A 72,089-nucleotide genomic window follows, 5' to 3' on the forward strand; every position below is an offset into this window, starting at 1 on the left:
GTCACCAGCTCCCACACAGTAGTAAGCTCTCAGTTTCTGGACTAAGATGAGACGACAGGAAGCGAGAAAACAAAGACTGCAGAAACATTGTTTGATCTCCCCAAGAGTTGAGAGAGGAATGTAGAACTACAGTGGAATACTGCTTCTCATGGATTTCTAGCAGTAGGGAATAAATATATTCCTTATTTGCAACTATCTTTTTATTGGACTAGGAGGGACAGATTAAAAGCATGCTTCTTCCAAATAATGAATGCATCTGATTAGCTTATGGTTGTGTTGGAGGAAAGAGAAAAGCATTAAGTCTATTTTCCAACAAAAAAAAAGGCAAAACCAAGAGCGGATATTCCTTTTCACTGCTGGGAGGGGGAAGGAAACTAAACAGATAAAAAAAAATAAAGATTAAATATTGATGGGGATACTGTTACCTTAATAGTTTTATCATCATTCAGTGTGCTCCTATCCCTGTGTTGTCATTCGAAGTCCCAGGTTTTCTCTCACAGAATATGATCAGTGTTTGTCTTACAGTAGACCCAAAATGTTCCGCATAATAACTACCAAACACACTATTCAGCACAACACCAAGACTGCTGTTTAACAATATCGAATGTAAAAGGACTTCATATTTTATAACACAGATAAAGAATTAATTTACCTGACTTACCTTTCCCTGTCTCTCTGTGCCCTGCTCTGTTCTCTCAGATGTTTTCTACTGATGACAGTATAATGTTTTTTCTTCCATTAAAACCTTTCCCCTTTTATTATGACTCTGTCGAACTATCTTTGATATAAATGGAGAGAATTTACTATATTTTGACATTTTGATGCAGTGAAAAATGTTTCTCTATGCAGTAGATCTGTTCTTCTGTCAGTTGTGTGAAGCTTTGAAACCAACCAGAAATGGAGCGACGCGTTAGTTCTGGCAGAACCACTCTCGTCAAAACGAGACGAGAACAGAGATGAATTTCAGAAGCTTATTCTGAATGCATACAATTTATGTTTGGCGGTATGGCTCTGTTCGGAGGAAGTTCCCGACTTTCCCATGAGCTCCATGGAAGCCAAGACAGGGAACAGCAGCATCCTCAGGTGGAGTGCCTTCCATTTGCTGTAAAGGCAACAAACCCCCTAGAACAGAGCAAGCAACAATGAACAACAGTATGACATTGTTTGGCAATGAGAGTCGGTGGAGCAGGGGAGGTGGTGGGTGCAAGCAGAGAGCAAAAAAAAGCAGTGACAGCAAACCAAGTTTAAATGAAGTGCCCCAAATGCTAGCATCCAATTGCGAGCATCAGTTGATTACCCATTGAGCGCAGCTGGCCATAAGGGTTGGGTCGGCGTCAGCCAGTAGGCAAAGGGCGCGTTGACTACGTGGTCTGCCAGAACTAACGCGATGCTCCATTTCTGGCAGACCACGTAGTCAACGCGCCTATTGGCTGACGCCGACCCAACCCTTATGGCTGTCCACAAATCAACTGCGCTTATGATAATCAGCGGCAGCTCGCAATTGGCTGCTGGCATTTGAGGCACTTCATTTAAACTACCAAATTTGTTTTGCTGTCACTGCTCTTTTTTCTTCTGCTGCACCCACCACCTCCCCTGCTCCACCGACTTCTCATTGCCAAACAATGTCATACTGTTGTCATTGTTGCTTGCTCTGTTCTAGGGGGTTGTTGCCTTTACAGCAAATGGAAGGCACTCCACCTGAGGATGCTGCTGTTCCCTGTCTGGCTTCCATGGAGCTCATGGGAAAGTCGGGAACTTTCTCCGAACAGAGCCATACCGCCAAACACAATTGTATGCATTCAGAAATAAAGCTTCTGAAATTTATCTCTGTTTCTCATCTCGTTTTGACTAGAGTGGTTCTGACAGAACTAATATTATGACTACTAGTTTGATGTGGTTGTTTTCCTTTTAATGGCTAAAGTCTGTCTTTTACCAATTAAAATAACAGCTTGTCAGCCACATACCATAATATGCAAAAAAACAAAACATAAATGCTTGTATCTTGACATTTTGGGGCAAGTTACTATGATGAGTATACCAGAGAGATGTTATCATCACCTATGAAAGAAAAAAAGTTTGGCAAAATACACATATTCAGCTCTGTACTGGCTTCCTCCCTTCTATGATGAATCTGAAAGTTCAAAAGGACAGATTTCTAATCATTCCAAAGTCTCCACTTTGTGCTGTTTTAAAAGAGTCTGCTCTACCTTCACCTACAAGGAAACTTGTAAACTTCCGTAAACTGAAATCAATGTAGCTGTCTGCTGCACGTTGCATTTGTGTTGTTCAAGTCAGTTCGGCCAGTCAGTTCGGCTTTTGATGTCGAGCCAGGGTCAGACCATTTCCTGACTCAGTTTGTGCAGGAGTGCAGGGGGTCTAAATATTCACATGCATCCCACAAGAAGAAAGAGGTGTATTGCTTTCAACTTTTCCATTTCTCCTCCACATGGTCTTTTTTCTCCTTTTTTATCGAAAATATAAGCTTTGAAATATAGTTTCACAAAAAATGGGTGATACGTGTTTAACTCCTATATTTCTAGAAATGGAGCCAGCCTTAGTTGGTACATGTAATATGAGTCCAACATGCAGCAAGAGAATTTTTGTCACTTCATGATTCCTTTTAGATTCCTCATCAAAGTGCATGCAGCAGCTATGATTCCTTTTTATGTTTTATCACATCAAACAGATCAGTCCAAAATTCATGGCTAATACTAGTAGACACTTCAGACCTCGAAGGGAGAAGAAGTAGCCATAATAAAAAGAAGGAAGAAATACTTGAACCCTATTCCCACTGTGGGTATTGCTACTCACTATAAGCTTACCCCATCTCATCTTCCCTTTTTCTCTCTTATATCTGCAGTTTTCTTTATGTCAATCCTTTTTATCATGCAGAAAGCAGCCCTCCCCCTCACTCCTTACTACTATCAGAGTAAGAGATGGAGAGATTCCAATGGACCGATGTGTTCTCGACATATCAAATTTGTTGCCGCTGTTGTTGTCATAAGTTCGACGTCTTCCTCTGTCCCCTCTCGGTGGCATCTCCTGGGCTGTCGCTGTGCCCGCCGGACAGCAGCGGAGACAACAGGCATGCTCAATGAGGAGGGAAGCTGTGCTCGCATTCACGCTCCAGCGCCTGCATGCCTGAAGAGATGACAGGGAGACAGAAAGGTGTAGGTTGACAGGCCAAAACAGCTTTTATATTCATGCAAACACATGAGCATATTTTCACATATGCAAATGCATGCTCCATATCCATGCAGAGAGACAAGGGCTGAGCATAACAGCTGCCTTTGTGCTGTTTAAGAGAATCCAGTTCCAACTGCTCTGCTTCTCGTTGAGTTCACGACAAACTTCTCTGAACAGTTTGACAATTAAAAAATAAAACACCTCTGAGGAGGGGTGTTTATCGGTGTTTACATACATAATCTGAATGTGGAATAACATGAGAAGAGCAACACTTTCATAATCCTTTTTTTTTATTTATTTATTTTTTAAATCGCCATAGGTACAAACAAGCTTTAGGTGACATAAACAGGAAGTTTATTTCACCATGAAGTCAGCGAAACAGCTGCAGGCATCACTTGAGACACCTGAGCCTTGATTTTGCTTCAGGTTGGCCTGTTTTTTTTTTTTTTTTTTAATTCTTAAGATTCTGTGTCATGTAAAGTCATGGTGCATTAGCAGCTCATGCATGAAGGGTAAGCACTGAGAATTGCCACATTGCATCTGATATTGAAGGAAAAAGCTATAAATGAACCCTTGATTATGAAACAAGACTTAAAGTTTTAAACATGTTTACTCTAAGTTTACACCTGGGAATATACATATACACACACACACACACATTCCTCACCACTCATCTCTAGTAAACAAAACTGAAACATGCTAACTCCCTCCAACTATGCCCTAAAAAACTGGATGTAGTTTTAATATTATATATATATAAATTAACAGTGTATATATATATATATATATATATATTTTTTTTAAAGAGCTAATTGTATGGTTGCCAAAGTATCATAGAGGTGATGTATTTCACATGTGGCTCTCTTTACTGCCAACTCTGACATGTCCCACTTTGCCAGGAGACAGGATTTGTGTCTTTGGTTTCTAATGTTTGAAACCGAGGTTGGCTAAACTTTAAATCCCTGCCATTCACCTCAGTTACCTGCATAGAACCCCGGAGAGGCCACTCAAACAAATATGGCCATGGGATCTAAAGTGGAAAAAAATCTAATTTCTTTCAGATTTACCAAAACAAACAAGACCTTTGCCAACTTGATTTCTTAAAGACAGATTGGCATCACCTACATCCTCAATTCTTGAATGTCAGAGCATTCTCAAATCCAGAAAAAAAAAAACTTTTAGGATAGCCTCTCTTTGACTCTGCTACCAAGCATCATTTAACTTTGACAAACTAAATCAAATCAGCATGGAGAAAATGTTCAGTGTGATGCATTCCCGTGTCAAGCAGCTTTCAAGGCTCCGCAAATTGATTTTTATATATGGCAAAGTAAATAGCAACTGATGGCCACCTGGAAATAACAGTCTAATTATTCTATTTGTTGCACAGATTTTAATGACCTTGTTGAGCCAAGACATCAGTGAATGATTTCAACAACATGGAAGAAAAAAAATACTGTACAGTGCTTTTCATTTTGCTTCTTAAATCTCTGACATCAGCAGGATTTGTTTTATTTACAGTTAATTAAGTCACCCTCTATAAATTTGTGAGAAATTATTTTTTTCATCCAAATCATTTAGAAGCTTTAACTAATAAAGTTCTGCCAACAAGTTATTTTGCACATTCAAAGAGCCCTGACACTATAAGCCACATTCACCCATTGCTGTTACTGGCTGCTTTTTCTCTATCACACACAGATGGACGCATGTGAGGCAACGTGGGGTGCAGTGTGTTGCCCAAGGATATTTCGACATGTGGTACACCAAAGCCAGGAATCGAACCAGCGTCCTTCCACTGACCACACTTTCTCCTGAGCCACCTAAGCTTCCTAAAGCCAAATGCTATTTTAAGGATTTAAACTGCCTTTAAAGGGTAAATCCAGTGATTAACGTCTGAAAAAGACAAAAAAACTAAACTGTGTTCTGGTATATCACATGGCCGTACTATCATTAAAATGCTCCAGACCTTTATAAACATAAACACAATTGCAAATTTCACAGCTTGAATGTGCGATTCCAAGGTACTTTGATTGTAAGGAGAAAAATTTGACTGTGGATGAACAGATTGCTCATGCCCGATCCAACATTTGGACTGCCTGAGCTGGTGGGTGAATTTGGCTCTATAATGTGGAGAACATAATGATGATACATTCTCCCAGCAAAAGGTTGTATGTTAGTAGAGGAAAAAAAAGTAATTAGATGCAATTAAATAATCTCCTGCCACCCACTGTCACCACATTCACTATACAGTACACACACCACTGAACACATAAATATTAGCCCTTTCTGTATGTTGACATTGGGGATAATGTAGAAAGTATCCTAATTAGAGGGCTTAAAACATTTGTTTGGTCACTGGTAATATTATTACCATGCAGCCAAAAATTTAAACCCCAAGCAAATATTTTATTTAAATATATGAAGCGTGATAGTTTTAATGAAAAGTTCCTTGCTTTTAGCAACCAATATCTGAAAAACAAGCTTGCAAAGCAATTATAGTTAATGTAGTGAGCAAGTGGTGTTGCTTTTATAAATGGCAAATTGTATTTATCCTCAGGTTTAAATCATGACACCGCTAATGGCAAACAAAAACCCTGAGATGTGCAATACTTTGGTCCAGATTGAAATCTCTAATTATGCATAAATACTGCTGGATCGATTGTCATGACATTTGGTTAAGATATTTTTAATGTCTGGATGGTGAAAATGTAACTTTTTTGAGATCCTTGCCTTTTCCCCCTCGTCCACCATGTTGTTGACATCTTGACATTGTTTTCAATCAGATATTTTACAAGCACTGGATGAACTGCTCTGAAATTGCATACAGGCACTGATTTATTAGATAGATAGATAGATAGATAGATAGATAGATAGATAGATAGATAGATAGATAGATAGATAGATAGATAGATAGACAACTTTATTAATCCCTATGGGAGGTTCCTCTCAGGGAAATTGAAATCTCCATTTCACTCACTCTCAGCATTGTTATATACCGAAATGTATACAAGAGACAAAATTGTTATTGTTCTATATTTCCAAATTTCTCTCATTTGCCATCACCTGGGGCTTGTTTTCTGAGCCGAGTATTACACATTGGAATATTGCAACAGATTATTTGAAACATAATTAGTCTGCACATTTATTTTCTTGCATGCCATTTTACATAATGAACAGTACAGTGACAAAGCTGAACTTTGACATGCTGTTCATCATAATAATAATAATAATAATAATAATTGTATACTCTAATAACAGTTATATAATGATAACAGTGACAATTTTGTGTGTCACTTTAAGGTGTTAAATGACACATAAAGTGGTATAGACATTAGATATAGTTAGTAAATGAAACAGATATAATGTTGTCTATTTCATCCTACAAAATGAGGTAATAATCAAAACTGCGTCCAGTCGGATTTAGTTATTCAGCGTAACTTTATCTCAGGAATTAGTGTGAGTGAAAATCCTTCTGTTCTGTCTGACTGATTAATTTTTTCATTTCCTTTGGTGCCAAACATTTCTGTTCATTAACACTATAAACACAATAGTACGTTTCTAGGTTTTTCTACCTGAAATGGAGGGAAAAAACTTTCACACCTAGGAAATCAGATACTCTTATTATTACCAGTGAAAGTGACATCTTTTCCTTTTCTCTCGACATGCATGCATACTTATTATCACCTCCTGTATATTACACGGCGAGTTTTGCATGTGACTCACTGACAGCATATAAAGGTTTCATCTACACTCTATGTGCAGTGTATGACCAACGATATCTGCATTTGCTTGGCTGATTCACACATACACGAGTAGGATGGACAAACTGAGGTTGGGCAAATGTTTTCAAGATTATCCCAAAGAAGTTGAGGATGGGTCAGGAAAGGTTGATCAAACACCAATCTAGTTCTTTAATAATTCATGTAAAAAACCTATTACTTTGAGGATCTTTTATAGAATACTACAGCATGATGAAACTGGCAAGTATCTCCCACAATAGTCCAATCACGATGAAAGCCACGGCACAAAAAGTAACATCACAATTAAAGTTCTAAAAATGTGAGATGGCAGTAGTTTTGATTTATGTATCGGGCAGCATGCATGCAAAGCCAAGTCAAAATTAAAAAGTGAAAAAGTCACTGAAAAATATTGGGTAAGCTTCAGCAGGCAGCATCATTTACACTCATGCAGCTGCTGTCTCACCGACGCAACAAAGAGGAGAAACCGAGAGACGTCCGTCACTTTGAGACGTTGTGCCATTTCTAACTTGCTCTCCAAGTGATTGTCCCTCCATGTAAATACAGCGAAAATCACAGCACAGACATTGTCCTCGACTTAAGCAGATAGTGGTTTTCGCAGATGATGCTGCTGTTAAAATCAAAATTTTATAAGAACTGAGTAACAGCCTTACAATGCTTTCAAAGAAACTGGGAGTTTCTATGGGACAGAGAACACTCTGTTACAGGTCCAGACTTGTTTCGGTGACTTCAAACAGAAACGGAAAAAAATGTGACTGAGAGTGGCTTTTGACATATAGTATATTTTAACACAGAGAGTAGGGGAGAAGCAACCGGATGTCAAGAGCTAATAATAATGGATGTGGCTCAAACTCAAGTATCCGGCATGTGATTTCACGGTTAAAGGCCACTAATCGCCCATATAATCATTTTGGAGTGATAATGACATTGCATTTTTTAATATATGAGCCTCTGTATCAGTTTCACGTAATTCAAATCGTCATGATGTTTCATAATTTTCACAGAATTGGTTTGAAAATCATTTGCTTTGTCTAAACGGAGTTGCAACTTGCGTGATGGCGTAAACGTTTAAACATCCATCCAAGTTCTCTGGTTTCCCCATCAATATAATGTATGTAATACTGACCTCTTTTCCCCTTGCCATCACTTGGAAGTCTCATGTGGTGTGTTCAAGTGCCATTTTGTTTGTCCAGATGCTGTTGACGTGATAAGACAATGTAGGTTATTAATGTCAGTTTGGTGTATAAGAGCCCTAAGAGTGGAATACTACCATACCCTGTCCGGAGCCAAAGTAACAGGACAGGTTAGTTCGCCTTAAGCTTTGCCCATGAAGGCAAGATACTCATTCAATCCAGCAAGGGGGCGGGAACCTTTAAAGAAGATATCTGAGTGACAGCCTGTTAGTTGGAAAAGTGGGGAGAGGAGGATGACCTTTCTGTGACGAGACCTGTCAGCACCAAGAGGAAAAGGAAAGGGGACAATGTCTTCCCCGCTTCAGTGACTACCGCCCTCCTCTACAAGAAAGGTGTTTGCCATCTTCCAAGAGGACTCTTTTTCACTCAATCTCCCTTTATCTATCTGCCTATCTACCCCGACCCCTACCCCTCTACTCTTATGTAAGGTCTTCCAGCCCCCTTGGGCAACCCCCCCTCCTCCTCACTTACTTTGTCAGGTTCTGTTAAATCGGATAGATTGCAGGTGTGTTTCCTCAGTGGAGGATTCACTGCTGCCGTTTGTCTGCAACCTCTCAGCATGACACAGCACCTCTCTCAATTTACTGTGTAGTAATTCATCCAGGGGGCCAATACATACTTAAACCACATTTATGCATGCGAGCCTTATGCTTATCCTATTTATCACACCTCCGCATTAATTCTGAGGTGTGATTAACTACAAATGCCACCATCTGTGAGCATATAAAGTCTCGCAGTAAACTGCCCAACTTCATCCACTGCCAATACAGTTACCGAGATATTACACATGCATCCAATCCTGTGAATATTCTGCATTCATTTACCCGAGGCACTTTAGCATGAGACTAGGTGTATCCACTCAATACATATTCATATCTCACCTACCATATTTTCTTCCCTGTTCCCTCAAAGTTGCAGCTGCTATTGATAAACGGGACCAACCTCTCACAGCAGGGTGAAAATGACACCCCTGGAAGCTTTGCTTTCCTTTGTTCCCTCTTAAAAATGTTTTTTTTTGTTTTTTTTTAAATATGTTGACTTGTGCACAGCCTCTGGAGTGTACATCTCTGACAGAGCTGCACACAGGGGGTAATTCTCCCTCTAGTTTTGAATCATCGTGTGCCCCAAAATGGATTTTCTTAGGAGCAATGTGAATCTGTACAAGATGAACATCAGGGTGTTTTGCGTCGTTTGTGTTTTTTTTCCCCCCATCTTTCATTGATTTTACTATTACCTAGATACTCCATAATCCCATTTATGCATTTAAAGTTATCTTCACTCTTCCAGCAAAGCGGAACAGCACTGATTAACTGTTTCTCTATTGACAGGCCTCAATTAACTGGACAAAGCACCGCATTCCTATTGTACAAAATTCATTACAAGCCGTCTCTATATCAAATATGATACACCGATAGATGAGTGAGGGCTGGCCTTTTAAGAACAGTCGACAGTGTGACTGAGAATATCATGACATTTCCAAACCAAGCTTCTTTTTTTTTTTTTTTTTTTTTTTCATTTTCAAAGTGTCTGTGGGTGGATTGTTCTAAAAAAAACACTATATTGGATCACAGTGACTGCCTCTGTCCTCACAAGCTCTCAAATGTCAGCCAGGGCAGCAGAAAGTGCTCTAATCACATTTTACTGTGAAAATTGTGTAGGTCTGGCCATATTGTGGCTGCTGCAAAATAAAGCTGCTTGACTGCGTTGAGGTTAAGGTTCACTTTAAAATTGCTTAAAGGTCTGATACTCCCGAGTCAGGTACTGCTTAGGAGTCTACTTAAGCTTGTTCAAAGTACAAAGTGTTCAAAGGTTAGAGTGTATCTCCTATCACTGATGTGTTGTTGTCTTCAAACTGGAATTTTTTTTTTTCCTACGGTTAAATTTTGCAAACTTTTGTGAGAAAAAGAAGAAAGTGACAATAAAAGTTAGGACAGGCACAAAGAGGCAGAAATGAAACACAGACAAGGAAATCAATTAAATGTGTTAAAGGGGGCAACTAGGAGAAGAAAAGAAGTAAAGGTCAAACAAATCTGAAGCTGGGTTTTCATTGTTGTTTTTGATTCACATTTCAAAGATACGGTTAAGAAAAGGAGGGTGAAAACAAAGTTAGAAAAAGAAAAAACTTACTAATCCATGAAAATATTAGTCTGTGCACTTGAAGCAGTTTTTGCCTGTTTCAAAGAAGACCTTATGCACATCAGGGAGAATGACAACAACTTTACAAATTGCATCTCACCTGACAACGATTAAAATGACACGACTCACCAGTTGTTTCCAGTTTAAAACCAGTAAATGAACTTACATGACAGACAAGCGTGTTCCCATATGTGACATCATGTCCTTGGTATTCCTGAAAAGTTACTCCCGACAAAGAGCTCTTCCACTTTCTCTTTTGTCAATGTCCACCACACTAAAGTAGACCAAATTATCTAAAAACATAAGAAAGAAGCTTCAGGGCTTCATTATTGTCATCATTTAAGTAAAAAATAAGAAGATAATTCCATCCCACATTTCTTGCAGCCACAACTTTCAAAGCGAACCTTCATTATTTTCATCCAGTTATATGTTTCATCTAGCTTATGACAAACTTCTTTCCTTTTAAATAAAAAAACATTGATAATATACTAATAGTTTATTATATATCTTTCTTACTAATATGACACAGCTCCTCTATAACAGTATCATAAGATTCCATGAGACAAATTATCTAAAGCACTTTTGGCAGAAAGCATATTGAACATCTGTGGTTTCAGTGCTGCAGACTCACATTAGAGTTTAGTCTCGAGTCTCTGAATTTCTCCTAAAATCTTTCCTTGATCTCATTATGTTTTCCAAGAAGGTCTAGAAAAAGAGCTTTGGAAAAGTAAATATGGGTAATTTTTTGACTATTTGACAGGACTCCAAGTTTCTAGTTGGAACAACTACTTCCTCTATTGAGTTACAACTTATTGTATTGTTATTTATTTATGTAAAGCACTTTGGTCAACACAGGTTGTTATAAGGTGCCATATAAATAAATGTGACCTTGACCTTGACAAGCACTCGCAATGTAGCTTACGTCGCCACCCTGTGGCGAAATAACACAGCTGAGGTTATTCGCTTCAAACCAGTCTAAGATAACATTTTCATTACTTCATTTTTTTTCATTACTTTTGAGGCTTAATAACTTTAAAACTCTTCAGATATGTTTTGCCAATGTAGCTTAATCAAGGCTAGCATTTTCTTTTCTGCTTCATAATGCTCTCCAAAAAAAAATCAGATATCAAGTAGCATATACAAACATTTAAGGTTAAAGCAAAAAATTGGTTATAATTTATTCAACAAATGCCTGTAAGAGTTTTTCACATTAAACAACTCACTTCTCTTTAGAGAAGGATTTCTTTGTCACCATTCATTCCATCACAGTGAGGTGCAGGTGAAGGTGACCCCTGCAGAGCAAGAAGCTCAGTCTAAACCACTTTCCATGTAGCTCTTTCCTGCCACGAAGGCCATCAGAAATCCAGGCTCAATCCACTTTTCTAAATTGCTAGCATTTAATGGAACACCTTGACCTGACTTCCCAATCTGCCAAAAATAAATAAAGGAGTTGTTTGTAAAAATGGAGCCTTTCAACTTGGGTGAAGCCTGTGGAAAATCGAACGCATCGAGCGTTGCTTTTACTGAATTGTTCAACGTGTACTTTTCTCCAGGATATCTTCAGTTTTCCAAACAGAGGGGTGGGGTTTTCTGTCTCTCTGACATTTACTGATCGAAGATGTACAGATATCATATTTCCCTATTATGTATGTGTTGGAAGGAGGGGGGGGGGGGGGGGCAGCTAAATCGAGCTGTTTTAACCAAAGGTGAACAGAATGAACAAAGGAGAAAAAAAAGCCTTATTTCTGGCAGTTTTTGTTTTGTGTTTTTTCTACACTGGGATGAAAAAAAGAGGGTTTTTGGGAAAATACAACTGGTTTCAAAAGGATTCACTCAGTTCAGCTTCTAGCTGGTGATCCTTTCAAAATGTGACTTTTATATTTCCACAGTGCTGAAAACACGACAGAGAAATATGTGTTTCTGTCAGAAGTTAAATTAGTAGACGTCAACTGAACCCAGAAAGGCAATGAATTAAAGATGAAGCGTTATTTTCACATTTCCAAGCAACATTGGTTATTTATGTTTATTTTCTGTTTTGTACAATGGAAAAACATACAAAAGTTTAGACTGAAATTTGAATTCTATGATACCTTTGATCATGTTCTCATACTTTAGCTTGTTAGAGCTCAATAACTGTCAGTTATTAAGAAAAAAAAGGGTGATTCACATCTCAAAAGATTCATTAATGCTCTGACACCTGAAATTTTGTCTCAAAAATCAGCAGTTATAAGCATTTCTAAGCAGCTACCCTGCCCTGAAATTTCAGATAATTTCATGCCCACAGGGCAAATGAAGGCTACAAGAAAATTGCAATAATTTTTTTCAGGGATCCATCATAGTTTTAAAGTAATTAAGAAATGCCAGTTTCATGGTATGGTGCAGGTTAGGTAGAGAAAAATCAAGAAAACTTCCTGAGAGCATGCTCACAGTTTTGTTTGAAATGCAAATCACGGCCCTGGACTGCAGCAGAGCCATGCAAAGATTTAGCTTAAAACTAGATTGGTGTTCAGTTCTACAGTCGAGCAACATCCGCCTCTTCATGGTAGAGTCATCAGAAGACATTTTCTTTTGCATTCACTCACAAAAATCAGAATTGATGTTTGCAAGTGTCTCTTTTGGACATAATGTCTGAGGATGAAATTAGAGCAAATGTTTTTTTACCATATTGAGCAATGGTAGGTTTGGAGAGAGCAGAGTGGATTTCCAGGTGTTATTAGTTAGGTGGATCGATCATAGTTTGAGTTTGTATTGAAGCCATCAGTGTAGAGAACGTTTCACTTTTATAGTGAAGATTTTCAAATAAATTTCAGCACATTTTAAAAGCAAAATGCCATCTTTCTCTAAAAAGCTGAAGAAGAAATGAGATCTGTTTTTTTACAACAAAACAATGACCAGATAGATACTGAAGATACATGGATTACAAGCAAGCTAAAATGAGAAGGTTTTTCCATGGCTCTCACCATTCCCTGATGAAAACAATGCTGAAAATGTGTAAGCAGATCTAAAAAGAGTTGTGAATGCAGGGCGGTCCAAGAATTTCAGAGAAGAAAAGGTCAAAAATACCTTAAGCATGAGACTCTTAAGTGGTTACAAAAAGTGTTTTACAGACTGGGATACTTGGGTTAATTCATTCTTTGTTACGAACTGTTCAAACAAAACCTTTGTGCCTTGTTATCAATTATTTATTTTTAAAGTGTAAAAGATGAAAACTATCCTTCAGTTGCATAATTACTCATTTTAACAAATGTATTAACTTAAAGGCTGCATACTACGATGAACTGTTGATCAGTATGACTGAGAACTCTGATGAGAATTTAAAAGTAATTTTCCTTAAAGCATCCCACACACTCAATGAAGCCAGGAAGAATCTAATTTGCAATGAGTGCTGAATTGAGTGACAACTTGTTTATGTAATGCATTAATTAGACTGTGGTGTTTGCCAAGACCTAAAAAAAAAAGACCAAAGAGATGAAACAAAGTCCCTGTTCTTAGACAGTGGCTTAGTGGTTAAAGCAAATTTGATTGCTTGTGAAATTATCTAAAAAAAAGAAGTTTGCTGAATATTTCATCATCACTGGGTGTTATTTTGTCTTAATTCAAAAATTGGAATTATGATTTTGTCTTCAAAAGAAATGAAAGAATAAAAACCCAAAAAAGAAATGTGCAACTCTTGAGATTATTCAGACCAACTGGCAGAACGGAGTATTCTTATTTGAATGTTGCTGTACAACCGTAATCGTGATGCCTTGAATCCGCTTTTCCTTCTGGTTCTAAAGTGACCGGGGCTTTCAGATTAGTGAAGATAAACTTCTACTGTTTTGCAGCAGTACATCAGTGTAAATCTCCACTGGAATCTCTATGGGAAGCTGTTTGGACGTAGCAGGAACACTGAGAGCCCAACACAAGTGGCAGAGTGAGTTAGTCAGCTGTTGTGAGCCTTCTTTGTGTCAGTCTTAAATTAAAAGCAGGAATCGGTTTTGGACAGCATGGTGAAGCGCAAAGATAACTGCCTGTAGATTAAACCTACAACCTACAAATGTTAATGCTGTATTTTGCTAAAGTGCTGTCGCAGTGTATCAAATTGTTTTCTCAAATTATTATTTTATCCTGTATTGCAGTTATACAAAATAAAATGATATTGACCACAGTCTTTACCTCATTTTATGACAGGACGTTTGAGCTCGATTCTTCCCTCCAGAAGTTCAGAGGAGAAATCTGTTTAGATAAAGATGTTGAGCTCAGATTAACTGTTAATGTGAGAAAAACAAAAAAATAATAATTTTCTTGCACTGAGGTGGACCTGATAAGTTTCGATATTTACAAGTTAAATTCTGGATGCTGGTGGTCCCAGAACAGACTAGTGGAGAAAGCATTCTACTTCTCAAGTCTAATTTGAGCTTCAAGTATCGACTGCATAGGGAAATGCGAACAGATCAAATCTCAAGTTGTTGCTGAGCTGTGCTTTTTTTTGTTTCATCTAACTTCTATGGACAACTAAAACAGCCATAACCTGAAATAAACAAATGGCTGAAAAAATAAACTTTTAATGATGACAAATGCTGCTGGAATGAAATAAAAATGAGTTTATGCAAAAACATGCATGTATAGAATGTGAATTAAATCAGTTTATTCTGCTTTCATTTTAAACTGCATTAATTTGAAGTTGTGTTTATGTCCCAATTTATTTACTTTGTCACTCAGATTTTAATTTAATTTGTTACTTTAACCAGAATATATTAAAATTTTTTCCTTGTTTATTTGTTACTTGTGTATTTATTTCTGTATTACTTTCCTTCACATTGTATTGATTTATTTGTTCCCTCCAGATTATTCATTTCTTTACTTTATTTTGATTTCACCATACACTCTTTTCGATTGATTTTAATAATTTATATATGTATTTACTTAACTGTTGTTTCCCTTTGCACTTTCTCTCCCTCTGCATTTCCCCAAGCCCATTATTTCCATGTTTGTTTTCTTTTTAGACTTCCCAGGCTCCGTTTTTGCATTCCTGTATGCATCTCTGCTTCGTTATGCAAATGATGGAGCAGACCTCTTGTGGAGATTTTCCACCAAGCCTCCTTGTAAAATCTCCGGAAGATCAGCAGGAGATAGGATGTACGAGTGTAGCAGCGAATATTCTGGAACGTTTCATGCTGCTGAACTAGCCGAGTGTGGTTGTGTCGTGAGAATTGCTGCTAACATTTTTTGCTGCTTTCCATTCTCCTCGGATTTTGAAACCCTGTAATCCAACCCAAATATAACCTTCAAATATAAATTATGCCTCAAACAACTTAAGTTAGAAACTCAACTCAGTTAGGTTTAGAGAAAGTATTTGGATGACCATTGTTACCACAGATACAATGAATTTGTGACTTATACTACAAAACAACAGTGGCTATGCTGTGGAAAACAACATGTAGCTTCACTTTAAAATGGTAGTAAACAACAGTTTTTTGTGTGACGTTAAATTGTTTTTTCCACATTCTTTCACCCAGACCTTTTCATTGTTGCTCTATGCACAAGCTCCCCGCTTCCTCAGCAACAGGTCTTTGTCACTTGACCATAAACAAACTTTTCGATTTTTCATATTTACATTTTTTCATCACCACATTTTAAACCACTACAGTTATGTATTTACAATGAAATGCAATCACTTAGAACTTAACTTTTAGAGGTTGTCCATACCTTATTAAAGAGATTGTTGCTTTTTACGCGGTACATTCGGCTGTTTACACATGATGGCGTTGAAGAGAAGTTGTTTTTGTGTGTGTTCCACATTGGGAGTAGCCTTGTGATTTTAGACAAATACATCTTTCAAAAATTAGTATGATGATCATTTCCGCACAGCAGACATTGCACTTCACTTGAGGGAGTTTTTGCTATTTATAGAATTTTGATATCACAATATGTATTTCATAACAGCTATAGAGTATAATTCAATTGCTAAAGAAAAGATAAGTGAACTCAGTTGTTTTCCTCTTTGGAAGAAACTGGACAGATGGATATCCTTGAAATCCACATATTAATGCTCCAATTGGGATTTCCTGTGATAGATGCTGATAGTCTGAAAAGAGCACAATCAATAGCAGGTCCTCTTCCTTTTTTATTTTCTTCCCTGGCCTCATCCACTTTTTGCTATCCTGTTAGCACCACATAATCTGTCTCAGTGTGGCACCTCTCCTGGATCCAGCCTACTTGGCTTACAGATTACTTCCTTTTATTTGAGAGAACAACAGAACAAGGGCAGGCTTTAGTCACTACTGGAAAACTATAAGGAAGCACGCCTTTGTGCTGAAGATGAGACACTCAACAGTCCACAGGCAGGACACAGAGCTAAGCTCAGACTAAGCATCTCATGTTAAGTCTGTTCAGGCTTTGTAGCTGCTTGAATGCAGGATAGGGGAATGGCTATGTGGCGCATATTGAGTAAGCAGACGGTGGCACTTACCAGTACAACATACCAACTCAAAAAAATCTGGTTTATACTTGGTGGACTGAAGCGTCAAGTTAATTATGAGTGCTGTGCAAGATGTCGCTTCACAAGAGCAAGTTCAAAGTTTAGTTTTGTACGATAGCCTACTTTATTTATTATTTGATTGAGTTTATTCATATGAGAGTATCGGAGAACTGAACCCTCAGAAGTCACATTTCTAAAACCACTCTTAGCCCAGAAATAAAGTGTAAGAAATAAAACACTGATGGTTCTCAATGATAATAATCTGTTCAAACTGCTTTGAGATATTTTTGGTTTGAGTTGTCAATCTTAAAATGAATAAAGTTTGCTTGCTTAGCTCCCCCGTCAGAAATGCTTCTTGCTTCTCCAACATGAGCTCTCCGACTGCTGTGCGAAGTTTAAACGGATCAAGTTTAAAGTTAAAGTCTAAAGTGGAGCTGGCAAATAATCACAGGGGCTCAAACCAGGGGCGTCTGTAGCTAAAAAAAAATTAAAACAGGGGGTGTTAAAATGAAAATTTAACACACTTCATGACCAGCTGCTACACAATTAAGAGTTCAGCTTTGGCCACTAGGGGGCCACATCTCGGAGTTCACGAGTAGCCCTACTGCTTCCAGTGAGTAACTCGAGCCACAGTTGATGGCTCGAGCCAATCAGAGGTCATCACCAAATGAAGAGCCTGCCTACTTTTTAACACAACCCAGAAGGACTGAGAAGGAACCAGCTGTGTCATCGACCTTCATGCTGTACTTGGACATTTGTAAGCTTGTTGTGCCTGTGTTCATATACTGTAAGTTTTGACATTTGGTTGTTTGGATGTAATGTTAGTAAGGTTATATTTCTATCTTCAAAATCAGAATTTACCGAAGTTTGTGGGCATTGCGTGTAGTCTGAGCCGCGTGTGCAGCGTCCAGGCTAGGCCTGCTAATTAGAAATTGCTGTTTATTTATGTCAGTCCAGAGAGATTCGGGGCTGAAGCCCCGAATGACCAGGTCCCTCGACGCCCCTGGCTCAAACACTTTCATGGGCAACATTTTTTGCCAGCATCCACTCCTGCCTTTGTCCTTTATTTTTAGAACATTTGCTCCTGCATGAGCATGGCGGTTTTGAAGAGGAGGCTCAAAGCAGAAAATGTAATTGATAGGCACATTTACATGTCATAGAGGTTATTGGTCATTCGACCTTTCCTGACCCCTCAAAAGCTTGACTGTGTGGGAGTAGCAAGAAAACTGCAGAGCAAAATCAATCACTTTCATCCATGCTGAAGAAATACTTCAAACCTGTTTTGTAGCTGAGCTAAATCAAACACCTTAAACTCTGAATCGTCTCAGTTGGAGTTTTAGTTTGAATGCATTTTTGTAAACCAAGGATTAAAAAGCAATGAAGCTCTTTTCCAAGCATTACTAAACACTGAATGCCTCTGTGTTTTTTTTTTATTAGGCTATTGACTTTTGGGCCAACTGAGTGAGAATTCTCATGCACCGTGCATAATTTGTAGTCCAGTGCATACAAGAGAGTGAAAGAATACAATAATATCAATGATGATTTTAAAGTAGAAAGGTTTACAGACATCAGCTGTGGACAGTTTTCTAATAATGGCTGACTGATTGGTAATAATAGTCTGATGATCCTCTTAACGAGTACAGCTAGGAGGCTGTTTTCTTAAGCACCAAATAGGGTTTTTAATCATATTTGGTGAAATGGGCTTTTTAGATTATTGATTTTGATTTTCTCAAGAGGCTCATTTCACACACTGATGACCACTGTGTAAAATCGTGCCGGTAGTCATTCTTACTGACATTAATTGTAACAATACCATTTTCACTTTGACAAAAGTGCGCCTTTCCCCTGACAGCTGCTCTAAGTCGTAAACCACAAACATTACCCTCAGTGGCTCGCTTTCAAATCCCCTCTGAATGCCCAGTTCACTTCTTTTCATCATCACGTTCACCATTTCTTGGCGGATTTTTGGAGGGAAATTGATGAAGCGTGATTTGCTGGCGTGTCAGATGGATGGTGCGGGCATTGGATGACTTGCTTTGATTAAAGCACCCCGCTTGGCTGGCTTTGCACATCATAATCTAAGAATGGATTACACTGCAGTAATGTGGGTCACAATATTTAGCAACAGGGAAGGCTAAGCCACTGCAGTGCATGGGAGGCAAGATGATTACAATGAGATTGTGAACTTTTACACGGAAACTCACTGCCGCCCATTAAAAGGTGTTTGTCCTTGTCCAGCTATCCATACAACTCTTTTGCTCCTGGGCCTGAATGTAAAGATGAATGTGATGATGGCTTTGCAGAGAGCATTTGCGTGTGCACACACACCTGCTTATGTGATTGAGTGTTTTGAGTTATTGACCTCTAGCGAGGGAGGAGCATTAATGTCCAGTGTGCCGTGAAACTGGCCTACACCCCGTGTCCAAGGTGACTGGCACTGCCCTGCTCCGTGGCACACTTCTGCCTCTGATGGATTGACTGGACCTTCAGAGTTTGCCATGTCTTTTTCTGCCTGAGAGTATGTCAATGCAGAGAAAAAAAAAAAGCACCAAACTTTAAATTGCCTACAGAGTACAAGTTTGGTGTCAGCTATCTTCCCCATCACTCGTAATGCCGTCGCTCTCTTGCTAACTCCTCAGGAACATTCATCAACACTGGGGGCTCTCCCTCTCCCTCTATGCTCATGAATCCCTGAACACTTTCTACTCTAACGATTCCCAGGAAATGCTCCCCTCTTGTCTCCCTTTTATCACCATCTCACATGCTCCTTTCATTTATCTAATGCACTTTTTCATTTAAGCAATGAATAAATGAAATGTGCCTGCAACATTTTCCTCCCATCATGTTCACCTTATCTCTCTCTCTGTGTACACCTCTTCTCCTTGTGATTGAATGGATGAGCTGAATACCCGGAGGATAGTGCTAAACTCCTACACAACACTGTATTGTACATGCCACTTCCATTTATGGGATGAGTTATAGATTTTCCCTCACCATATGCGGGGGCAGGGGTGTGGACACACAACTGACAACATACCTAAGTTAAAGATTTGATTAGAGGCTGCCACTTGCAGCTTTGCCAGGAGACATCTAATGAAAGCTCTTGCTGTCAGCGTCTGCGGCAGACAAATTCCAGCACTGACAGGCTGTGAACAAAGGACTTCAATTTGTATTTGGTTATGCTCATCATCACTCGTTATGCAAGATAAACTTCTTGAGGGCAAAAGACCAATCTGTAATTTGAGAGATCTGAATATTGAGGCAGCATGCAGGTAAGATTTGTTTGTGCAAATTAATTATTTTAGTATTTTCTTAAAAGCACATTCTGGATATTGACAAGGAAACTTAAGTTAATATATAAAAGAAGATTGCTATTTATAAGACAATGTGCAAGAAGTTTATATATGTCGTAAAGTATGTAATAAGTAATAATAACAAGGTTGCCGAGCTAACCAATCCTTTTATAAAAGCCAGCACTACTGTAAAGGTTCAGCGATAACGACTTATGTTAGAAGAAAATGTAACCTTTGGTGGTTGTACAAGTAACCTCATGTAAAGTGTCAAAATGGCGTCTGTTAAGAAGAGTCAAGCTCCTAAACAGCGAGTAATCTATACAGATCAGATGAGATCAGAGATCTGTATATATATATATATATCTATATTGTTTGCACCAACTACACCAAGTCAAATTCCTAGTAAGTGAAAACCTACTTGGCAATCAACTTGATTCGGATTCTGATTCTAAAAGCAATTGTCCAAAAGTCCCAGGAGATCACAGCTTGTTGCCAGGAGCAGAAGATTGTGGATCCAGGTCAGTAAAAGAGCAGACTGGGGTCTTGCAAGTGCCAACGCGGAAAGTCTCGCATTGTTCAGTGCTCATTCCGTGTCATAGGAACTCATCTCTTAAAATAAAATAGAGAACATGAATATCAGCATATGGATTCGCCTGCACGTATATATACTTTTTTCCCTTTAAATACACTCAATAGCTTTCCTGATGATATCAGGCCATGCAGTTAATCACTTAGAAATTCTGCGACAGAAGCTGGAACTGATTACATTGTTGTCATGATTTCTTGTTGTTAGGGTTTTTTTTCTGTCTTGTCTCGGTTCTGTCACTTCCTCACTTGTTTCCTCTGTCACTCTTTGTTTTCGGTCAGCTCCACTCCCTTCACCTGTGTTATTTCCCTCAGCTGCCTTCAACCTCCTCTGTATTTAAACTCCTGGTTTCATTCATTCTTTGCCAGATCCTCATCGTCACAACCTCTCGTTCTGTCCCTAGTTCTGGTTTCATTCGAGTTCTGATTAGATTTGTCTTTTTGTGGTTTTGTCAGTATTTAGATTTTTGTTTTTCCTTCCTCGCCACCTGCTCCACGTGAGAATTGTTAGCTCAGACCAAAGCGTTTCGCTATACTTTTGATTGAATCTGGAATCAAATATGATGAGAAATTGAGATGCTGACACTTTTCCTGACAATGAGTGGTTTGAGGTGTAACTTTTTGTTAAATGTGTCAGGTTGTCATGAATGTGATTACATACTGAGCCCAGTGAAATGTGGCTATTTTGTTTAATAAGGTGAGCAGAAAAACACAACCAACGTTGAAAAATCTGATAAAATCATTTAGAAATATTGTCAGCATTACATTACATTTTCCACAAGTCGATCCAAAAACTGAACTCTAAGGTTTTATTTTATCATTGACTTAAGAACTCAGTATGTGGAATGAGTGAGCAACAATGAGCAAACAATCAAATAGAATATAAATGTATTGAAGTCATTTTAAAAAAGGTCATGGTTTTGGAATTCAACTGTTTTTTGCTGCCACGTAAATTACATGTAAAATCCCTTTTTCAGAGTTTGTGGTATTACCTCTACAAACCTGGGGGAGGGCTCATATCTGGTGACTCACACTTTTTTTTTCTGAGAAACTAGTATTCCCATCTCATTTAAACACTTTTCTATAATCTACTTCATCATAAACATTTAAATCGGCGCTGTTATTTGTGGTTGTGCGAAAGAGCCACAACAACTCCATAAGCACGTCTCAGTTGTAAGATAAAAGCCAATTCAAATCTCAGATCTAACTATTTCTAATGTTTTATCAGCACTGTTTTACCATCACTTTCCCCAACCCTGAAGCACAGAGAAGAGGACCTCACTGTGTGGCACTAGCACTCCAACCGGTGGTCAGTTATTAAGCACTTTCAGCAGTTAAAATGAAGCAAGGATCAGGTCTTTAGGGGGTTAAAGGAGGTCTTAATATCTTACCATTCCAATATTAAGTGTTGATATATAGAGTACTTTTCAGCTCAGCCACTTTTAAGATGATGATCATCATCAGTCGCAGAAATCAGAGATATCATTAAACAGCATTAATTATTTGCAAAAAAATGGGGTTATTTTGAATAATCTCTTTTATTTCTATGCAAATGTCACCAAGTACAATTCTAGTTTTTTCAGTAGTTTATATGTGTAAAATCCCAGTGAACACTGCTTTGCTTTTAGCTGCACAGAGGGCACTACAGGCACTGAAGCGGCAGCCACACACTGCCTTTCCCCATCACCTCATATGGCCCACGTTCACCACCTGCACACAGGGATTGTGTAAACAATATGTGCTTTCTAACCTCCATGTCATCCACAAGCACGCAATGTCTGTCCAAAAAAAAAAAAAAAAAAGCCTTGGTTAATATTGTTTGTTGCTATGATTCACTCTAAAACATTGTTGCTCATTATAGACAGCACATCAATTTAAGCCCTGTCTCACCAGAAAACATCCACATCTCTAAAATGTTGTCGTGTCACAGCAATGTACACAGTTGTTTTCCTCATTTAAACTGCATTAAAACAGCATTGTGGATATATGTGTGCTGGGTTCTAATCCATTAGCAATCATTGAGGCTGGTAAGTCTACTGAACTTACATTCTTCACCAAAGGTAATTTTCAGTCTTGTAGTCCTCGTGAGTCAGTTTATTCTTTCTTGTATTTGCTCGTGCACTTTTATCCTCATTTCTTAAGGCAATGGCAGTTTGAACATATAATTCTGTCATTTTTGGTTTTACCACATTTTATTTCAACTGTCTCCTTGTTAACTCATTCAGCTACAATCACATTTATTTATTTTTTCACATCAACAAAAATGGTCATACTTCTTGTTTGCACAGTTTTATGATTTCATGTAAGCCCTTCATCTACTTCTTCAGTTTTTTCTCTGTATAGTTTCCCAACAGAACTGACTGATAAGCTGCTTTGACCCCGATAGTCTACATGTTTCACACAGTCGATGGGGATGATGATCGATGTTTCAAGTGACATTTCTTAGCTAATAACCTCTTATCCTATTGATTCTCTGCCCAGATATCCTGCTCTACTCTCTTTCAACAAATGGATTTTGTCCCCAGCTGTCCTTCTAAACAGCCATCATCTCTTCCCAGGTTTCCGTATTTCAGATGATATAACAGGGACATTCAGGGTTTGTCTTTTTTATACTCCATATAACACACCCCTTGGCTAAACTTCACAACAAATTAAGACCAAATAATGTTTTATTCTACCGTGTTGCCCACTTCAAAAGTCATCCTGTAGTTTGCCTGAAGTCACTTCAGTTATAATACATCTGGGGAGGCAGAAAAGAGAAGTTATTGAAAGAGAAACCAGCACAAGTCAAGGCAAGAGAACTGTGTTTTTTCTCAAAGGAAATGATGTTTCTGTACACCCATATCACAAAGGCAATCACGGCATGCTCTCATTTTGATCAAAAACTGCGGGCTTACTGTGACTTTTCATTGTGTTGGCAGCATTTGAGTAATTGAGGAAAAATCAGTTTCTCCATTTTGACTTGTAATCAACCTCCTTTTCTTTTCCATGTTTTGTGCTCATATATTTACACTAAAAGTCAAATGGAAAGAAATAATGCATAAGCAATGAAAGCAGTCGACAGCTCAAAGATTGATAGAAAAATCTTTAATAGTCTGCTTATAAAAAACTGACATTTATGTGAAATAATATGATTTTCATAATATTAAATTACTGATGTCATTGTAACTTCATTCGATACTTCTCACTGTACTTCTACTCCTGGAGCCCCGAAAAGACATTACTGTGAAACATTTAAAAAGTCAAAATGTTGATGCTACTGGATAAAACAAAACAATACGAAATAATATGAAATAAAACTGTCTTTTATAGTCCGTGTGTCCATTCAGTTTGTAGCTGAGTGAAAATGGAACAGAGCATACTTTAATTTTCTGTCCACTGCTCTCTGTGCAAATGTTGATTACAGCTTTTCAGACAAAACAGCCTTAAAGCCTGATAGACCACCCCCCCGCTTACGTCCATGATTAATTACCCATTCACAGTATTGCTGAATAAGTGTGTACTCATATACTACCAATCCAAAAGGCCACTGGACACGTTTTCATTTAACCTGACAGTCCATAAAGGACCATAAAGTATAAAAATATCAAACCTCATTATGGACTTTGTACATTTATACTCCTGCATCAGTTTGCCAAAGTATGTCTTTACATCCTAATGTCTTTAGCAATTACAAAACTGCTGCGTAGACAGAAAAAACACCAACATTTTAAAGGATTGCAGCTATAAAACGTTCAGTGGAAGCAATTATATTCATTGTTATCCATTTTTTTTCTTCTATAAACATCATGCCGGTATACATGCCATGTTAATACATGAATCATACATTTCTTTTTTATGTTTTATGTCAGTGTGAAAGTGAACCACACCAAATGAAGGAGTGAAATTTTTCAACATTCGTCATCCAATCGAACTGAGTCCCTCGGACTATCCTGACATGAAAGCACCCTTAAGTAGAGACAATGCTCTGACAGGGTGGGGTTGGATTCAATGCCCTCCTGTCTAATCCGACAATTAAACCAGGGCATCCTTTGGCATTTTTGCAAAGTACAAAAGTTTTATTTGCATGTCTGCTATGCTTCTTATCTTCGTTAAATAACGTGTTTCTATTTTTGGCAAGATATTTGGCCACTGGCTCTCAGCTTATTCAACTTTTCAGTCTTTTGGGTTAACTTCAAACGTAACCCCAAAGGTTTTTTTTAAGACCCTTCTCGCTGGTTAATCTTCATTTTTCATTAGTCTGATCCACAAACTGCTGTGGTTGCAACATGTGTTTTTCAGATGAAAAGTTTAAATCTGTTTAAAAGCTATATTTGTATGTAAATACACATTTATTGTATTCTTAAGAATATATGTCTGTAGGCAGATGGTTGCACTTTATTTGTATACAATTTGGCAAGAGGTCCAGGAGAAAAACCCAGACCAGAAGACTCATAGAATCCTGCCAGTGAGTTCTGGGTCTGCCTCAGGGTTTCCTCTTCATTGTATGTCCCTGAAAAACCTCCAAAGGAAGGTGACCTTATCCTTATCACGTGCTCAAATTCACACATGAATTTCCCCACTGTGGGACCAATAAAGGACTATCTTATCTTAAACCACCTCAGCTGACTCCGTTCAGAGTGGAAGAGCAGAATCCCCCATCATCTACAAGGGTGAGCACATGGCTGTCGTGGCTCCTGGGGCTCAGCTTGTCCAGGACAACGCCCATGGAGCGGCAGACAAGTGTAGAGCTCAAAGTTAAGGCCGCAGTGAATTGTGTGACAGAATCATCTCCTTTTTTTCATAAAGTATGGTCAGGTGTATCATATGCTAAAGCTGATCTTAAAGGAGGCATTAGAGCTCATTTCCTAACAATTTGAATAATTTGAATGGCTCTTATCACGGCGACCAATTAGATACTTCCGGATCATTTGACACGGTTTGGAAGGTTCCTAAAGAAAACACACTATTCGACCAAATCCAAGTCCCTGCAGGCAATTTCAGTCTGCTCATTAACTTTCCACGATTCACTCTCACCTTTCACTATGACTGAAGCTGCACCTGATGGTAACCCACGAGCCCATAACTGAGCTAGATATACTGTATCATGGAAATAAATCCCTCCCATTCAGTTAAATTGTTAGCATGAAGTTTATTTCTGCCACAGTTGTGTTAGCTCTGAAAATAAAGCTCAGTTTGTTCACTGGTTGATATCATCAATGAAAAATGATCAAACCATCCATTTTCTATACCTGCTTAATCCAACTCAGGGTCACTTATCATTGTCACAATAATTACCACTCCACCACTTCTCTTGTCATCTATATATAGACTGACACAAAGCACGGGGAGAGTGAGAGACATCTTCTGTTTAGGGGAATCAAAAGGATCTAAAAACCATTTAAACAAGATCCATTTAGAAATAAGAGAGAACATTAGAATGGGTGAAATGCTGATTGCTGTTTATGAGCCAAATGAGCCTGACTCTCCAAAAATGTGCAGTTCTATTGCAAAAGTAATACAGACAAAGGCTTCATAGTCTTGCAGTCCAGTCTGTTGAACAAGATATAATATAGGAGCTGAGTCAGAACAGAGTGATAAACCGATTTGCCACAAAAACTGAAGGTGTTCTTTGAAACTTCCACCCACCATGTAACCTATGACTGCAGCCACATCCGCAGTGTTTTAGCATATGAGGCTATTTAATGAAGCAAACGTAATTTCTGTATTTTCTGTTTACATTCCAAAGAAAAGGGACTGAAACAGAACAGAAAACATGATAGTATGACTTTGTCACGGTACTTTGTCTTCAGTGAGTCAGGGAACAAGAATAGAAACTATTTGTTTGTCTTTAGTTTCAGAATGAAAACACTCTAAAAAGGCATGACAGAGTTATAGAGAGTTATACGGAAGAACAAAAACTGTGTTGCTCCCATTACTTTTTGTTTGTATTTATTGATAAACTGTGTATCGTTATTTTGATTTAACCAAGTAGTTATTTGAGAGAAGTCCCTATCCATCTTGGCAAATTTCACTATGAACTTTAAATTATCTTGTGGGCTATTCTACTGTATGATAGTAAAACTACAGTGCAGAGTAATTCTGGTTGAACCTGTTCACAACGCACTAATTGATGTAATTAACACATAGACCTGCAACAGGTTGCACAGTGGTGTGGTGGTTGGCACTGTCGCCTCACAGCAAGAAACTCCTTGGTTGAATCTCAGTTATGGCTTTTTAGCATGGAGTTTGCTTTTCTCCCTGAATCAGCATGATTTCCTTCCACCCTCCAAAAATGCATGGTAATTAGGGATTCTAAACTGACCCTAAGACCGAGTGTGTATACAAAAGAGGATAGAGATAAAATGGAGAAGAAAGAGAGTGGATTAGGTGTGATATGCGCTGTTCTTTTTAAACCTTAAGTATTTATGTCATTGCTTACAGAAGAACACAGCAGGAACATGGTCTTGTCATGATAAATTCCCCCATGCCCAACTATTTTTCAGAAGAAGAGAAATGGATGAGAATGCGTGTTACTTTGAAATGTTATCATCATGACTTCTCTACTAGCTGACAGGGGCACCATTTTTTATTCTATATCCTGAGGGCTAAGCCCCCTGTCTTTAAATCCTAGTGACATCCCTAGCTTTGACAAATGGCAAAGAAAGCAAGAGACAGACAGGGGTACCGTGTCATTTGACCTTTTTTCCCTGTAGTGTAGCTGTGATTCTTTATCAAATTTCAAATGCCAGAAAAATAGCATGCCAATTCCAGGCGGCTGTCAATCTGTACACGGTTTTCTATTCCAGGTTTAGAGGAAAGAATTCGAAATGTGATATTTTTTTAATGTATCAATGCCTTAAATGCAGACATCATTCATTACACTATTTTGCATCCATAAGCTTTTTTTTTTTTTGCATGTCAAAAGTGGAAAATGTGTTCTTTTAGATAGATCCACTAAGCTACCAACTGCTTAGCTGTCATCCAAAGACCCAGCCAACCTGCTGTGTCCTAACTCCTTCAATGACAAACGGAGCTGCATGGGCTCACATTGCACCCTTTCTGTCTATCAAACCATTTTTATTTTCAGATTGTCTCTGTGTGCACGTACTCAGCCTCCCTGGCCTTGTTAAACATTGTAATAGGATGTTAATTTCCATTCTCAGGATGGGGCCACAGAAAGACAAAGATAAATAGTAATGTAAAGAGTGCACTGTGAGTGATGGAGTGATTGAGTTCATTCTAACATTTAATGAGCTCAGTTGTGGATACATTTGTCAGCACTGGAAGTTTAGAGACTTCATAAAGGCAAGCCAGGTTCTGGGCAGCCTATCACACGACGAAATAAGGGATTAATTAACAGAGGAATGTTTCTAATAGCTCAGGTCAGGTAAAACTACTGTATTATTGTACCTCTTATACATTTTTCAAATCCCCAAACAGATTTGAACAAATCTTTTCTTTGCCTTCTCATTGTTCAGGTTGTCCCAAGATTAGAGCAAACAAGATTATTTGGCAAATCTGAAAAAAAGTGGCCAATTAGCTTCAAAATGTTCTGAACGATGGGTCCTTACTGGGTCCTTCACTGAGGTCGAAGGTGACGAAGGTTCCCTTCTCTACATCATGTCATTTCAGGTTCCTGCAGAGGCTTTTGTAAATCCATTTCTTCAAAAAGTAAAACTTTTGAACAACTTGATATGATTTCAAATCAGACAAATGAAATGACCAAAAGGATTCCGTCTAGTATTTAGTCATGTGACAAACGGTATCATGGAATATTAAAATGTGTCAGATGTACACATAGTAAGGAAATATACATGCAGATACAAATTAAATGAGTTAACATTGCGAGGACAAAAAAGAGAAAACAAATGGAGCATGTTAAAAACAAATGTTTTAATGTTTTACATGCGACACACTTATGTTCACCATATGATTAAACTGTTAATCTAAATAGGAAGGCTTGAAAACATCGTGACACAGTGAAATCAGGCATAGAGCACTAAGTGAAATCGATTAAGACATATTCATCTGACCATAAATGACTCATACAGCAGTATCGTCTCCCACCATGCATACTCATAGCTGTCCAAGCTCGGTCTGCGCAGTTATAAGGTAAGTTCACAAGTTCATCAAGAACTCTTTCATTATGTATGTCACATATTTAGTTCAAAATCAATTGCTTTGCCCCATTGTTGACTTTCTGTGCCATCTTGTCATTGGGAGAGATAAGCAAAGGTAAAGCCATAAAATATGTAAAACTGGGAATCAAACAAGGGAAAGCAAACAGGAAGAAAGGAAAATGAGTCTGGAAAAAGCCAGGCGGTGGAGATGACAGAGTAGAAGAGAGCTTTCACAAAGGGAGACCAAACATTCCGGCCTCTGTTTCCTTAAGCGATCCAAACTTCTGCTTCCATTAACCTCTGAAATGACAAGAAGAAAACAAACGGATACTCCCTGCCTCTCTGCACCCAGTGGCGCATGTGCTTCTGAGGTTCGGGAACAGATCAGAGGCGACACAGATTAGGAGTCAACAGGGTTCCCTTCATCTGGCTGGATGCAGCTGCAGGGCTGATTAGACAAGTCGAGCATGGGTGAGGAAGGGTTTGCCTGATGTTATCACAGCTTTTCAAACTAACTTCCTCACTGGGAACTCTGCAGACTACCATGAAATTGATCAAGCTCCCTGAAAAGATGTCATAGTATGTGTCAGTGATATGTCAAAGGAAGAAAAAGAAAAGGATAACTGCTGTATGAAGATGTCTGCAGGTAATGGAAAACCTTTGAATGTTGTTGTTTATTGCATTTTATGCAATTTCAGAGTGAAAATGGTTAGTTCTTGCATTTGTATGTAGACTTCATAGTCTAGGTTTAGTGTTGCAATCTATGCATAGTTTTTAGCACCTGAACACAACCTCCTAACTTCAAACAATAGTAAGAATAGAAAGTACTAAATTAGACGTCAATCAGTCTTGCTCAATAGACAAGAAACTCTCTGGTCTGTAAATGCTCAGATACAGGATTAGCTACTCTTGGTAGTTCCACACCAGCTAATGTGGACTGGCTTGCTACCATGTTGTTTACAATGGTGCAGAGCTGAGTTTCCAATTATGAGAATCTTGCCTCCTGAGCTACAAAATTTATTTACGAATTTCATTTGTTAGATGTACCATTATCACAAAAAGAGAGCAGAGAAGTAGCTAAACATCTGACACACCAAGCAAGTGAAAGCAGGAGACAGAACAGCTAGTAGCCATAATAAGGTAACACTTACTTGACTTTAAATATAACAATAGTTTTAGACTGTCAAAACACTAAAAGATGCCCTGCTAAAGCAGAAAAAGGGTGTGTAATAGAGATTACAGGGTGATATATGCTACTGTAGGAAGAGACTTAAACATATTCAGTGAGCAAAGAGGGCCTATAATTCCACAGAGTACGAGAAGTGTAACCAGGAAGTAGTGCTACTCATCTTACCGCTAGCGTTTTCACATCAGCCACCAAGTCATTGGATCAACCCAGAATGTTTTTTTCTAATTTGTAGGACATAACTGTGAAAAATGTGCTCTATTAAGGAAGTAAAAAGGAAGCTTGTGCACCCATCGGGACGACTTGCATTATAACAAGCAAACTGCAGCGAGATGAGACCTCACTGATGGTTATTTGTTTGTTTACTCCAGGCATATGTATTATATTATATATAACAGATCAGATTCTATTTGAAAGCCTGACATTAACTGTGCAGGATACCAAGCAGTACAGAGGGGAGGACACAGGTGTTGAGTTCAAAGTGGGTTTTTATTTACCCAAAACATGAAAAAAGATTAACAAAATAAACAACTGAACCGGCATGCCAATAAAAGAGGTCAAATCAAGATACTAAGTCAAAAAACATCACTGACAGCACTCAGACAGACAAAAAACTGACCTCATGAAATGACACATAGGGCCCTTAAATACTATCTAACTAAACCATTCACACACAATAGGGGAAAACAAAAAGGCTGCCACATAAATACTAACACAACCCCACTGAGATAAACCTAAACACCCCCTTCAGTTCCCCCCACTTGACATGAAGCATTGGTTCAGTCCAATCAGGCCATCAGCAGTACTTCATGCATCTCAGCCTGTAGCCACGCCCTGTGTGGCTTGCCATCACACACCTTCCCTCTTCAGGACTCTCGCTGGTCCAGCGAGAGAGATAATCCGCAACGAGGTTCTCCTTGCCTGGTATATGGCGCACTGTAAACTGGAACGGTTGTAAGGCCAGGTACCAACGGGCAATTCGTCCATTTGTATCCTTCATCTTGGTAAGCCACTGGAGTGCCTTATGATCCGTCTCCAAGGTGAAGTCCCTTCCTAACAGATAGTACCGGAAGGAGTCCAGAGCCCACTTAATTGCTAATGTCTCCTTCTCCACTGTGGAATAACGGACCTCCCGGGGGAACAGCTTCCGGCTGATGTATGCCACTGGATGACGATCTCCTGTGGATTCCTGCAGGAGGACAGCTCCCAAACCCCGATCTGAAGCATCACTCTGCAAGATGAACTTTTCATCAAAGTTGGGACTGTACAATACAGGTTCCTTACTTAATGACTGTTGGATGTCATAAAATGCTGCCATCGCCTCCTCTGTCCATTGTATGTAATTGGGAGAGCGGGATCCCGTCAAGTCAGTGAGCAGAGCTGCCCTGTGGGAGAACTGGGGGATAAAACGGCGGTAGAACCCAGCCATGCCCAAAAACGATCTAAGTTGCTTCCTTGTTTGGGGCCGAGAGCATGATTCCATCGCCTTGATTTTATCAATCTGTGGCCTGATAACCCCCTTGCCGATGACATGCCCCAGGTATTCTGTCTCAGCCACAGCGAAGACGCACTTTGATGAATTTACTGTCAACCCAGCTGATTGAAGGCAATCCAGGACAATGTGCAGATGTTCCATGTGCTCCTCCCAGGTGGCACTATGAATGACAATATCATCCAAGTAAGCAGCAGCAAAATCAGAGCAGGTGTACAACACCTGATCCATCAGTCGTTGGAAGGTGGCTGGAGCTCCATGTAATCCAAACGGCAAGACTGTGAAGTGGAACAGCCCCCATGGTGTCCTGAATGCAGTGAACTTTCTGGATCGGTCAGTGAGCGGGACCTGCCAGTAACCCTTACACAAATCCAATGTAGTCAAATACCTTGCTTGTCCAAGACGTTCGAGCAGGTCATCAATTCTGGGTGTTGGGTAGGAGTCAAACATAGATATGGAATTTAGGTATCTGAAATCAATACAAAACCTAATGCTTCCATCCTTCTTAGGCACCAAGACCACTGGGTTACACCATTCACTTTTAGATTTCTCAATGATCCCTAAGGACAGCATCAGATCAACTTCAGCCTTTAATGAAGACAGCAGGCGTTCTGGGATACGGTAACTTAATCGTCTTACACTAGCACCTTCTCGCAGAACAATATCATGTTCAACAACATCAGTTCTCCCCGGATTCTGTTGGAACACTGCAGATGTACATCGTTCTCTCACCTGCTGCTGCTTATCCTTGGGAAGATGGCCAAGATCCAAATCCAGAGAGCCAACAGGTGGAAGGTATTGCTCATCCACTTCATCCTCTTCAGGCACCTTCCGTATGAGCATTGCATCTGCCTTGTGTTCCATACGTTGCACCCACTCTTTTAGAAGATTTATGTGCAAAACCTTGCCGGGGCGCAACCGCCCTGGGGTGGATACCTCATATGTAGTGGGTCCAAGCTTCCTCATGACTTCATATGGCCCCTGCCATTTGGCCAACATTTTGTTGTTGTCGCTAGGGAGGAGCACAAGCACTTTTTGTCCTGGAACAAACAAACGCTGTCGAGCAGACTTGTCATACCAAGTCTTCTGTTGCTGCTGGGCCTTTGACATATTCACTTGAGCCAGCTCACTCATCTTCTCCAACCGCTCTCTCATCTGGATAACATAAGACACAATGTTACTGGGTCCTGCCCCCACCTTCTGTCCCTCCCAGATCTCCCTCAGCAGAGAGAGAGGGCCACACACTTCATACCCATACAACAGCTCAAAGGAAGAGAAACCAGTGGATGCTTGAGGTACCTCCCTATAAGCAAAAAGGAGATATGGCAGCCACTGATCCCAATCTGTGCCACTGTCATTGACAAATTTTCTAAGCATCTGTTTCAGGGTTTGGTTAAAGCGTTCTGTCAGCCCATCGGTTTGAGGGTGGTAAGGGGACGTTCTCAGGCTCCGAATGCCCAGCAAGCGATAGACTTGCTTCAATAAAGTAGACATAAAATTGGTTCCCTGATCCGTTAGTATTTCTCGGGGAAACCCAACCCTTGCAAATAACTGCACCAAGCAAGATGCAATAGGTCTAGCCTTTATAGATTTTAGAGGGAACACCTCAGGGTATCTTGTTGCATAGTCTGTTACAACAAGCATGTAGCGATTCCCTGTTTTACTCCTCTCCACTGGTCCTACAATGTCCATTCCAAGATGCTCAAACGGAATACCAATGAGGGGGAGAGGTTGAAGTGGAGCTCTCGGAGGTATTTTAGCAGAGGACATCTGACACTCTGGGCAACTTTTGCAAAACTGAGCCACATCTTTGTTCAGACCAGGCCAGCAAAATTGGCGTTTAATGCGAGCTACGGTTTTGTGCTTACCTAGGTGGCCAGCCCAGGGGATTGAATGCCCCAAGGTGAGAATGGCATTTCTCACTGGTTGGGGAACCACTAGCGTCAACACAGATCCCTGCTGACGATAAAGTATGTCATTTTGCAAAATGTACTCCTCACCATTAGGGTCTGGCTCCCCTCCGGGTTCCTTTAACTTTGCCTTCTGTAAGAAAGGTGTCAAAAACTGATCAGATTGTTGGAGTTCAGCAATATCATTTGGAATATCAAACCCACATGGTGGCATTACTGGCTCAGTGTCCATTGGTGCTTCCCCAGTGAAAACTGGAACTTAGCTTGTCTTTCTTGTCTCCGGGTCTTTTGTGGTTTCACTGCAGGAGTCTCCAGTTCCTCGTTGAAAAAAGGCAGGGCCCTCAGAGTCTCAGCGCCAGGATCGATCCGTTTGGCCTGGGCTCTGGTAACAGCCACATGACTTTCCTGGATATGATCAGACTCCAACAACTCAAAAAGCACCGGAAAGTCACGCCCGAGAACAACAGCATAAGGCAAACCGCTGACAACACCCACGTGCAATAAATACATTTGGTCCCTAACTTTAATGTAAACGTCAGCTGTTGGATATCTTTTCTCATCTCCATGGACACAACATATTGAAATTGTGTCATTTGTGCGAACACTATTAAGTGGGGCAAAATCTGAATGAACAAGTGACCGAGAACTCCCAGAATCAAGCAGGGCATTAAGTACAACCCCATTCACTTCAATTTGACTCAATCTGATAGTCTTATCATCCGGCAGCTCAGGGTTAACCTTAGACCGAGGGGCAAAGCACATTTGGACCATTTTAGCAGAATTTCTAGGGCACATAGGTTTTGTATGGCCTTCTAACCCACAGAGATAGCAGACAATTGTTTTACTGGTGGACCTTGAAGGTTTAGTAGTAGAGTGTCCTTGCAGCTGATGAGTCTTACTGACACTTGACTCCAGATGGTGCTGCTGAGGAATCCTCCGGACATCCCGTGATGTTTTCCATGCATTATGGTTCCACGCTTGTCCCTTATTTCTGGCAGCAACAAAGACATCCGCTAGCTCAGCTGCCTTCATTGCTGAACCAGGATTGTGCTCCCGGATCCAAACCTGCAACTCAGGGGACAACATTCTCAGAAACTGTTCCAAGATTATAGTTTCACCAATGTCATAAATTGTTTTACCCCTTGGCTGCATCCATTTTCCATAAAGTTCCTTCAGCCTTGCATATAACTCACGAGGGCTTTCCTCTGGTTTGACCTCCAAGGACCTGAATTTTTGTCTGTATGACTCAGGATTAATGTCATATTTCAAAAGGATGGCAGATTTAACTTCATCATAATCCAGTGCATCATCAATGCCCATATGTACGTATGCACCCCTAGCTCTACCACTGAGTAATGGTATTAGACGAAAAACCCAATCAGACTTTAGCCACCGATAAGCTTTAGCCATACGTTCAAATTTGACCAAAAAATGTTCAATATCATCATCTTCAGTCAACTTTTCCAATCTACAATCCATTTGTGAAGGAAACTGAATAGCAGATGAAATGTTTGGATTAGAACCAACTGACATTACCTCAGCCTGGGCCTGCTGAGCAGAGGTAGAAGGCTGATTGTCAGAGTCTAATGGATCAGAAATGGATGCAGGAGAATCTGATGTTGATAGTTTTATTTCAGACTGCAGGAGGTTAAACTGATGTTGAAGAACTTTAAATCGCTGCTCTTGCCGTGCATTTACCTCACTCTGCTTTGCATCTCAGGCATCCTGTTGCCCCATATGAGTCTGTAATATAGCCACCAGATCCGACAGAGTAGGCTCCTTCTCCTCTCTCCCCATATTTTCCGTGAGTCCACTGGCTCCATTTTCCTCTTCCTCTGTCCCAAGCGGCTGAATAGATCCTTTTTTCTTGTCACTTTTGCCACCACGATGCATCCTCCTTTGTTAAAGAGAGGGGGAAAAAAAAAAAAAAACAACAAAAATTGCAAAAAGGGAAACCATTAACACCTGTGTCTCATACTGAGTTGTATCCCACTTCTGACACCAATTGTGCAGGATACCAAGCAGTACAGAGGGGAGGACACAGGTGTTGAGTTCAAAGTGGGTTTTTATTTACCCAAAACATGAAAAAAGATTAACAAAATAAACAACTGAACCGGCATGCCAATAAAAGAGGTCAAATCAAGATACTAAGTCAAAAAACATCACTGACAGCACTCAGACAGACAAAAAACTGACCTCATGAAATGACACATAGGGCCCTTAAATACTATCTAACTAAACCATTCACACACAATAGGGGAAAACAAAAAGGCTGCCACATAAATACTAACACAACCCCACTGAGATAAACCTAAACACCCCCTTCAGTTCCCCCCACTTGACATGAAGCATTGGTTCAGTCCAATCAGGCCATCAGCAGTACTTCATGCATCTCAGCCTGTAGCCACGCCCTGTGTGGCTTGCCATCACATTAACGTATAAACTTTTACTGCTCTTATTTAAAATGATGAAACAATTGTATTGTAATTTGATTGAAGCTGAACTCAAAGTCTGAAATCTCTCTAAGGTTGTTAAAATGCACCCAACAGGCATCTCTCACATTCTTGTCTCTTTTAGTCTCTCACTTCCACTCCTACACATTTATATTTTTTTTCCATTGACTGACCTCCATGTCGTGTCACTTTTCACATAAATTGTCTTGGTAAGTTTGGCCTTTTATCAAAAACATATATGTTTTATTGGGTTGCAGTTTTCCTCTCTAATGCTGAAATAGAGTTGTTTGTTCTGCATTTACCTTTTCTCCAAACTGTAAAAGCAATAGATTCATATAGGGAAAAAAAAAATCAAATTTGACCATTTTTCTTTCCAATCCTGGATTTATTATCTTTAATTGAGGGAGATTGGCACATACCCGCTTTCCCTTGATTTTGGTGAAAACTGCCTGAAATATTTTAAATATGCCTCACTGAAAATTAACCAACATTTTTTTGTCATCTAATCATCATCTAGTATTTAACTGAAACTATCATACCGTATTATGAACTATTTTGCATATAATGTTTCTGGTTTGCGTCAGTGGAACAAAGATTCTCTGTACTGTACAAATTTTCTCTGAACCATTTATGTAACCCAATTAAAAGGATAATGAGCCATCACTGAACTGGCATTTATATGAGGAGGTGTTGTCAGAGGTTTATTTGTGATGTGCTATCACAACACAATACTTTATCAGCTCTTTCTTTCTTTTAAATCACAGATGCAAAGCCAATAAATATATAAACTATGCATATATATATATATATATATATATATATATATATATATATATAGCTGTATCTATCTAAAGTTTATCTAATGTTTCAGTTAACGTTCATTGTGGCTAAACTCATTCTATGGTCAGATGAAAAACTTACAACAATAATGCATTATCTTTTTATGACGATGGGGCCTTCACTATAAGGCTGACTTACCTAAAAGGCCTGAGGTAAAGCAGCCTGTTAGCTAAAGCAGAAAAAACTAATGATGGAGACAGGCAGTGCTCCCCACAGCCAACTGAGGAGAAAAACATTCAATGTAATGAGAGGGCTTCGACGCAGGTCATGAAAAAAATTCAGTTTTTTAATGATTTTCACATTATTCTCTCCTTGAGTTTTTTGGAGCACTGTGGAAACAAGAACACGAAATAGTTTCAAATTAAAATCTTAAACAACAAAGAAATAAAATATTTCAAAAGGATATTTTTTTTTTATGATTGCTAACAGATCCGGATTTGGTATTGGTACACCAGCGGCATAACAACAGATGGCAGCCTAAAAGTTATGTCTGTATCTGCCTACTTCTTCTAAGTTTTACTGACACTTTATTTGTAATATTGTCCTGTTACTGACAATAAGCTCTGCTGACCAGCGGTGTTGTCATGGAAGAGTGTAATCTTAATGAGCAACATAGAGGGACATGCAAGGTCAGACCTCAAAATAATAGGAGATTTCCATTTGTTGGAGTGACTCCAGTTGTGTCTCTATAACAAATTAACTGACCACATGAACATTGCCATCCTGGAAAGCCTTTCACATCCCCAGTGACCTGAAAGAAAAGACTCAGCCCAGCTGGACCCAATGGTCAGCTTGCAATATGATAGAAAAGAGCGTACAACTTATAGAAACCCTTGTCATCTGGGACACTGCAAAAATATTAAAATAATCGGTTTATACATTTCCCTTGACCCTCTGTGACCTACTATTATAGTAATAATAGAGTGAAAAATACTTCTGAATGCATGTTGAAAGTTAATGTGCATGTCTCATGTCTCAACTCAACAGCTCTGTTCCAGACAGCTACTTTCTACAGCTGGACTCTCTGCAGCTAGCTCTATTTAGTCTCAGTGTAACAAAACCTAAACCTGTGATGACAATGGCAGCTTGTATTTTTTAAATATTTGTCCATCCATCTATTTATTGTCTCGTGCCTATCCAAGGCTGAATCGTGGAGGAAACCCGTCCAGGAAGGGAATCCAGCCATCCCTCTTTCCAGCAACACTCTCCAGCTCCTCCTGGGGGTCTGCCTCAGGGTCTGCTCCCAGCTGGACGCATCAGAAATATCTTGAAAGGCAATAGGCATGGGTTGGAATGAAGGTGGACCAGTAAATTGAAAGCTTAACTTTTTTTGTCTCAGCTCACTCTTTACAACAACAGACCCTAATTAATGCTGAAAAAGCTCCAATCCAGCTGTCCATCTCGCGCTACAACTTTACTGGTGAACAAAATCACTAAACTCTTCATCAATCCCTGACCGGAGGGTGCAATCCATCTTTTTCCAGTTTAGAACAATGGCCTTGAATTTTGGGCAAGACTTTAATCCTAGTTGCCTCACTCAGCTTTTGACCAGTGCATGCTAAGGGTCATGGCTTGAAGAAGCCAACAGAACTGCATCATCTACTAAAAGCAGAGATGAGACTCTGAAGTTCGCAAACCAGGCACCCTTCTCTCCCCCAATTTACGTTTCCAGATCATTTGTGATTATTATTATTATTTTTTTTTTTAAGTAAAACAGTTATCGGCAGCGGGCTAACACAAAAGTAACTTTAACACTGATGAAGTTTGAATAAAAAAATGTAAATAACAATATTTCTTGAAGGGTAACAAAACACTTTGTTTGTTAATGTTTGCCAAAGCATTAACAAAAGAGCCACAGTCTTATTGTCCTACTGCTTTTTGACCAAAGGAAATCAAAGTAAGGCTCTTTGGGAGAAGGCTACAGTCCATCAATTTGTTTAAAAGCGTCAAAATTAAACCAATGAAGAAAACTACACCCTACCAACAGCAAAACATGGTGGAGGTCTTATCATTCTTTGGGGCCGTTTTATTCATTTATATCTCATACTGGGGGTCCTGGAAGTACTACAGGAATGACAAAAATCATAAGATTTTCAAGATGTTTTCAACCAAACTGCATTAAATAAAATATTTTTTGCAGGAAAAAGTCATTCAGCAGAACATCAACCCAAAGCATACATGAAAACAGAACCGAGAACAAATAGGGAGGAATAACTAGTATGTAATATGGTAGTAATATGGCAAAGAACAAAAACAGGTGCAAGAAGCTTCTCAATGGCTCTAAGACACATTAGAAGATGCAGAAGCTTTTTTTCTCCCAGTAACAGTGAAAATGTTATTTCAGTTTAAACGCTGTTTGAATCGGTTTAGGCAGCAAAACTAAACATGGTTGCCTATTTAATTAGGTACACTTTTAAAAGTGATTACAATGATTGATAATGGCTTACTGAGCCTCCTGAAAGATAGAGTGGGGCTATGTAAGTGATAACCACTAATATCACAAATTTGATTGGCTAATAACATTGGAAGCGGGTGAGCACTATCATCAAAAAGAGTTATGATTTTTTTAAGATAGAGAGAGCGAGTGAGTTTTTGCTGTGTTCATAAGCCTTCATAAGTCAAAGAACCTCATTTCAATGACAGAAAACTGACAAATGTCCAAAAGAAAATGCTTGCAGTGTACGAATACCTGTTAATGTCCATGGTAATTCAATTTTTTGAAAAACTGGACTTTTCATAACACTATGAAATTATTGGCTCATAAATAAATACTTGTGCATACCAAGTAAAACAAATGCTTTTCATGTCCTTTTTAATCGCTATTTTCTTAAGCTGTTCCATGTAAGAGGCATTCAAAGGCAATAAACTATAGAAAACCCATTGGCTTATTGAGCTCTAATCTCAGCAGAGTAGTTGAGTAGTTTCACACCATCCATGAGAGCTCACCTTTTGAAGCTTCTATACTTTGCAGCTCACCTCACTTTTCAAGGACCTCAAACTGCCCCGAGAAATGGAATGACAGCTTAAACCAACCAGCAGGATCAAATTAGCCTAGAAATGTTTACAGCAGAGGTCTGTGTGACATTGTCAAATATCACCAAACACACATGTTAGTGTTAGTGTGTGAGTTCAAAATAATAATGATTTAAGCAATTTACTGTCAGGGAAAAAATGACCCAAAAGCAGGACTTCAGTTGAAGGAGGAGGGGGACAAAGAGAGGCAGAGATGGTCAAGGTGGCTTTGTTGAAACTACTAAGGGTGCTGACATGGCAGAATAAGTAAAACTAAAAACAGACAGTGACTGAACTAACCAACAGAACCACAGAATGACCGTCTGACGGATGGATGGCTTGACAGACAAATGAATGAGCAGACTGACTACAGAAACATACAACATTGATCTGGCACTTGATTGAGGTGACTGGGGAGGGATTGGTACTGAGGGGGTTGATGAGTTGAGTGACAACAGGTGAGTGATTACCAGTAAACAGGTGTGAATGAGACTAGACGACAAGACAACTAAGCACATCCTGCGTTGATGACAAGAATACAACAGAATCTAACATAGAGGACTGAAAACTAAAACAGCATACGAGCCTCAAACAAAAAAAAAAAAAACAAGGCTCGAATAAATTACCAAACCAGAGCAAAGCCTAAGAAACCAAAAGCCAGATAAGCAATACCCAAAAACCACAGACCATGACAATTTACAATGTTCCTACTTCGAGGAGTGGGTTTTACCTGTCATCTGTCTAATAAGCTTTTGATTAAGAATGTGTAATTTGCCACATTTTTCTTTTTAAAGAAATGTTTTATCCCTCTTTTCTAATCTTCAATTGGTATGATTGTCAAGCTCTATATGTGTTGAAGTGCACAGCACAAATTTGTTTTTCCAAATTAGTTCTATCATTTTAGGTTAGAGTTGGAATACAGCAGAAATTAATATTCGTCACATCCCAGACTGTGTTGTTGTTAATGACACTGCTGAACATGACTGTTTGAATTTCCACAGATATGAAAATACATTTCAAAATGTTAATAATGGTAATAAGAATAAAAGTGTCCCAAGCTTTGAGATATTGATGGGAGAAGCTGTCAGCTTCAGGTCTGAATTTAATGCTTGAAAGCTCTCAGAGCAGCTTAAATTAATTACACAAACCGGACAAAAAGCACCATTTTAACCATCTGGCTTAGAAAATCACAAGGCAAACACAAAATACAGCTTTGCCTCAAGGTTGTGAGAATGCCACAAATATTCATTTTCACAACGTTTGGTCAGCAGCAATGTCCCTTACCCTCCAGAATGTTATGAAGAGTGATCAGATGAATTGCAATTAATTGCAAAGTCCCTCTTTGTCATGAAAATTAACTTTATCCCAAACAAAAAACATTTCCACTGCATTTCAGCTCTGACACAAATAAACCTGCTGACATCATTTTAGCGATCATCTCGTTGACACAGGTGAGAGTGTTGACACAGGTGAGTGTTGACACAGGTGAGAGTGTTGACGAGGACATAGGCTGAAGAGTGCTCTGTCGTGCTGATTGAGTTAGAATGGATGACTGGGCATACGTTTTGTGACTTTGCTTGTTTAAATACATGTTCACAATGTTATATTATAGTCTGCCTCTTCAAAAAATGTACCTACAAAAATTTACATCAGCTACTCACCAGTAACTACACCAGTTCAGTGAGTACTTATGTAGATTACCTATCTATCCCTGCAAGTTTTTGATTCCAGGAGAGGCACATTCTTGTAACAAAAGCAGAATAGCAAACTAGCTTGTTGCCACGTATGATGAAAAATATGATGAAACTAGATGGCATAGTTGGATTGTTTAAGGCTGATGCAGGCTGAACATTTTCATCTGTACCAGCCAAGTGATAGGAACAGGATCCTCTTAAATACATACCTTCATGGAAACATGATTTTTTTTATTTACCATTTCATAAGTTTCCAAATTGTCAAAGAAAATGTTGTACAACATAGTTCTTAGTTGTTGTTGTTTTTTTTAACATGTTTTAAGCAATTGACTTAAAGCTATGGTAGGTAATCCTAGAGAGCTAGCAAGAGAGCTAGCAAGATTCGAAAGTGTCCCCTCCTCTAAGCTCCACCCCCCCCTCCCCATTCCGTCAGTGCGTCATCCAAAGCCGGTAGAACCGCATGCGCACACGGAGCAGGGAGCCGACAGAGGGGGGCGTAGGCAGAAAGCAGAGGTTTTTGTAGGCGCTCCAATCCGATTGGTCAGCTTTTTCTCAGTCCTGCAGCTGCCACAGAGGTCTGATTATTTTCGTCCCTTTTTCTAAATACATCTTGTATAGATTTCTCTCAGGACAGACGGACCATTTCACCCAGTATTACAAAATGTGTTTCTGAACAGGATTACCAACCATGCCTTTAATTTACTAACATTTGTTTGATTAAAAAAGTTATTTGCTTATTCTACTTTAGCTGAATTTATATTGAAAGAATGCTTAGGTGACATCATATGAAAGCAGTGCAGAAGGGATGCTTTGTACCAAAAAAAAAAAAAATAAATAAAAAATAAACCTAATCATATGTAAGCATATAGAAAACAACTAATACAGAAAATACATTAACCTAAAAGCAACATTCACATATTCAGCTGTGGTTCTGGTGTTGGAGTAGTCATCCACCAACTGAAAGGTCCGCAGTATAATTCCCAGCCCATCAAAGGTGTCCTTGGAGAAGACGATGATCCTGATGCATTCCTGATGTGCTCATTGGTGTTTAAATGTGTGCACTATGTGTGTATGAATGTGATACATGTAAAAAAGAAAAGAAAAGCTGTATTAACGTGTGTGTGTATGTGAATGGGTCAATGAGAAAGTTACCGTGAAGAGTTCTTTAGAAACTATTCAGGCTTAAAACATATACCATGGACCATTTAACATTTAGCATTAGTCTTGGGTCTATACAGCTCTATTGCAAGGAGTGCAATGAAGAGGAGAAGACCATTGCAATGTCTATTTGCTCAATGTTAATGCACAGCCAAGACAATGTTAACTTAAATAGACAGAGGTAGTCCTGATTAAAATATACTGTACATGTAAGATAACCAAAAGTGTTTGCTAAGTGAAAGTTTTAAAATGAGATTTAAAGGAAGCTGGAGACTTCTAAAGTGGTTTTCAGTTCAACACGAACACAGTTCAGCTGCGTGATGCCTCACAGCTGACATCAAAACCCTCATTTTTTAGTACTCAGCAGGGTTCCATTCACAGATCTAAAATGTCTAGAGGGTACATATCAGGTCAATAAATGAGAGATCTTTTTAGAAGCTCGGTCATTTGAGGACTTGAAAGAAAATTCTAACCACAAAATTGGAAATGAAGTGGAATTTTTTAGTTGCAGAATTTCTTTCCTATTTTTCACCAGACTTTCATTGTTTCAGACATTTTATTATTTGATCCTCATTTTTATACTATATATATATATATACTGTATATTTCTTACATATATATTTGTAAGAAAGCATACTAATATAGTCACATATTAGTATGCTTTCTTACCTCATCTTGCAAAAAAATAACAATCAATTATAAGATATTTAAAAAATATATATGTATCTCTGCAGTGTAATTATTTAAAGGGTTTTGTCAAAGAATGAGTGATGAGTGTGAACTCGGTAATTCTTCTCCGTGACACATTTTGGATCTTCTTTCTCAGAGCATACGTGTGATTAATCATGTTATGATATGAGTGATAAATGTTACTGTTCTGCTTCATAGTCTATAGGAATGAATAGCTTGAGAAATGCGTCTGAGCTAACAAAGAATTGTTTCTTACTTTTAGTTTTGCTCAGAGCGTCATTAATTGCGATTCTTTTCTCAATAAAGCTCTTCATATCAGAGTTTTGTTTTTAGTCTGTTGTAAAAACTCTCTAACTATCCTATATATAGTATAGTCTGGCACTTCTACCTGTTTCACAGTATGTATGCCTTACAGAGGGGGATGTTTTGTTGTGCAGTGGCCAGTTATTCAGCAGTGGGCCAACGGGAGCCAAGCTGCTTGCTACAGCGTGTGTGGCAATTAATCATGTTGTGACTCTGCATCTCTTGGGCCTGTCAGCTACTGAGGCCACATGAGGTCCAGGAACATCTGGTGATGTCTAGGGACATCGCAGGGTGACTGTGGTCTATTTGTCTCACAGGGACAATGACCAGACATGCTACCTCAATCTCATGTCAACCCTAACCTAAACATACCTCCGGGCTCCCTGCAGACTCATCTTGGACAAAAAGCGTACATTCTTATAACATGACAGATAACACTCTGAGGAACTGTGAGCAGAAGAAAGCAATGTCTTGGGGCTGTACATCAGTGACAATAAAAATGGTGGCTGGTAATATGCCTGTTGGTGAGCTATCATGAAGAACAACAACCTGCTGGGTGTGGGAATAAAGCCTGACACATTGTTTTAGCAGGAGCCGCTGAAATCACGGTGCAGCTTCAGAAAGAAGGAAGGAAACAAAGAAAGAAAAAGCGGAGATAGAAAAAATAGATCAATTTCAAAGTTATTCATGAAGCATCAATGAGAAAATGCTGAAAAAGCTGGAAAAAAAGCGAAGGATCCAAAGAGGTGTCAGTCTTCTTTTGCAGGGCAGTACAGGCGGATCAGTCTTGCTTTAAATAACCACTAGGCTTCTAACAATACAAAAAAGCCCTGTCCAAACCTAAACCATTATGAGCTGGTGTATGTCAAGCTGTATCCCCGTATGGTTTTCAACTGCAAAGACAATTGTATTTGGAAGTAGGCTTTATTCTTTAAATCCTGTGGGTCCCATTAAACATCCTGCTTCCAAATGCTGGGACTCAAATTTGAATGTGAAATATACTCCCACACAATTAGAATAAGCAATCATGTATTATTGAGATTGTTGTTTACTGTAGTGATTCAGAAACATTACCGGTTGCATCCAAAATCCACATTTAAATGGTCTCAATGCAGGTAACCTAAATATTACATGGTAAAATATGCAAAGCAACATTTTGCAAACAAAAGCTTCCAGTTGGCAGACTCATACCCCATTAGTCAGGAATCCACTGAATTACCCTATCAATTCACTCAGTGTTTGTGTCCTTGCCTATTTTGTTAACATGAACCTCGTTATATCCATGATACAATCCTATGATTCACAGTAAATCATTTAATCCGAGATAAGATAAATCAGCAGCGATGAAGTTAATGCAGATTAGGTATTTTGGGCATAAAAGAACCAGGTGATTATGCAGTGGCCCCTGTGCTCGTTCCAGAAAGGTGCTGTACAGCAGATATACATGAGCCCTGCTCCCCCCTCGCTGTGTATATCTGACGACATGATGAATGATCACCAGGGGGGATAGCACCAGAAATGCAGCCAGGGTTGGTCTGACATGATGGAATCGTGGGACATACATCCAACGGCTCTGTTCACATCTCTTTTTCTGCGTTTGTCCTTCTGTCACTGCAGCCATCGGCAAGAAGAATATAAAACTGCCCTGTGTCTGTACAAAGCCAGAAATGTGCCAGTGAATTATTTTCATTGGAGTCATAAAGCTGGTTCTCTCAGAAATATCAGTCATCAAGAAATTGTATGCTAGTGCAAGCGCCTGATTTCCACTTACATCTTTAGCCAAGAATGGAAATAGAAATATCCTTAATTAATCATTTGCAGAGGCTTTCAGCTCGGGGCATGGACCCGGGCAGAGCTTGAAAAAGAAATCAGCAAATGGTGAGGTGATTATCAACAAATGGTGAAGCTACAAAACATATCAGCCAGGATCCCTCAATAATGCCAGGTGCAAGATCATTATGCACAGATGAGTGCCTTCAGATCACACATATTTTCTTTAGAAATACTCTCTTTATTGTGGGAGGCAAGCACGTGGTTTCTGTGCAAAAACATTGTTTATACATCCATCTCTGGGTCTTTGGAGAGTGGTGGTGACAGATCTGAAGGCCTCCCCCCGTGTGACGTTTGGCAGGTGGCGACTCACAACGCTTTGTTTTTCAGCGACTAAGGTTTGATGTTATTAATCCTGCTTAAAGTCAGTGCCATTGGACTTCTCTCGACACATGCACAGGGACACACGAGCAGCCGTACAAACGCACACTGTCGTAGTGTGACACATGGCTCTCAGTGACTTAGCTGAGTGTGATGGGATTAGCATGGCTCTGCTGAAACTTCAGCAGGGGCGCATGGATATAGACTCTAATCTCTGATGTGAAGGTCAGTATATCTCACAAAATAAATAATTTCCAAACTGAACAGAGGAAAATACAAATGCCCACGTGCCACACTCTCTCCTATCTCTTTCCCACATACACACACACACAGAAGTCTGCACTGTTATCTTTAATTGGAAATAGCATTGGCTTCCATTCATTGTGGAAGGCGTTGCTCAAATCTTAACCCTGACTTTAAATTCATACCATATCCCTAACCCTAACCAGGATCTCAAAAATCCCTTTTTCTTTGAGGGGCCTGGCATCGTTCCACATAAGACATAAATCATCATTTGACTTTTAGATGTGGACAAATAGCTTTTTTATATATGTAAATTGGCTGAATAATAAAGAACAATTGGACCTCAATGTCATCAATTCAAGTTTGCCCAAGCGTACTTATGGTATGCAAACGTATGGTTATGGTTTGTGAATAAAATCTTTACAGATACATAATGTGAATATCACTGATTTTCTAGCCAGAATTTATTATGTTTTTTAAATGATGCATTGTGCTTTTTTTTCACTCTGTCCATGCATGAAAGGATGATGTTAAAATATTTCGTTGATCGAATCAATCAAGATCTCTCATTTGGTTAGTTGGGTGCAAATATATTCAAAGGGTATGAATGCCTACATTGGAATGTATTGTACATTTCCTAAAACAGCACTTAGGAACACATCCACACATTTGGCTCAAAGCTCCTTTATGTTGCTGCCCATGTTGCTGAAGGGGACAAACTAATCATTCTGGAATTGCTTGAATTAAAAGTTTTTCGAGCCATATAAAGTACTTTGTGAAAAATTAATAATTTACTGAGCCAAGTTTCAGATTTTCACTTGCTGTATTTTTAAAAAGGAACATTTTGTGAACCGGCGTATGCTCATGAAGGTGACCTTTGTGATATCACTTTTGATCTGAGCACAAATTAAACTTAATTAGATGTCACAGTTTGATCCTACAGCCACCATTAACAATTTATGGAAGCAGTGTCAATCTTCATCCAAATTAATGTTCCCATGTCAAGAACAGAAGAGTCTCTTAGTGTAGAAAACCTTGAACCTATTCAAATATGTCAACCTGAAAAGATGAAACTGCACAGGAAAACAGAAAGCTCGCAGATATATCAGTGTAAGTGGCATTTCAACTAAAGGAGATTAACATAATACTGACATGTTAAATTTATAAAAAAAAAAAAAAAAAAAAAAAAGGCTTGAAGGTCACACTAATAAAAGAAACCTTCAAAAGACCAAGTTGCCAAGTGGTCACCTTATAATAGGTATGCTATGCATCGCTGCTGTAAAGGTGAGGACACCTTACATTGCCAAGAGAAACAACAGCAGGGCGGTGGTGGTAGAATTTGGTTATGACTGCATCTTTTTAGCATTGAAAATATATGCACATACATTTTTCCCACAGTGAAGTGGGACCCTTCTGTTACAGCCTCACAATCCCAATTATTCGTTTTATAACAATTATATATATAGTTACAAATCACATTGAGTGATCCTCAGTTAATGCACGACTCATGGCGATTTAATGAATTAATTTAATGCAGGATATGTTACTTATCATGAACTAAAGATCAGCTCACTGTGGATTTATGTGATTACTTCACACTTCATAAACTATATTAAAAAAATGTGAAGATCTTTCTAACGCCCTTGCAGTCAATATTGTAGTGTAGAACAATGAAAATGATGAAGTCCTATTTCTCTTACTTTAATAGTTTCTCAACAATCCATTAATGCAGGTTTGCCCAATCATTAATCTCTGTGACATGATTTGGGTATTCTAATGGATATGTTGCTGATATCATATCCAGATGATTTACATACACTTGTATTTGTTACAGATCAGATATTCCGGTATTTCCTATATATATTATGGATATGTATTAATGAATGTTTGACCACTGTTACCTTGTAGATTCATTTCTATGCCATCAAATTAGCAGGTTTAAAGAAGGATTACTTAATGATTTAATGATTTGTATCTTTTTTACAGTATAAAGTGTTGAATCTTCTTCTATCATCACTTGCCTCTCCATTATCCCATGTGACCAAAAAGCCCTCTAATTTTTTAATTATTTTCCAACATACTAAATTTTTATTATATCATTACACAAACATTTTATGTTGGTTAACTTTAATTACACCAGATAGCCAAAACATTAAAGTCACTAACAAGTAAGTAAACGTCACTGCTCATCATGTAAAACACGATTTTCTGCTTTGAATACCTGTGTCATGGCATTCAAAGGGATGTTACTTTGACGTTTGCGTTCTACCAAGCAAGACCAATCCTCAAAGTCCCCACTCAACACGTCACATATACCAAAGGATTTATTTCTAATGTCATCCAGTATTAGGCACTCCAGGAAATCCTCAGATTTTCTTTGTCCACACTGTGACCGAGGAGGGATTTTTGCTGGTGAGAGACCTAATCAGTAACAGGAGAGTGGTCATGTTATGGCTGACACAAGCATCTTTAATGTTTATTTTTTTATATTCTTTTCTCTTCCTTTTTAAACCAATTTATAATTAAAAAATGTGTCACCTAGATCTTACTACTACTTTGTTTGATTTATTTAGACTCTGATAGGATGCAATGTTTCTGTCTCCAAGTAATTTCAAAGGTGTTTTGCTTAATTAGTTAACTATTTTTAGAACTGATTAATGCATACGGTTAAATAGAGCAAAACACATCCTGAAAAGGAGGATCTGTGGAAAAAAAATATTTTTTTCACACTGCATGGACCTCAGGCTTCATGGCTCTTGTTTGAGCAGCTGACCCGCTTGATTTAAACGATGATTTTTGGCCAGTGCTTTACCACTCAGGGAAGGCAACAATCTGGCGATGATGGGACTGCAAACTGGAGCTTTAAAGGACACAGTTAGGAGATCAGCAGCAGCAGCAGGTGAGACGAAACCTTAATCAGCACCACCACATACCCAGCAGGAAGCCCCAGAGCCATACCAGAGGAAGCAACCGGGGGCATAACAAAATAAAAGCCTAACAAAACACGATTCCTGTCATTAACAGCTCACTGAATATCACATTTTCATATAAATGGAACTCAAAACGGATGTTTTTGAGCCTTTAAGTTGGTAGTGACTTTATACACTCAAATATGTGATCTAAAGAATATTTTTGTAGTATAGTCATATTTTTTGTTCATAAAATTCATTCTGTGTAGGACACGAAGTCATACACTAAGTCTCCACTGAACTATTGAACATTAACCCATCTACGTGGCACCCTTACTGTTATCACACTTTGACCCCTAAGAGGCCAAAGAAACCGACACTTGGGATTTCAAAACATGTCACAATTTTTATACAAATTCAATCCACTGTAAAGAACACAGTCCACGGTTAGTGGAGTTTCAAAATGACCCCCAGCAAATTCAGTTCAAAAGCAGAATGTTTGATCTAAAATATCATCACAGGATCAATAGTTGACAAAGTGTATGTGTCTACAATCAGAGAAATATTAATATAATCTGACCAGCATGTGAGTCATGGCAGAAAAAAAGCCTCAGGTCACATGTCCAATTTTTTTTTTTCCTTTCTTTTTTTCTTTTTCCTGGCAGGAAGGTGCATGTAAGTTCTGGGAAGTGTTCGATCCCAACAGTTCATAAAAAAAAAAAAAAAGGTGCAGCTCACATTGAAAACAAAGAAAACTCTCCTTCAACATTTAATATCTGGAGGTTTAGCTTCTACAAGTACGCTTTTCCTGTCTTTGTTTTGATATTATCTGACATATCACAGCAGAACAACTTGGGATTAACAAGCATGAGCAGAACTGCCTTTCGCTCCATTTCGCTGCTGACTAGGTTTACATTTTCCTTCCATAAGAATGATGGCCCGAACTATGCTTCCATGTAGATATAAACATAAACATTGCATATAGATATAACCAGTGATTTGAAATCTATATAGGAAAATATGTTAAAAAAAAATTGTTTTCAATTTTAATCCCACTTCTTTTTGTATAAATTTGTGTGCCATTTAAAGTTGCTCAAGGTAGACCGTTTTTCAGATGTCCTTGGTGCAAAACTCACTGAGAGCCTTTAAAACAAGATTACATTTCCTTGCCCCTTGCCACAGTGCCAGAAACCTAAGACATAAAAAAAATCCCAGTCTAAAATGTTGTGTTATGCCATTTACTGAAAACAGATGAATGCAGAACGGCTAAATTCAAGTAAAACTACAACAGAAAATAGAGATGCATGTCCTGTGCTTAAAGCCCAGAAGACTGCAGGGGTTCTTAATGTCTTTTTGTTCCATTGAACTGTAATCAAAGCACAGATGGGCAAAAACATATCCGCACTACCATACACACACTAACACAGCACAGTATGGCTCTGCTTAGTTTGGCAGCACCTTTGTCACTGTGAAAGACCTCTTCTCTCCAGGCAGCATTGGAAATGACTGCCCTTTCATTAATCTCCCTGTCCACAGAGCAGACCTCCCCTAATTACAGCCATTGTTTACCTTTACGTTGGCACGCGCATTGAATTATTGATGTGTACCTGGTCCCAGTCACTTAAAAGGCCTCACCAATGGGCACACACAAGCCATTGGACAGATATCTGCCAACACACACATTGTGTCTCTGCGACAGTTCCCTGAATTACTATGCTAATTGATATTTGTTTTCATGATACCTTGTGGGGTAGAAAAATCTCCGTCATTGCTGCATGCTTTCTTACATACAGCTGCTTGATTACCAGATAAATTGCCATTTTGTGTTGTAAATGGTTCATTAGGTATCTTTCAAATACCCCTCCAGTGTATATTTCACCACATTTCACAGAACCTTACTTATAATATTTTTAATTCATCACGGCTCATTCTTTTATATACTGAGCAAACAAATGACCCTTGGAATCATTCAAATCAAATGACTACTATTGGATATCATCATTGCTGCTTATTGCATAAGTTGAATTGCTTCAGCAGCCTAATACAAGTTGCCTTCAATTTACAAAATCTGCCTTTAGAGGTCCGTTATTACCCTCCAATGACATGCATATCTAAAATCCCTTTATCTTTACTAGAAATAAAAAAAAAAGCAACTGAGACTAAAGCCAATCCATGAATGATTACCACCAACAATAAGTAAATCTGCAGAACTAAAATTCTATTTTCAGCAATCCCACAGTTCTAGTGTTAGATGCCATTCAAAGCCCATGAGGATTTGGACTTAAGGCGACTTAGAGGTGATTTATGCAGTAACCCAAATGGCTATACTAGAGAGAGAATAAGCACAGAAATCTTCAGAGAGAAAACCTGTCTTTGTGTCATGACTCACTATGGCTCGGCTCTGCATGACAAGGTAGGGTGCCAACTTTTATCAGATTGCAAAGGATTTTGCTCCACTGGGTGTTTCCAGAGGCTAAACTGCATTGTGTCACACAGTTAACACTGACTCTGTCTCACTACTGGCTCTTGGAAAAAAAAAAAAAAATCCTAAATGTCAAACATATTTGAGATATCTCTGACATAGTTGTTTAAGCAAGTTCCGATTTCAGTACACCAATCCATGAAATATAAGATCTCAGAGGATGTTACAGCCTGTTTGCAAAGTGAACAACAATGTATTGGGTCACAACAGCAATGCAGAAATATATTTGAGGCATTGCACTTTAGATGACATTTAGGAAATTGATGCACTTTACTCAATCCTTACTTTCTGATATATCTTCAAATGGTTGCTTTAGGTTTGATACGTGTTGTTGACGTCAAGGTTAGAGGTTAAACATTTAGATGGATTAACAAAGAAATACACTGTACACTTCCATCTCTAAGACTGCCATTTAAATATGTATGTAAGAGTTGAAAATGGGTTTTGTAGGACATCTTGTATTTAACTGGCATTTCTATATGCTCAAACAATTTCCACTGAGAGCAAAGACATGAGTGAGCTCATAAATGCTTGTGAATTGTACCTTTTGTTCAGTATTTTCAAATTACCAAAATATCTGGAGATAAAGAAAAACAAATGAAGACATGGTTTTAGTTTTAGTCACACAAAAAGACTTCCAAAAGAAAAAGTTGTAAAGATGTCTAACATCTAAATAAAAGCAAAATGAACATTATTTAAACCCCAGTAAACTGAAAGTTGTACAGAAACAATATGTCAACCACGTTATGTAATATAGTGTGTACGTGAGTGGACTGAAAAATGTTGTTTGTGTCACAATAAATGGGTCGTACCCCTTGTCATTGTTTATATGCACAAGCATGTATTGTGTGGTAGTACATAAGCACATTGTAACTGTTCAGTCTTCGAAATCATATCTGTGTCATACTCTCAGAAGCAGGGACGGTCAAGATGACTTTCAATTTTATTCCCCTCAGATTGGAACTCTGTATCTCACTTACGCTTTTTGGCTCAGGCTGGTCTTGTTCTACTTACATACCATCTGAAACCGTGGCAACTGTGGTAACCATAATAAGCTTGAACCCGAATATATTTATTAATGTACATTTTTGCATGAAGACAAGAACCCCTTTGTTCTTCTCAGGATCCTTCCCATTGCAAAGAAAACTACAATCCAGCCAAGTGAAGACCACTTTCTCCTAGATAGTTATGATTATCCACGTCTACCATAAAAGCAAGAGTTCACAAAAGCGAATAAAGTGGGATCACTAAAAATAAGCTCAAAATGTGTCGGAATAACAAGAAGAAAAAACCTAGAGAACATTAGAAAGGCTCCTGGAAAGGCTTTAAACATAAAATATATTTTGTGAAATCTTTAGAGACAGTGTGATGACATGGGCATGCATGGCCTCCAACAGAACTGGGTCACTAGTGTTTTAGAGATCTTTTTATAGAGGGCAACATTTTCTAGGGGGGGGCTGGAGCCAATCACAGCTATCGGGCGAGAGACGGGGTACACACTGGACAGGTTGCCAGTCCATCACAGGGCCACACAGAGACAAACGAGACAAACAACCACACACGCTCACACTCACGCTCACTCCCAAGGACAATTTCTTTAGAGATGAATTAACCTAACATGCATGTTTTTGAGGGAGGAAGCCGGAGTACCCGGAGAAGAACAAACACGGGAAGAACCTGCAAACTCCACACAGAATGGCCCCAGCCAGGAGTTGGACCTTGAACTCACTGTGAGGCGACGGTGCTAACCACCACACCACCGTGCAGCCAGGGCAAAACCAGTCGGATAAAATTAAAAGGAAGAAGAGACGGCTCGGGCCCCTCCTGTACACTGCTTCTATGTTGGCAGACCACTCCAGTTTATTATCCATCACCTCAAGTATTTGCAGGTCTGAACAGTCTCTATCTCCCCTCCATCAATGCACACTGACTGGTATGGAGTTTTAGATCTCCTGAAGTCCACCACCAGCTCTTTGGTCATGGTAGTGTTCAGGAGCAAAAGAGTTATTTTTGGTCCAGCCATAGAAGGACTCCACAAGGTCCCTGTACTCCTTCTCCTGTCCACCGCACACACATGACACAACAGCCGTATCATCAGAATAATCCTGTATGTGGTAGGACTCTGAGTTGTACCTGACGTCCGATGTGTGCAGGGTGAAAAGAAAAGGAGCCAAAACAGTACCCTGCGGTGCCACAATACTGCAGTCCAGTGTTCCAGAAACACATCTCCCCATCCGGACATACTGTGGTCTGGCAGTCGGATAATCTATAATCTACAAGTCTCTTCATGGTCTAGCGCCAAAGTACATCTCTGACATGTTAGAGCCACATGAACCAACTTGGACTCTGTGAACCTCAGGGGGGGGGTCTCCTGCTGGTGCCCAGAGTCAGGACTAAACAAGGTGAGGCTGCATTTCAGTTAAAATCTGGAACAGTCTTCCAGAAAATGGGCCTCAACTCTGACAAAGTTTAAATCCAGGCTGAAAACAGTTTTATTTAGCTGTGCAAATGACACCTGAAAGTATTTTATCTGCACTCTTCGCTTTTAATTTAATTAATTAATGATTATTTTTTATGTTTTTTGGAATGATTTTATTGCCTTCTTGTGATTTTATGTAGCTGTAAAGCACTTTGAATTGCCTTGTGTACGAATTGTGCTCTACAAATAAACTTGCCTTGCATATAATCCACGATGTCAGGTTGATGCAGTATAAATAAACTGAAATGGTGGAGTAAAACATGATAAACTGGAGAAAAGGGCACTCTTTACTAACCAGCTCAATTTGGTTTTACACTGGCAGCTTGTTACCTTACACATATTCATTACAGAATGTAATTATTTCTCTTTTCACATTTCTTGTGAACCAAAAAGGAGAAAAACAGGCATTGCTAATGTTGTGTTTGAGATACTAATTGCACTCAAAAGACACAAGATCACTGATATGAAAATATACTGCTATACTATGACCTACTGCAAGCATCCACCCTCTCACAAGAAGAATCTTAAAGTAGACTTTTATTAATAAGTGGTGTGGAAGGAAATGAGGAACAGATGTTGCCCCTTTCACAGCACTGTGTTATTAGTCTGTTCAGTCGCTTTGTTACACTCCGTCAATCCAGCTAGAACGGCAGACAAGCTCACTCTTGTGGTGATGGTCATTTCAGACTTTAACCATGGGGTGAAGTAGAGGGGCTGAATAATAACAAGACAGCAAATGGAAGGACTTGTCAAGTGGCATTCAAGTGTCACTTTCGCATTGTGAATCACCACATCTCCAGGAGCATCATGACAGATTCTTTCCTGAGTCAGGAAAGTTAGGAAGCCCATATGACAGGATCAAGAGAACAACAACCAACAGTTATTTTGTTCAAGTCAACACGTATGGTGTACTAATATGATTAAAGAAGCAAAAAAAGAAAGCTAAAACAAACAAATTGGCATTTTTAGACCAGAATAAGATATGTTTTTTCTGACATGACCATCTTCAGACTGAAAAAAATGCCCTTCCAAAAATAAGGAAAAAAAAACAGTAAATACAAGACGTTTTTGCTTGAAATAAGCAAAAAAAAATCTGCCAATGGAAGTAGCGAAAATCGGCTTGTCAAGATTTCTTGAAATAAGATGTGATATATAGGACTTTTGAGATAAAAGTGATCTTGAAATTAGCTTAAAAACCTCTTCAAATGTAAAAAAAAGCTTGTTTCATATGATATGTGACTCAAAACAATTTGTTTTCAAGACTTTTTCATTTAACAAGATATTCCAGATGTATTATCTTCAAACAAGTCCCTATATCTGGCTGAAATAGTACTTGTTAGGCAGTTGTGTCTCATATTAAGTGTAATGAGATATTTTGACTAGAAATGAGACAAATATACTTGGTAAGACTTAGATTTTTTTCCAGTGCAAACATGTCCAACATAAACGCACACATAATTCTGTTTTCCATGTTGAAAAATTTGGATAAAATACATGAGCTACTATAATGACTGTAGCACATATCAGTTAGAGAGCAATAAAGTGGAGAGATAATCACTTGAGTGGAATGCAATGGGTTTCTCAAGTAGCATTTCTGTGCTACTTGTTGACCGTCAGTCATCATGATATCACTGAGGTGCTTCAACAGGTTGCATCTGGATAGTTAGAGCCTGCAAGGTTTAAAACTACAGCTCCCACAATATATTTTGTGTTACCTGTTTTGTGCTTTTTTGTCTTCTGAATTTCTTTGACATAACTCCCACTTAACCACAGTTCCATTACAATCCTCCCTCAGTTAGAGTAAAGATATTAAGCTAAAACAAAAGCCTCATTAAATAATAGCTGATGATTTCTTTCTGTTTGCTCCCAGTTAGCTCTGGCATAAACAAATGTGCATTCTCTTGCAGAAGCTTCCCAAAGGACATATTCCTTCACTTATGACAGGACAAATACCCCATTGCACACATTGCTGTGTCACCTTGTAATAGTGCCATACTGTTTTGTTAAGCCACCAAATTGAATTTCGGGGTTTGTGAACAATTTTAACAGTTGTTTCGACAGCAGTAAGCGAGGAAAACATTTGCAGCTTTCTAATCTAGTGACAGACAGTCTGAACCAACTGCAGATTTCTTAAAAACATAAAACAGGTCTGTTGTTCACAAGCAAAGGCACATTTTATCTGTAGCTAGAGTCTGCTTGCATTGATTGATATCTGTTATTAAACTATTTATTTTACTCTGACCATATATCTCAGGAAATTTTAGTCATTGATAATAAAAAAGAAGCGATCCAAAGTTTTTGGCCCATGACTTTGCTGTAAAGTAAGAGTTTTAAATTGCATTGAGATAACATTGGCAGTATCCATAAGTTTGATGTTTGAAAAAAATCATTAGCACATGTTAGTTAATATCAGCATGACATTTCTTGGTTCCCAAGGCTAAAAGCAGAGGGAGCTCTTCCTGACTGTAGGGCAGAAAACTGGGAGCCGCATGTTGGCTGCTGGCCGAGGCCACGTACCAAAAGACTCTCTGCTCCCAGTTTGCAGACATACCTATTAACTTGCTGTAAAAAAAAAAAAAAAAACTTTCAAATCTGTTTAGTGGAAAAACTAAAGTTTCTGTTTCAAATTTGTAAAGTAGCAGTCTGAAAAAGAAGACTAATGGCGCTTTTCCACCAGCTCGCTTCGGCTCTCTTCTCTTGCCTTCTGTGCGACAAAAAGCCACAGGGTGAGCAGCAACATGCGCAGCCGTGTTACGACAACCCCGCCCACGTCGAGGAGGCACGAAGTATACTCGTTTGTAATGGAAACACAACCAAACCGAGCCGTGCCGAGCTATTGGAAATGCACCATAAGACTACGAGGTATTTTTTTCATTGAACACTACAGTTTCAAAGTCTCAAAATAGACTGAATCCACTTCTGTCATAGTTAAACATTTTGGGTAAGACACGGAAGCAACCATGATCGAATTTCATGCAATCACAATCATAAATAAAACCTATCAGGTCTGCCAAACATTACAAGAATAAAAACATATCGTGTAGCTTCTCCACCTAGCTTGAGCTAACTTTTACCGAGTACTTGGCTCGTTTCTTATTTTCTCGGTTCCTCGCAGCACATGTTTACAGCCCGACAGCAAGTAGTAAGTAGTGGCTCCACCAATCTTCTGTGAAGAATTCACAAGATGTCTGGTCTCACCTTTCCAAGTCCCAAGCCAAAGAGTTGATAGCCAGTTTTGCTCATCATATGTTTTATAACGCATACCAGAAAAAAAAAAAATCTCATTTACGTCTTAGCGAGGTTAATCCTTGGCCTTTATCAGAGGTGAGCGCTTACTTTATTGAATATCTTTATTTTAACTCTATATTTTTCGATCATGATTGTTTGATGTCTCCAAAACAACCAAGATGACTTAAGGATTTTTTGACAGCACTTGACAAAGCTTGTTCCAGCTCGACTGTACTAGTAAACAGATCATTAGTGTTGAATTTGAAGAATTTCCTATTTAAATGGCCCCACCCTAAACATTTTAAACGCTTCACAAACTTTAAAAACAATGTCTTGTTTTGTTTCAGCATACATGACTATTGTATTTGATAGAATAGCTAATACTGTCGTATGAGAGAAGAAATCAAAGCCTTTGCACCCATTTTAAAATCATTCTGTAATAGAAATGGCCTCGGCAAAATCCATAGCTGGAAGAAATGATATGGGATAACCAAAAAACATCATAGCTCAAATTACTGTAAGAAATTGCCCCAACATGAATTGCAACTGGCTTTCTTCAGACATACAGATATTTTTTTGCAGAATCTTTTCTGCAGTTGGTAGCCGGTGAACTTTTTTTTGATTTTGTTTCATGGAGTTGCAGAAAACTTTGACATCCATTACTTTTTATCTGAGGAGCAGTTTCTTAGCCGGCTGTAGGCCAGAGTTTTTATAGGCACACCTTACTGTGTTGTCAGCACAGTGATAAAAATTTATAGCGTGAAAGTCTAAGTTCAAGCATGAACACTGGAAATAGAAATGGTCTAGAAGTGAATCTTTCAGGGCCCCAAATACAGCGCAATGTCTAGTGAAGATAACAATGTTGATGAGAACATTTTTCGTACATGAATAACAATAAGAGGTGTTAAAAGTTTGTTCATGAATTCTTTAGCTAAATCCTAAGAGCTCTGAGCAGCACAGTCGGTTATTTCACAATGCACATTAACTGAAAAACTAAATATTCAGCACTGTTGCAAATCAGAGATAACACGATAAAATACTATGTCGAAGTATGACAGAAATACATGAAGAAATGCTCTGTTTGCACTACGGCCCTATAAATAGCAGAATTGCACCAGGCTTTCTGTGTCTTAGCTTTGTTATTGCAGTCCTTTGATGATTGTTTGTATAGAAACATTGTTTGTTCTGGGTTAATTATAATTTCCTTCAAGGCTTCATTGGGTGGTTTGTCGCCATTCCTCACTAAACAAACTGAACACTATTAACTGGCCTAAATAGGGGGGAAAATGATCACAGACAGAAATAGTCCATGAATTATGTTCCTTTATGTTTGAATCATTGCAAATGTGATTACTGGAGAAATCCACTAAAAAGAGGCGACAACCAACACCGTCCGAACGCCGCTGTTTTGTCATGACATGTAAAGTCAGTTAGATTAAGTCGACATTTTTCAAAGACTTGCGTTTTAACTTAACTTGATCAATGCTTGTTGGAAACTGCTTCAAATGAACTCAAGAGAACTAATTGATCAGATTGTCCTTTTACCAACAACATTAACTGCCTCAACAAACGTCCACTAGCAACAGCTGTTTACAATGAGTCAACCAAGCCCCGAGGTTCTTTGTTATGTATACTGTGAAGTGTTGACAGTGAAGGGATAAAATGTTCAATGAGAAAAGACTAAGAAGACATCAACAGCTTGATCATGTGTGCACAGTAGGCTTCTTACGCAATAGCTACAACAGATATGGTCATTATAGGTTGTAGTTTCTTTTTCCTTTAATCACGTTAAACCTTGCAGATTCTCTCCCTTTCAGCTGAATTGTAAGCATGGATTTCTTATACAACGGTCTGAAATGCAGCAATCTTGTAAACCACCCTGTGTGATTCTTCCATGCAATGATGGTGAAATATGAAACAAGTCAAAATCATCCATCGCTCTGAAAAATGTTTATGTATTTTTTTTAATAATACACTTTAAAAATCTGCAGATATCTTATGCTGTTGGTATGCCTCCTTGTTGTTATGTTTTTTTTTCACTGATCTCCGTATTCAAAGATGTTTCCAAAGGTTGTGAGGTAAGCGAGGTTAAGCTACATTTTAGAAAACACGATATCTCATAAAGCAACCAACCTTATTTCAGGTTTAATGATGGTTACTTCTGTTAAAGTGGGTCTAATTTGCACATTCATAAACTGACCTAGTCAACAGCCCCACTGTGTTTTTTACAAGCTGATGCTGAGAGTACAATCCCCAGTCCTTGACTGTCAGCTCCAGTAGTGAGAATTTTTGCATACTCAATGCACCAGTGTCCTTTAAATCATGCGCTGACTCTTGCATCAACATTAAAGACATGTAGATAAGTTCAATAAAACAGCGCTCCCTTAAGATGTTCAAATGGAATGAGCGGCTAAAAAGCAGGGGAAGACAGCAGGCGACGCTTCTTCAAAATAAACTGGACCAATAAGCCGCTTTCACGTGCTTAATCTCTATCTGACATTTCGGCAATAAGTAATTCATAATACTGGATGACATGAGAGTTTATCAGCCTTGCATTTACTTCCAGCTCTTTACCATTCTCTCTTAACACCCCAAGTGTTATCGTCTGACAGTGATAAGGGTGTATGTATTGACTAATTAGAAGTGTTTCCATTCCAAAGTGGAGCATCAAAAATAGTCATTACAAACTCTCGGTTTTGAAAAGAAGCAGTTGAGAATCTGAAGAATGCTGCATAAGCTGATGGAAAAGTCTGAGATGTGAAAAGCAAAATTAGGCAGTGCTACCTTCTGTCAAGTTTGGAATTCCTGTAAACTGTACACAATATGAAATAAAAATAAATAGATAAAAATAAATACGATTTTGAGATCACACACGGCTGCCAGATGGGCAGCAGGGTTTGATTTTAAAAGTCCCCTAGTATTAAAATATCATCTGACGTAATCAAAGCCAGAAGCTCAGACAAATCATGAATGATTTCATGGTAGAGCTGTGGGGGTATATCTAACAAGGCACAAAGCAGAGCAGATTGATACTACTAATAAGGATGCTCAGTGACTCAAATCAGAAATAATTACGGAAATATTCGGCAAGGCAGAAGGAGATGGTTTCTGGGGGGAAAAAAAGTGTTGGTATCTTTAAAGTGGACCGTAATCTTTAATTGATGATTGTAATATTTCTGGTTGCAGAATTGCTTATAATGCAAATAAAAATAATACATCTGTGAGATGGGCTTTTTTTTAAATTTTAGCCATACATTAAGGTACAATCCTATTTCTAAAAGGATGGGGCACCATGAAAAGCATATCTAAAAACGAAGAAATTTGCACAGAAATGAATGAGCTATGATTCCTTTTTTACCCACATTTTTTCCCTTCAGTGTTTGGTCTAATGGTGATTGTTTTTATGGCTAAAGATGGAGTGGGAATCTGCTTTGTGCACGTCCATACAATTATATGATGATAGAGTTATAAGAACAATATGCATATACACGGCTTGATAAATCAGGTGAAAAGGATGCATAGCCACATTCCTGCCGTCACACGTACACAAAGTGTCCACCACTCTGTGAAAAATTGCAGTTCAGCGGGTCACAACGTTTGCAGACACACTACATGAAGAATATCATTAAAAGGTGAAGACAACCTGGATGAATCTCTGTGCACAGGTTACAACGCTTACCGTATTATAGATACTGAAAGGCTGTGATCTTTGAGCCCCACAGGTATCGCTGCAATAAAAACAGAAAACTTTTTAAAATCACTGTAGGTGAGGATGTTGATTGCTGCATCTGCGAATCAAACATAAATAGGATCCAGAAACACGGCTGCATTCTCTGAGCTTGAGCTCAGTCGAGATGATTGCGGTGACGTGAGAAACTACCCAGTGACTGGACTGATCATGATTTTAAATTGTGTTTGGAAAAAATATCTGTGCATAGTTAAAAAACAAGCATCCATGATGGAATAAGGACACATTAGGACATTTTACTTCATTTACACTCGTGTAAAGACACCACAAATACACAATCATATGAACACATGCTCTTTCAGTTCTAAGTGTTGTTGTTCAGATGATAGACAAGATGACACACAGATCACTATTTAAAAAAAACCTACATATATACCTAATAAAAGCCAAAATGCAAAAGCAATATGTAAACAGCTATGTATCCTAAGCCGTATTGTCAGTCTCTTATTTTGTAGAGCAGTGTTGGTCCACTCTTCTTCCTATAGAGGTAGTAACACTGTTTGTTTTTACACACAGATTCTTCATTGGCTCAGTTTATATTAATTAAATAGATTATATAAATTATATTATTATACAAGAGCTTCTTTTTACTTCATTTTAAGACCTAATAAGGACCAAATAAGTTTATGATGCCCTGATATATAACATCCTAGAATTGAAAAAGGACATCCGTTTTTCTTCTTTTTCCACATGCCTGTATAAAAGTCTGAAGCTGTATGTCGCCATCTCATCCTGTTTGGGTTTCCATTTCACACAGCATCAAAAATTCTTTTTACGGTCAGAAAAAATTCATTTTCATTCTTATGGGAACACCATTATTATCACTGGGTCGGACATCGTGCTTCTTTAAGTCATTAATTCCACAAGATATTTGATACATTCCTCTGAGAGTGTAGTCCATGTTGACATATTCACAGCATCACAGCTTGTGTCTGCCGGAGCCTCGGATTCTGTTTTGTGGTCCTCTGCCAGTGCAGCCCGTCTGCCACAAGGTTACACTGGCTGTGTATTCTGATGCTTTTCTTTTCCACCAAAGCAGTAAAGAGTGATCATTCAAATTCAGCATTTATTTGAATTTGGCATTTTTGTCAGCTTGAAGCAGTTTGGCTGGTTTCCTCTGTGATCTCTCATTGACAACACATTCTAATTCCACTAAACTACCTCTATTAGTTTTCAAACTCTTCTGTTTTCCATTCAAAAATGCTAAAAACAAATCTCAGGAGCAATTTCAGAAATTGTCAGTGGGACTGCATTATCTCCCTGCACTGATATTTATGTAAATGTTAACAGAAGCACTTGTACCTGTATGATATTGCATGTACTGTACTGTTGTCACATAATTGGCTGATTAAATAGAAAATGGAGTGTTTATTGAATGCGCTACACAGTGCAAAAACCTTGAGTCACCACTCATTTCTTCATATATTGCCAGGAAAACAGGAAATGTTTGCAGTCATTAATTTATACATGTAAAGACAAATGCAAGTGCAGTAGGTATATGCAAAATATCTACAATTTTTACAAGCTTGAGAGTCAATACTTGCTATGACCTCCTTTATTATTGAACACAGCTTGAACCCACTTAGACAAGCTTTCTTGTCATTCAGGAATAGTTCTCCAGGGTTCTTGAAGGACATCCCAAAGCTCTTCTTTGGATGATGGCTGCATTTTGTTCCATTCTCTGTCAAGATGACCCCACTCTGCTTCAATAATGTTAAGGTCCAGGCTCTGGGGAGGATTCTTCCCTCCATAAGACCAGCTGCTTCAGTCTAGTTTTTGTGTCATCTGGCATACCTCAGCCTTTTCTCCGTTTCCCTTCTTTAAAAATGGCTTCTTGACAGCCACCCTGAACCGGAGACCATTTCTGATGAGGCTTCTGTGTATAGTAGATGGATCAACTGAAGGGACAGAGGCATCTCTCAGGTCTTGTGCCAGGTCTTTGTTGGATTTTTTATTATTTCTTATGGACATCTCTTTCAGATACTGTTCATCTGCTGTATATAGTTTTTTTAGGCCTTCTTCTTTTGTGTCTTCTTGTTCACTTTCCTCAACTTTCCTCAAACACACTGCATGCCCTGCTGGGATATGCCAAGTTTTCAACTCGCAGCTCTTTGGGAATCAACTTGTTGGTGCAAAAATTATTTTATATTACATTACATTACACTTAGCTGACGCTTTTTTTTTTATCCAAAGCGACTTACATCTATTTAGATACAGGGTATTGGTATTGGTATTGGTTACAGGCCCTGGAGCAATGTGGGGTTAGGTGCCTTGCTCATATGCCAAACTGTGCCAGACTACTCTGAAAAGTTGAAGAATTGTACTTAAAATGAGTGGAAAAAGTAGCCAATGTTCACTGAAAAAATGTGAGACCTTCTGAAAGCCTGCAGCACTATTGCTCAAGACAACTTAAAGTATGGATAGAAAGTTTGGCTCCTTGGAGACAAAATATAATGTCATGAGGGTAGGCTCAAAATATGGCTCAATATCATAGTGTGTTTGTGCTGTCTAACTATCCAAGAAGTCCAAAATCTGTTGGTTTTTTTCACTCCATCCTAGACTTTCAAAGTATTTCAGTATTTCAGTCGCATGTCTGGTTTGTGTCCCGCATGTGTTGTGTGTTTAGCCGTGTACATCCCACCATTCCGAAATGTAAACATCCCACCATTCCAACAAGGCTTTCCATATAAGGAAATTTGCGTTACTCAACAGGTAAGTCCTTTCTTTCTGTTCATGCATTTCACATGTTTTAAGACATGTGATACAGTCTTTAAAGGTGTAATTAAAGCCTCTCCCCCTCTCTCTCTCTGCCTGTTATTCTTCAAAGCTTGTGATGTTTGAATTATATTAAATTGATACTGAATGATGATTTAAGGGTCAAATCTACAGTCAGAAGGGAGGATCAGGTGGATGTGGGCTTATTTCGGATTTTAAAAATAAAAATAAAAGATGATGGCCCTCAGGATCCATCCATAAGGGCTGTGTTGTTACTATTTCACTATAAATCTGGTGTGTGTGTGTGTAACAGCTGTCATGTAGGTGTGTCGGATACCATCAGATCCTGACAGTGTCATGAGTCCGTGGTAATTTTCAAAACGCACTCCAAAAGCAAATTAATGATATTCAAATAGTTTATTACACAAAAAGGAGCAACAAACACTGTTCACTTATTAATTTGAAACTACTAAACAAATAAAAATAAAAATAAAAATAATAATAATACGTTTTGGGTAGCCTAATATATGAAATTGGTTTTATTTGTAGCACCGGGACGTCCGACACAGGTGAGCTGTCATTGATGTCTGTAATTGCAATTATTAATGTTGCATTTGATGCCAATAAAGACTCATGGGCTCTGTGGCTGCTATGACAGGTCACTGACACTGACACTCGCCCGATTTAAATTAATACCTATATTTTGATATTTGAAATTTCAGGGGATTCTGATAATAATTTATTATTGTTGGTTTGCGAGGTTGTGGATCTCTCTAAAAAAAAGAAAGAAAAAAAAAGTCTTTAATAGGCTATTAACACATTGACTCCCAAGTCACGTAAAACTACGTTTTTACTGCCCATGCGTTGGCTCCCACATGGTAAAAATACGTTTTTACGTTTTTTTTATGGATTCTGAATCTATACATTCTAATGCACATTCTGTGTGATTTTTGTAATTATGTGATGAACAGAACTGACATAGATGGCAGTCAAAAACTGGTGTCATCATCTGGACATTTTGATCATTACGCCAATGGCTTTGCGTCAACAAGCTGCATTGATTGTTGTGCATTTCCGCATTTTGTCCAATCGCACGTGTCGCTTTCCAGAGGGTGACGGTAAAGTAACATAAACAAACAACAAGAAGGAGAAGAAGACACGCGACAAGTCTAAGGAGGCGGTCTTATGAACAGGTTAGCTTTGCCACATGCGACACGACGCAAATCCTCTGACCCGGATATGTAAGTAACTAAAGTGTGACAGGCTGAAAGAGCGCACCTTTCACAAAAGCCCCGATATCTCAGTTTGTTGTTGATTTTGGTGGATACCCGCCTTGGTTTAGCTAAGGATAGCTCGCTAATGGCGGCACCTAGAGACACGCAGTTTTGACCCACAAAGAGTTTAAAGTCTCAGCTTTCAAACGAGCCATAACATGTTTCAGTGGCCCTATCACATAATATGCTGTGACTGTACAAAAAACGTCAAAAAAATGGTTTAGAATGCTGGGAGTCTACGACATAATTCTGTAAAAACCGCTGGTAGTCAATGTGTTAAAGGAATTGTTGGAATGGCGGGATGCTTAAAAAAAAATAAAACATACCGCCAATGCCATTCCGACAATGGGAGGGAAAAAAGTGTCGGAATGGTGGGACGTTTGATAGAAAATTAAATGTCGCCATTCTGACAATTGGAGGCCCATGTCAGAATGGCAGGTAATGTAACCGTTTAGCCAAGGGAATGGGACACAGAAGCTAAAAAGTTATATTGAGGCAATAAGTTTTTACTGGGTCAGTTTTATTGCAAACCGTGATGTTTTCCTAACATTAACCAGTTGTATTTGCTACTTAACCTTAACCAAGAGGTAAGTCATGTGTGAAACACTGTAGCAACCAAACAGCAAGGGAACACGCAAGGAAACAGCTACTGAATACAAAAACATTACAAAGCAATGTAACCTGAAGGCACTAGTGAGGATGGGACACAATCTTGACTCTTTTTTTTCAGTCAGTCAGTCAGGTGTGTTGCACCATTCGCTGGTCCCTCTACCATCCAACAGTGAACTTTTTTGGCTGTCAAATACAACGCAACAGTCAAACTGTGATTATTTCACAAAATAATGTGATGTTAAATCACTGAAGGAGTTATTTTCATGTTCAGTAGCAGATAGATTAAATCTGAGTACCTGACTTTTTCACATTTTGCCACGAGACTGTTTGATTTACTATATTCAATGTAAAGCCGTGGGTTTACAAACACTACATTACAATCACAATAGATTTGCAAAGTCTTTGGTCTGTACTTTTTGTTTCATGCAGAACTTACCAACATAAATGGCATTATTTATTCTCCCTCTTCACTTGTAGATTTGTTTTGGCATCCTGCCTGTGCTACACATCTTAAAATCAAGTCTCCAGGCTGTGGATTGAGGTTCGAGCTGTGCCCCTGTGCCTTCAATCCATCTCTTGGCACGTGCGAGTCTGTGGTAATTTAATGCTAGCCGCCCAGGCCCTATGATCCTGTGGGAGTGCCTGTGCCCCTGTAAGTGGGGCTGAACGCTTTATCCTGTGGCATTAGTCGTCCATGTTTGAGTTAATACCCTAGAGTAGAGCTTCTATCCAGAGGCATTAGTGTCTGACACTCTACAGCTCAGAATGGGGGAGGCTCCCACTTCCTCCCCTTGTACCAATACTCCCCCAGCCCCCCTGTGTTGTGTCCCTTTCATCCTCACTCTTAGGACTTTTTTTTTCAGAGTTGGGAAACTTAGCTCACACGGGTACTTTACTCAGATAAAAGATACACGACAGGGCTGTTCGCATCCAGATGTGCTCCTGCTTACCTTTGAGTTTAGGAAGGATTTTTCCCGTTTGTGTTGTCAGACTTGTGTTTTTCAGAGATGCTGCATATATGCATGATGTTAAAAATAACTCGTCCTGTATTTCAGTTTGTTAATTGCACTTTCCCAAGAACGAGCGCAGACGATTCTGGGAATCAGCACAAGTTTTTTTTTCAAGTTTGTCATGTGAAAGATCACAATATTAAAGAGGAGACAGGCTAGATAGTTAACAGTATTCAACAACATGCTACTCACGGACTGTTGGTGATTGAAAGCATTAGAATTTCTGTAATCTGTAACATTTTCAAGTAATTACAGTAAAAGTCTGTTTCTCTACTTTAACTCCTGCTATTTTACATCACACTCATGCATGTAAACACATGCTCCCTTTGAAGGCCCTTCCACATGCACACAGCAGTTTGAATGTTTAAAGATTAAAATTGTTTGGTCATTATGGTAATGAAGGGAAAACAATGTCTCCTATCATTTTAAGCAATTAGAGTAGAAAATCCCTCTACTCCCATCAATTTTCGTTGTGTTTCTGTGGAGCTTTTCTGCACTAATTAATTATTTAATCTTTGTCTGATTTTTTTCAGACCTTCTATATCGTGAGCTTTTTTTTGTACAGATGGATTGCAGTGAAGGGAAATTTCATTCCAGCACATTCAAAAAAAGGATTTATATAGAGAATATATATATTTTTTTCTGTTCCTGCAAAAGACATGGCTGATAGCAGTAATACGCATAGATAAACTCTCTGACCTGTCGTTTTCAGGTTGTCACATTCATGGTCCGCGCACTGAGGCTGAGACAGAGGCTATTGCGATTTGGTATTTCACATTATGAAGGGGGATGATACAACAAGGTCCTCCAAGTTAGAGGGGAGGAAAAACACTGAATACATGTAGGCAAGAAGAAAACATCCATTTTAATGAATTTAACTGAACTTAGAACAGCTATTCAGATACAGACATGTTTTGTAATGGTAATGAATACCAATAAGTGAACTATGAATACATGTCTCACTTGATCTTATGTCTTATTTTGTTTTTACTGCACTGCTCTTTTGTGTCCCATGCAATAAAACAGAATGGTCAGTGAGGTGCACTTTGTCAGTTGGACATCCTTGCGTGTTCAGCACTGGAAGTGATTACAGTCCAAAACTAAAGTCTTTACAGACAGCATGTATTCTTACTTTGAGCTCTCTTGCTGCAGTGAAGTAACACAGAGGAGATTTTGTGCTGAGAGTTTTAGACCCCACGTAGAGTCCCATCAGGAACTGATTTTGGGCCATTACAGGCAGATGAAAATGACTGCGGCAAAGAAAGTCTCTTGAATGTCTACATTGTGCAGTCATATAGAACGTGACGAAAGACCTGTTTTTTAAAATGATTTTCTTTAGGCAATGATGTCATGGTGAAGCATTTATCTGAAAGAATGAAAAATGTACTGTATTTTCCTTAGAACACTGACCCTTTCTTACTGATTTAAAGAATCTCAGATTGAGATAGTTTGTAGTTATGGAGCTGTTTGCTTATATTTCCAGCACACTCTGTCAAATCTAATCACATTTGTTAATTAATGCTGAGTGCTCAATAGAAATCCTTTGAAACCCGGTCTCTGGAGGCTTTGGGAGTGATTTAAAAAAAATTCACACATATCCTTTGACAGCAAATGTTTTGCCATCAGAAACACTATACAGAGAAAACATCCAGTATGGCCCCAGCCACGAGTGCCTTGTTAAACATGATCAAAAGCTTGCATAAAAGTTGTTTGTAAAAGCTTGGTTGTTTTGTTTTTTTCTGGGATCTTATTACTCTAAATTTAAATAGAGGTAAAATCATTAGAACAAAACTTTCATTCCAATACAAAAGAAGCAATTAAGGCTCATGTTTATTGTGATTACCTTTACTAAAAGTATTCACAATAACGATATGGCCCTGATTTCATTAAGAGACTTGAAAGTTGATGTATTGAGATCCGACTAATCCATCTTTGTCTTTTGGGTTTAGTTTTTTTTTAGCAATTTAATAACACTCAAATTACTACAGAAGGAAAGGGGCTTTTCGAATTTATCCCAAAAAACATTCTGCATTTAAAATGCTTTGATTCCGTCACCTCAGATCCCAATCATGGTATTGTCATTTGTGCGTCATTGACAAAATATGGTTATTTTGCTCTTTTAATATCATGATCACTGATATAATGCGACCCCGGGAAGCAATACACCACCCACACAAATATCTGTGCATCGGCTGCCCGACGTCAAAAGAACATTTGTGGATTTTAAATTTGTAGACATCAGTAGGAACAGGTGCTTGTGTAAAAGATAAAACAGACTCAAGTGATTTCACCAAGGTGCACACACTGAGAATGGCCTGTCATTTACAGCCTGCTGTGACAGTAAAACATTTTAAAAAAAAGAATCAACTCAATGTAATGCGCAAACTTTTTCTTTCAATTTCACACTTAACAGAATCACAATTGGAAAGCTAAGCTGCTATTTGAGATCTCACAGTAGTGTCCGCTGCTCAAGCACCAGTTTTAAAGGTTGTGTTCAGAGGAGCCACGATGAGGAAAGTGTTGCATGTAATCATCTTGATAATCAAGCAGCAATTTCTTTCAAATGTAGAAAGAGGTTTCAACAGTAGGGACACTGAGGGACCTTTGAAGTTGATGTGAGGAGTCTTTTTTTGGTTAAAGATAATAACTGACACTCATAATGACTGACACTCAGCTATAAAAGGAATGGACCAGAGAATCACCCTATCAATTAAAGGAGACAAAAAGATTTTTTATCCGCATTGAGAGAGTAGACCTTTGTGCATCTCACCTTATGTCAAGTTGTAAAAAACTCAAAGTGGTACAAAAAGGGCATTTTATAAAATTACTGCATTTATTAGAGCATGACTTTGGGCAGAGCTTTGGGTGAAAACCTTAATTTCCAAGTAAAATGAGAACAAGCAAAACTAGATTAGACTTTACTTTAGCTTACTTAAGATGCTCAAAGCTGCCGCCTGGCTGCCATCATTTCTGACCTTAAAGGTGCACAGGTAGAGATATCATACAAACTGACCTTGACAACCAGCAGTTGTCAAAGAAACCCCCGACAATGTTGTTACATGAGTTTTTTTAAGATAGTTGGGATCCATTCTACAGAGGCATTAATTAACAAAAAAAATAATAATGACATATAGGTTAATAAGTATCTTCAGCAAGTGTGTGTCATTTAATTACCATTTAGTGTGCATTACTAAGAGTTTAACGACTAAGATTTAATATAGTTTATCAGTCCATAATGAAGTAAGCCAGCACTAAAAGGTCTTAGACTAAAGCTCTAATTTTTTTTAAATGTCATTCAGTCTTTTACAATCCATTTGCTTAATGCACTTCCCACAACTGCTTATCTTCCTTTTGTAAGGAACCTAACCATCTCGGCTGTCCTGCAAATGTATCATTTGCAGCTGAGTGATGTATAGTATGGTATCACATTCACATTTTGAGTCAAAGAGCAGGAAATTACCATATGCAGAGAAAGCATGCTATTCTGCAAAAAGCAGACTGATGCATCAACACTACAGAGGACTAAAACTGCAATAGACCAAACTAGGGATGCAGCGATACCACTTTTTTTCAAACCGATACGATACCGATACTTGGATCTGAGTACTTGCCGATATCGAGTACCGATGCCGATACTTCTACCACAAAAAAATGTAATGAATTGGAAGACAGGTTTTGGCCTCACTAGCCCAGTGGTTCCCAAACTTTTTGTGCCCAAGGCACACCAAAGGACAAGTAAAAATCTCAAGGCACACCTATTGTGCAAAATAGTCCTTATAACACGTGTTATCATTCATATCATGTAAAATATCTGTAAATGTGCATTATTATTTACTAATGCCAAATACAGTGTGACAAGACAACTATTACTCATGAAATATTTATTAAACGAAATATTAAAAAAAAATAATTTGAAACTTTATCAAATTAGGGTTCATCAAAGCAGCAACAGTTTAAACCAGACGGTCACAAACTTAAAAATGGGGCAAAGGAAACTCAGCAGAAATTCAGCACAGAGAACTGTCAATGCAAGGAAGCTGCATGGTCCTAAACTACAATTTATCAATGCAACATTTCAGCAATCAGTGAAACATGTGCTATTGTAAATATTTTGCCTACTTACAAATTAGTGAGATACATGTGCCTGTTGGGGCGCGCAGGTTTCTTTAATCCTTGGTGGTACTGAGCAGAGGGACACTCGCAAGTCCTGTTCAACAGAGAGCCGCGACCTCCTGTTGTTCTTCATGTTTAACCAGAGTTAAGAACACCAACTCACACAGGCAGGTAGTGGGGAAAAGAAGAAGGTGCTCAATCGCGTGGTGGGAGATGCTTAGGTAGTCCGATGCAGAAGAATTAGCTAACTAGCAGTTAAGTTAGCATTAGCTAACTTCTCCCGACAGGAAGCACTCGGGCTGAGGATTGCTGACACCCCCGGTCCAACTGAAGCCATAAGACGGTAACTTTCATGATACTGTCAGCTGACAGTTTTTTTTTTCCTCTTTTCTTTCGGTGGTGGGTTGTCAGCAGTCTCTGCACTGGTGGTTGGTGGTTTGCTCCGCACCAGAAAGCGCTCTTTCTCTGTTTTCATGTTGTCCTTCAGCCTTTGATGTGTCACAGTCTCATAATTCCCACCTGCGCAACTGCGTTTACAGCGAAATATGGGGTTCTCTGAGGATTTATTTATTTTTTTAATAATTTTTTAGGGAATAGAGTTTTCCTCTGTATTATGAAATGAGTACATACAAAGTACTAATATAGTAAATAAGATAAAAAATATTTTTGTGTAGTTGTATATTGCAAACCAGGACTTGGACACCCTCTGATCGCGGTCTTCATGGTATCGGTTCATGGTATCGGCTAACTTTAACGAGTACGAGTATGAGTATGTTAGAACAGTATCGGCCCGATACCAGTATCGGTATCGGTGCATCCCTAGTTAGGGGTTAGCTTTTAGTGGTTTCCATTGGCATATTCATTTGTTTGTTGAGTCATTTGTACATCTTTGTATGTGTTTGGTAACCAAACACATACAAAGATGTACAAATGACTCAACAAACAAATGAATATGCCAATGGAAACCACTAAAAGCTAACCCCTAACCCTGAAGTAAAACATTAAAGCGGCACTATGCAACTTTTTCATGGTCATAAAATTGCTTGGCAATCATCAGATAGCTTGGCTGACCCGTTCTGATGAAAACGGTGACATTTCCATCTCCATCTGGTGGCCCTAGCCCGAAACAGCGCTTGCAACTTTGCCTGTGGCGCCGCGTGCTTTGTTTACCTCTGGAAGTCTCGCGACACACGAGAGCCGAGAACTACTGCTTCACGGCAGGTCTAAAGGGCTCTGAGCCGAGCCAGGGAGCCTGATAAGACACACCTCTCTCCATTAGCTGTCGACGGCTAAATTGAATGTGGTTAGCTTCTAGAGTAGTAATATATAATATGGCTAGACTGTCGCCTTATTTTCTACGGAGCTCCCCCTACAGCTTTGGGGTGTGTATTGCATGGTAAACAAACCCCGTATTACTGAAAGTTGCATAGTGCCGCTTTAATTTATGCAAAAAAAAATAATGGACATAAGTAGAATCAATTGACAATTCTGCTTTTGATCGAACTGTTATTAAACTAGGCAAGTCATTAAGAATGAATTCATAGTTTCATTTCTTATTCAATTTCCAACTGTAATCATTGAACTTTGTATTAATACCCCTCTTCATTTGTATTCATTTTATTGATTTAATAATTTGTCATTCATTTATTTAATAAGCTACTTTTCATGGCTGAATTA

The sequence above is a fragment of the Odontesthes bonariensis genome, chromosome 22, assembly GCF_027942865.1.
Source record: "Odontesthes bonariensis isolate fOdoBon6 chromosome 22, fOdoBon6.hap1, whole genome shotgun sequence".
In the NCBI taxonomy this organism is placed as follows: domain Eukaryota; kingdom Metazoa; phylum Chordata; class Actinopteri; order Atheriniformes; family Atherinopsidae; genus Odontesthes; species Odontesthes bonariensis.